The sequence below is a fragment of the Oncorhynchus nerka genome, linkage group LG17 (genome assembly GCF_034236695.1).
Source record: "Oncorhynchus nerka isolate Pitt River linkage group LG17, Oner_Uvic_2.0, whole genome shotgun sequence".
Lineage (NCBI taxonomy): Eukaryota > Metazoa > Chordata > Actinopteri > Salmoniformes > Salmonidae > Oncorhynchus > Oncorhynchus nerka.
In genome coordinates this window covers 18,565,250-18,617,350 of record NC_088412.1, presented here as the reverse complement: position 1 = coordinate 18,617,350, position 52,101 = coordinate 18,565,250, and the positions used below count along the sequence as shown (strand labels likewise).

The 52,101-nt window shown below is 42.7% G+C and overlaps 3 long non-coding RNA genes across 4 annotated transcripts; 1 reads left to right on the top strand and 2 right to left on the bottom strand.

Moving 5' to 3' along the window:
* Positions 1–3,692: 3,692 nt before the first annotated feature.
* On the bottom strand, positions 3,693–12,632 carry LOC115144827 (uncharacterized). The gene is made up of 4 exons (XR_010459415.1): positions 10,553–12,632; positions 9,500–10,117; positions 5,110–5,179; positions 3,693–4,816 (listed from the first exon to the last, which is right to left on the bottom strand). It is a non-coding gene; the product is annotated as an uncharacterized LOC115144827 (long non-coding RNA).
* A 4,117-nt stretch (positions 12,633–16,749) lies between these two features.
* Positions 16,750–23,940, top strand: LOC135561416 (uncharacterized). Of its 2 annotated transcripts, none has more exons than XR_010459413.1 (2): positions 16,750–18,633; positions 21,571–23,940. It is a non-coding gene; the product is annotated as an uncharacterized LOC135561416 (long non-coding RNA). The 2 variants fall into 2 exon arrangements; XR_010459412.1 differs by lacking the exon at positions 16,750–18,633 and adding an exon at positions 18,648–20,738.
* A 6,532-nt stretch (positions 23,941–30,472) lies between these two features.
* Positions 30,473–39,571, bottom strand: LOC135561417 (uncharacterized). Its single transcript, XR_010459414.1, has 2 exons — positions 37,811–39,571; positions 30,473–33,763 (listed from the first exon to the last, which is right to left on the bottom strand). It is a non-coding gene; the product is annotated as an uncharacterized LOC135561417 (long non-coding RNA).
* Positions 39,572–52,101: the final 12,530 nt, after the last annotated feature.

The window sequence follows — 52,101 nt, the reverse complement described above, 5'->3', positions numbered from 1 at the left end:
CCTTCTCACTCGACACAGAAAATAGGTTGACTGACCCTCTAGACTAGAGTCTAAACACTTTGCAAATGCATCCTCCGCTCCTTGAATATTCAGATCTGGGCCCGTATCCACATTGCATCTTAGAGTAGGAGTGCTGATCTATTCGGAGGCGCTTTGTGGATATGGGCCCTGATATGACCAGAGATGTGAACGCTATGTTGTGGAGTCCTGATTTCAACTGTCATATCATGTTGGAACAGTGATGACACCCAAGGAAAGTGAAAACCATTCCTATTTTGCGGTTGTTTTGACCACTGCTGAACGAACAGGCAGCTGGGGTATCCATCCTCCTCTATCCCACACGGTGTGTGTTGTCATACACTGCTCAAAAAAATAAAGGGAACACTTAAACAACACAATTTAACTCCAAGTCAATCACACTTCTGTGAAATCAAATTGTCCATTTAGGAAGCAACACTGATTGGCAATAAATTTCACATGCTGTTGTGCAAATGGAATAGACAACAGATGGAAGTTATAGGCAATTAGCAAGACACCCCCAATAAAGGAGTGGTTCTACAGGTGATTACCACAGACCACTTCTCAGTTCCTATGCTTCCTGGCTGATGTTTTGGTCACTTTTGAATGCTGGCGGTGCTTTCACTCTAGTGGTAGCATAAGACGGAGTCTACAACCCACACAAGTGGCTCAGGTAGTGCAGCTCATCCAGGATGGAACATCAATGCAAGCTGTGGCAAGAAGGTTTGCTGTGTCTGTCAGCGTAGTGTCCAGAGCATGGAGGCGCTACCAGGAGACAGGCCAGTACATCAGGAGACGTGGAGGAGGCCGTAGGAGGGCAACAACCCAGCAGCAGGACCGGTACCTCCGCCTTTGTGCAAGGAGGAGCAGGAGGAGCACTGCCAGAGCCCTGCAAAATGACCTCCACCAGGCCACAAATGTGCATGTGTCTGCTCAAACGGTCAGAAACAGACTCCATGAGGGTGGTATGAGGGCCCAACATCCACAGGTGGGGGTTGTGCTTGCAGCCCAACACCGTGCAGGACATTTGGCATTTGCCAGAGAACACCAAGATTGGCAAATTCGCCACTGGCGTCCTGTGCTCTTCACAGATGAAAGCAGGTTCACACTGAGCACGTGACAGACGTGACAGAGTCTGGAGATGCCGTGGAGAACGTTCTGCTGCCTGCAACATCCTCCAGCATGACCGGTTTGGTGGTGGGTCAGTCATGGTGTGGGATGGCATTTCTTTGGGGGGCCGCACAGCCCTCCATGTGCTTGCTAGAGGTAGCCTGACTGCCATTAGGTACCGAGATGAGATCCTCAGACCCCTTGTGAGCCCATATGCTGGTGCGGGTGGCCCTGGGTTCCTCCTAATGCAAGACAATGCTAGACCTCATGTGGCAGCAGTTCCTGCAAGAGGAAGGCATTGATGCTATGGACTGGCCCGCCCGTTCCCCAGACCTGAACCCAATTGAGCACATCTGGGAATATTTCATTCATTCAGATCTAGGAAGTGTTATTTTCATGTTCCCTTTATTTTTTGAGCAGTGTATATGGATGGCCTATATGTCTTATATGTACATATCTACCTCAACTAGCTTGTACACCTGCACATCGACATGGTACTAGTACCCCATGTATATAGCCAAGTTATCGTTACTCATCGTGTATTTATTACACTCTACTCTTCCCTTTCATAATCAAGTTGCTATCTTCTATGGCAACCCCCATTGTAATAACTGCACTATATAGAGTTACCTTATTTTGAAGCGATCAAGTGTGGTTACTCCTCAACCACCCTCAATCGAGTAACCTTGTTCTGAAGCGATTGGCTGTGGTTAAAGTAATAAAAAGTGCATGCTCAAATCTTTTCAAACGAATAGGCTAAGGTCATCATGCCAAACAAAACTAAAACCTGAACTAATCAACGCAATTAGCAGTGGCTCAGATGTGCTACAGACACTTGTACAGACAATATGCAACGGTCTGACAAGTATACTGTAGGTGTCAAGGCATCTGTTAATCTCGGTCAAATTTCAAATTGAATTCGGTTAGGAAATCTACTTCGTGCATGACACAAGTAATTTTTCCAACAATTGTTTACAGACAGATTATTTCACTTACAATTCACTGTATCACAATTCCAGTGGGTCATTAGTTTACATAAACTAAGTTGACTGTGCCTTTAAACAGCTTGGAAAATTCCATAAAATGATGTCATGGCTTTAGAAGATTCTGGTAGGCTAATTGACATCATTTGAGTCAGTTGGAGGTGTACCTGTGGATGTATTTCAAGGCCTACATTCAAACTCAGTGGCTCTTTGCTTGACATCGTTGGAAAATCATAAGAAATCAGCCAAGACCTCAAAAGAAAATGTGTAAACCTCCACATGTCTGTTTCATCATTGGGAGCAATTTCTAAACACCTGAAGGTACCACGTTCATCTGTATAAACAATAGTGAGCAAGTATAAACACCATGGGACCACGCAGCTGTCATGCCGCTCAGGAAGGAGGCGCGTTCTGACTCCTAGAAATGAACTTACTTTTGTGTAAAAAGTGCAAATCAATCTCAGAACAACAGCAAAATGACATTGTGAAGATTCTGGAGTAAACAGGTACAACAGTATCCATATCCACAGTAAAACGAGTCCTATATCGACATAACCTGAAAGGCAGCTCAGCAAGGAAGAAGCCACTGCTCCAAAACCACCATAAAAAAAGACAGACTACGGTTCGCAACTGCACATGGAGACAGAGATCGTACTTTTTGGAGAAATGTCCTCTGGTCTGATGAAACAAAAAAAAAGAACTGTTTGGCCATAATGACCATTGTTATGTTTGGAGGAAAAAGGGGGAGGCTTGCAAACCGAAGAGCACCATCCCATCTGTGAAGCATGGGGGTGGCAGCATCATGTTGTGGGTGTGCTTTGCTGCAGGAGGGACTGGTGCTCTTCACAAACTAGATGGCGCCATGAGGCAGGAAAATTATGTGGCTATTTTGAAGCAACATCTCAAGACATCAGTCAGGAAGTTAAAGCTTGTTCGCAAATGGGTCTTCCAAATGGACAATGACCCCGAGCATACTTCCAAAGTTGTGGCAAAATGGCTTAAGGACAACAAAGTCAAGGTATTGGAGAGGCCATCACAAAGCGCTAACCTCAATCCAATAGAAAATGTGTGGGCAGAACTGAAAAAGCAGGTGCGAGCAAAGAGACCTACAAACCTGACTTAGTTACACCAGCTCTGTCAGGAGGAATGGGTGGTTAGAGCGTTGGACTAGTAACCGGAAGGTTGCAAGTTCAAACCCCCGAGCTGACAAGGTACAAATCTGTCGTTCTGCCCCTGAACAGGCAGTTAACCCACTGTTCCTAGGCCGTCATTGAAAATAAGAATTTGTAAGAATTTGACTTGCCTGGTTAAATAAAGGTAAAATAAAAGTTTAAAAAATAAAATAATTCACCCAACTTATTGTGTGAAGCTTGTGGAAGGCTACTCGAAACGTTTGACCCATGTTAAACAATTTAAAGGCAATGCTACCAAATACGAATTGAGTGTATGCAAACTTCTGACCCACTGGGAATGTGATGAAAGAAATAAAAGCTGAAATAAATCATTCTCTCCACTATTATTCTGACATTTCACATTCTTAAAATCAAGTGGTGATCCTAACTGACCTAAAACAGGGAATTTTTACTAGGATTAAATGTCAGGAATTGTGAAAAACAGAGTTTAAATGTTAAGCTAAGGTGTATGTAAACTTCTGACTTCAACTGTACATTGTTCATAACCCGTGTATAATTGTCCTTGCGCTACTTGCACCATTTTCCTTTGTTACAAATAATTCAAATTCCTGACTTCTCTTCCCCTGGAATACACAGGCAGTCTGGTGATTTGCACAAGGCATCTGTTTTCCATTTCCTGACCCCCTGTCAGGGCATCCCAGTCGCAAAAGGAGAGCAGGTTATTTGTTCTTGTGATAGCTTGTAAGGGGGTGCCGTCAATAATATAACTGTAAATCTTGGCCCGGGAATGTAACTTCATTCCCGGGCTCTCGTTACAACAGAGCCAAACAAGGTCCACTCTCCTCTTTGCACTTTGTGGGCCTAGAACAGGTTACATTCACCAGAGGTGGCAACCTCCCTAAAAATGCTCTCACAATAAGAGATGTTTTGGATTCATAGATTAAATACCATTCATCCTCGAGGTCTAAATTATGATTTCTCATTCAGACCATTCTTGTATACTATCAAATCAAATCAGATTTATTTATATAGCCCTTCTTACATCAGCTGAAATCTCAAAGTGCTGTACAGAAACCCAGCCTAAAACCCCAAACAGAAAGCAATGCAGGTGTAGAAGCACGGTGGCTAGGAAAAACTTCCTAGAAAGGCCAAAACCTAGGAAGAAACCTAGAGAGGAACCAGGCTATAAGGGATGGCCAGTCCTCTTCTGGCTGTGCCAGGAGGAGATTATAACAGAACATGGCCAAGATGTTCAAATGTTCATAAATGACCAGCATGGTCAAATAATAATAATCACAGTAGTTGTCGAGGTGCAACAAGTCAGCACCTCAGGAGTAAATGTCAGTTGGCTTTTCATAGCCGATCATTAAGAGTATCTCTACCGCTCCTGCTGTATCTAGAGAGTTGAAAACAGCAGGTCTGTGACAGGTAGCACGTCCGGTGAACAGGTCAGGGTTCCATAGCCGCAGGCAGAACAGTTGAAACTGGAGCAGCAGCATTGCCAGGTAGACTGGGGACAGCAAGGAGTCATCATTCCAGGTAGTCCTGAGGCATGGCCCTAGGGCTCAAGTCCTCCGAGAGAGAGAAAGAAAGAAAGAGAGAATAAGAGAGAGCATACTTAAATTCACACATGACACCGGATAAGACAGGAGAAGTACTCCAGATATAACAGACTGACCCTAGCCCTCCGACACAAACTACTGCAGCATAAATACTGGAGGCTGAGACAGGAGGGGTCAGGAGACACTGTGGCCCCATCCGATGATACCCCCAGACAGGGCCAAACAGGCAGGATATAACCCCACCCACTTTGCCAAAGCACAGCCCCCACATCACTAGAGGGATATCTTCAAACACAAACTTACCATCCTGAGACAAGGCCGAATATAGCCCACAAAGATCTCCGCCACGGCACAACCAAAGGGGGGTGCCAACCTAGACAGAAAGATCACGTCAGTGACTCAACCCACTCAAGTGACGCACCCCTCCTAGGGACGGCATGGAAGAGCACCAGTAACCCAGTGACTCAGCCCCTGTAATAGGGTTAGAGGCAGAGAATCCCAGTGGAGAAAGGGGAACCGGCCAGGCAGAGACAGCAAGGGCGGTTCGTTGCTCCAGAGCCTTTCCTTTCACCTTCACACTCCTGGGCCAGACTACACTCAATCATATGACCTACTGAAGAGATGAGTCTTCAGTAAAGACTTAAAGGTTGAGACCGAGTCTGTGTCTTTCACATGGGTAGGCAGACCATTCCATAAGAATGCAGCTCTATAGGAGAATGCCCTGTATCTAAAGTTCCATGCATAACACTTGTACTTTCATCAACATTTATAATGAGTATTTCTGTAAATTGATGTGGTTCTCTGCAAAATCACTGCATGTTTTGGAACTACTGAACATAACAAGCCAATGTAAAATGAGATTTTTGGATATAAATAAGCACTTTATCGAACAAAACATACATGTATTGTGTAACATGAAGTCCTATGAGTGTCATCTGATGAAGATCATCAAAGGTTAGTGATTCATTTTATCTCTATTTGTGCTTTTTGTGACTCCTCTCTTTGGCTGCAAAAATGGTTGTGTTTTTCTGTGACTTGGTGGTGACCTAATGTAATCGTTTGTGGAGCTTTCGTTGTAAAGCCTTTTTGAAATCAGACACTGTGGCTGGATTAACGAGAATTGTATCTTTAAAATGGTGCCTAATACTTGTATGTTTGAGAAATTTGATTTATGAGATTTGTATTTGGCACCCTGCAATTTCATTGGCTGTTGGCGAGGGGTTCCCAGTCCTAGACAGGTTAAGTTCCTTGCTCAGAACATGAGAACATATGGAAGCTGGTCGTTCCTTTTAACATGAGTCTTCAATATTCCCAGGTAAGAAGTTTTAGGTTGAGGTTATTATAGGAATTATAGGACTATTTCTCTCTATACCATTTGTATTTCATATACCTTTGACTATTGGATGTTCTTATAGGGACTTTAGTATTGCCAGTGTAACAGTATAGCTTCCGTCCCTCTCCTCGACCCTACCTGGGCTTGAACCAGGAACACATCGACAACAGCCACATTTGAAGCATCGTTACCCATCGCTCCACAAAAGCTGCGGCCCTTGCAGAGCAAGGGAAACAACTACACCAAGTCTCAGAGCGAGTAACGTTTGTTCCGCTAGCGGAACCCCGTTAACAGACAGGTTAACACAGTGTCCAAAGAAGGGCCAGAAGTATACAGAATGGAGTCGACTGTGTAGAGGTGGATCAAAGAATCACCAGCAGCAAGATCGACATCATTGATGTATACAGAGAAAAGAGTCGACCGAGAATTGAACCCTGTGGCCCCCCATAGAGACTGCCAGAGGTCCAGACAACAGGCTCTCCGATTTGACACACTGAACTCTATCTGAGAAGTAGTTGGTGAACCAGACGAGGCAACCTGATACCAGTGATGGTGTAGCCCTAAATCAACATGTTGTTTTTGCAACAGTATCTTGTAAATCAAATTGGAATAGGCAAAGCATAAATAAGTCAGCTACATGAAGTAGCTCAAAGAAAACATTGAATGTAGCCAAAGATTATAGGGTCCCCTAGGAGACACTGACCAACACTTTGGTTCTTGCCCTGTCACAATAACTCTTCTCTTGCATATTAATTTGTTGTAATGACAAACAACACTGTATCCACTATTATCTTCTAACTATAGAATTAGAATAACCATTCTATTTCCATGATTCCAACAGTTCCCCCAGGTGTTTTGATCTAAATCGCAAGTCAAATTGCAATTGCATCATTTGGTTAAAAAAAAGGCCTCGTTTTTTTGCCCTTATCGTGCAGCCCTTACAAGGCAGTGTAGAAATGATCTCAAATGAGTGCAGAAATTATTTTTGGGATGAAAGATGTCAGAGCGCTTATTGTTCTACTGGCCATACAGGCTGCCTGAAGGGGGAGGAGGGGCTGGGTACTTGGGTCAGTGGCGGTAAGTCATCCGTTTGGACATCACCGGCATTCCCATCACGGTCATCAATTTCACCATCAGCGCCAGAGTCCTCAGCTAAGAACGGATTCATTGACATTTAGCCTGAGCTAAGAACGGTTTCATTGACAGTGGTGTCCAGTTCCCGTATCCATTCTAGCCGCTGCTGCCGGTCTTTTAACAGCATTTGGGCACAGGCCGGCCTGTAGTGGTCCGCCACTACACTTCGAGCATGCTGCACACCGAGGAACACGAAACTTAAGTTGTGGGGGTCCGAAGCACATGAGAGGGCTTTTGGAGGAGGAAGTAACTTGCTCATTTAGATGGCACAGTGAAGATTAATTCAGCAGTGGAGGAGATCGTCTTGAGTGTAGTTCTTGTTATCAATCAGTCGAGCTGAAGATAATGGGGGCTGATTGTAGGGTCTAGCCCTGTGCTCCCAATGACTGGGGAGCATGTATGGTATTCTTATCAGCTATTGGATACCTAGGTAGCGGGGTAAACCACTAGGAACAGAGCCCCTCTGTGGGCAGAGCACCATAAAATAAAACCATGGGCTTGTTCGACAGTGGAGAAGACTGCCGACTGATCTACAAATTACCTTGCATCATAAATAACGACTCATTATTATTTGTATTATTTGTAGTTAGTCAGTCACAATTTACCCATGATACATCACGGTTTTGATGCTCTCAAACATGACCCATGTTTCAAAGTAGATACATTTGCATCCTGCAGTAGCAGTGGGTAAAATCATTAGTGAAGGAAAAAACATAATAATAATTTGCTGCTCTATAATCCGTTAGTTTATATGCAAACGTGATATATAAGGCTGAGACAACAAGAAGACAACAGTCACACAGTGGACAGAATAAATTCAATCACACATTTGTTTCATCACAAAACCAGAGAGCAACATCTTTCCTTGATTCAGTCTTATATAGCAAAATTTGAAATGGTGTTTTTTACATTTCTTTTATCCAGAGACATAGAGCTACAAACTGGTATATCATACACTGCATTTGAGGAACAATGGGAAAGTCATTCTGCTTTGATAAACTTGTAACGTCACTTCTGAGAACATGGCCCTTGAATGTTTTGGTACACCTACTGGAGAGCTCTTCTTTGTCTACACCCATTCAGCATTGTTCACACCCTCATAAGCCAGCCCCACCCATCTCTTTAAGGATTCACATGTGAGGTCACATGCTAAACAGAGAGTAGTGTAGTAAATATTAAGACTACAAATTGTAAAAGTAGTAGCCTACAATAAGGAGAAATTCCAGGTAAACAGAAAAAAAAGAACAAGTGTCAATGCCAGTGTGGAAAGAAATACTTAAAATGCAGTATGTACAAGAACAATATCAATAACCATATCAGTGATACTGGTGATAGATCAGGTGCATACAATAAGGGGTAAAGTGGCTGAGCAGCAGGGGAAAAAAAGTAGCAGCAATGTATGGCGTGTATTTTTGATGGAAGCCATTCTCCTTGTATGACTGGTGGAAGAGAGTCATACGTGTTCTACTGATGCTGAACGACAAATTCCAGATACATGTATTTTAACATTATAATACAATAGATGGCAGTAATTACCGTCAGACACACCTGGCTAACTTGATGGGTCATGTAATCATCTGGCGAAGTGGAGTCTTTTGTTTAAACATGTAGCTAGCTATTTAGCTAGCTAGCTAAACAATGAACCATAATCCCAATTCATAGAGTACCAGCAATACAAAGCAATTGTCGTAGCTAGCTAAAGTTAACCAAATAGGTTCAATGTTAGCTAGTTAAAATGAGGCTTTAACTAGCAATGCAAATGGCTTTCTGAGATAATATTACTACACAAGTCATACACGTAATGTCAGCTACTGAGCCAGCCACCTAACGTCAGCTAGCTGTCAAACAGTATGCTTAACTTGGGGTCTTTTGTTTAGACATGTAATGGTGACTAACCCCATTCTGTACAAATTTGTGCAACCGCAGCATTTAAACGAGGTTGCAAACAGTACGCTTTAAATTGGGGTCTTTTGTTTAGACATGTAATGGTGACTAACCCCATTCTGTACATATTTGCGCAACCGCAGCATTCAAACGAGGCTGCAATTAAAACTAATAGGACTGTAGCGATTGTGTTGCATTAACATCTGGGGTGTGAACTACGTTTCTATTTAAGCGTTGATTGCCATGGTAATGGCCCGATAGTACTAGAGAAACGTTTAAAAAAAAACAACTGACTCCTCTGACGCTGTATGTTAAATTGTGACGTGTCATGACGTAACTTACGGATGGTGCCGGCTCAGCGCATCTGGCCACCAGTGCGTCTCTACGGCCTAGGATATCCTGCGCCGGCTCTGCGCACTGTGTCTCCGGTGCATCTGCACAGCCCAGTGCGTCCTGTGCCAGCTCCCCGCATTTGCCGGGCAAAAATAACCATCCAGCCAGGACGGGTTGTGCCGGCTCTATGCTCGAGACCTCCAGTGCGCCTCCACGGCCCAGTGTATCCGGTACTTACTCCAAGAACCAAGCCTCCAGTATGTCTCCCCAGCCTGGTGAGTCCTGTGCCTGCTCCCAGAACCAGGCCTCCTGTATGTCTCCCCAGCCTGGTAAGCCCTGTGGCAGCTCCACGCACCAGGCTGCCCATACATCTCCTCACTCCAGTGATGATCCATGGCCCGAAGCCTCCGGTGATGATCCATGGCACGAAGCCTCCAATGATGATCCATGGTACGAAGCCTCCGGTGATGATCCATGGCACGAAGCCTCCAGGATTCACTCCCCCTTTCACTATCACGCAGTAGGTTTCGCTTGCCCACCCGCCATTTTTAAAAAGACCCGAAGGAGCTCATTGCCTTCTTCAATCATGCAGAGACGGGCAGCATGAGGGTCTCGTCATTGATTTTGCTGAAAAGGGGAGAAATTGTTCTTTATAATGGTATTCATATTACAGTTGACCTGGAAGTATTATGTTTTTTGGGTGCTAAAATAAGGTTAATTGTACAGAACAGCGATGTACAAAAGTTTGTTAGCTACCTAGATAGCTAAAGAATGAACCATAATCCCAATCCATAGAGTACTAGCAATACAAACCGATTGTCATAGCTAGCTAAAGTTAACCAAATATGTTCAATGTTAACTAGTTAACATTAGGCAATAAATGGCAATGCAAATGGCTTTCTGGGATAATATTACCACACAGATCATACATGTAATTTTAGCTAGTGAGCCAGCCACCTAACGTCAGATATCCAGCTAACAGTAGGCTTTAACTTGCAATGAAAACAACTTTCTGACAACATTAGAAACATATAATATCAGAAACTGTAGCTAGTCTCTTACCCGTATACATGGATGAACGCTTCACGGCAGACTGGAACCCCTTTCATTAAATAAGACGTCCTTTGTCGTTTCCGGTTTGTTTGTACAGCTTGCTCTGGTTCATACTGACCGTATGCAATGCCATAAGAATGATCAGATCTTTCTCCCTCTCTGTCACAGATGCCATGGTTGCTCGAAAAAACAGCAGTAGAAACAGCAGCTCATTTTATAGACAGAAGATGCTACACGGCAGACCAATTCAAAACTCATCTCTCGGCATGTCCAGCCCATTCATTATCTCAGTCAATCATGGCTAGCAGGAAGGTTATTTTTCTGTGGCTAAACCAACTAGGCTCGTAATTTATTTGTATTTACAGATGGCATACAAGTTTGTTATTAAGGCTCATGAAAGTTCAACTGTTCCAGAAGGCATTTCTGCCAAAAAACGCATTTTGATAAAACATTTAAATAAAAGTGAAGTCATGACTTGTGACATACGCTTCGTTTCCTGAAACGAGTCACATATTGCATTAACAAACAGTTACATGACCTACAGCATGGTCAAGCAAGTTAATGTTTCTGAATTTTCGGACTACTAAACAACTATTGATTTAGAACCATGTAGTTACCGCAAGTAGAAAAAAAACGGAGTTGCCTCCATTAACATCATTCCAGTACCATTTGAACTTCAACATTTCAACATCATCAAATCACTTATGGTGAGTATAATACATGGACAACTTAAAGATAACAAAAACAATTTCGTTCAATCAACATATAACCTAAATATCATGTGGCTGTCCATGGTAGTGATTTCTGTGTGTATGTGTGCATATGTGTAGAAAAAACATGTTGACTCACTCTACTTGTAGAGGAATGCCAATACCATCCTCCTCTCTTTCATGTTGCCAAAACGGTATATGACTGTCATACAGTAGCCTCTACGCTTTTAATTGTTGTTGTCTTAGACTAGGCTACCTGACTAAAAGGCTGGTTAACTAGCCTAGCTTACTTTCATAGGGAACAATGAGCCAGCTAGCTAGTTAACATTGTACTACTACATCTAGCTACATATTGAACTTCCATCCTCTCAGGTAAGGGGCACAATCAAGGATTTTATGGTTGGATCAGAATCAAAGAATGCTGAGTTGCATCCAAAGAACACCATACCTACTGTGAAGCATGGGGGTGTAAACATCATGCTTTGGGGCTGTTTTTCTGCAAAGGGACCAGGACGACTGATCCGTGTAAAGGAAAGAATGAATGGGGCCATGTATCGTGAGATTTTGAGTGAAAACCTCCTTCCATCAGCAAGGGCATTGAAGATGAAACGTGGCTGTGTCTTTCAGCATGACAATGATCCCAAACACACCGCCCGGGCAACGAAGGAGTGGCTTCGTAAGAAGCATTTCAAGGTCCTGGAGTGGCCTAGCCAGTCTGCAGACCTCAACCTCATAGAAAATATTTGGAGGGAGTTGAAAGTCTGTGTTGCCCAGCAACAGCCCCAAAACATCGCTGCTCTAGAGGAGATCTGCATGGAGGAATGGGCCAAAATACCAGCAACAGTGTGTGAAAACCTTGTGAAGACTTACAGAAAATGTTTGACCTGTCATTGCCAACAAAGGGTATATAACAAGTATATAACAAGTATTGAGAAACTTTTGTTATTGACCAATTACTTATTTTCCACCATAATATGCAAATAAATTCATTAAAAATCCTAAAATGTGATTTTCTGGAGTTTTTTTTCTCATTTTGTCTGTCATAGTTGAAGTGTACCTATGATGAAAATTGCAGGCCTCTCTCATCCTTTTAAGTGGGAGAACTTGCACAATTGGTGGCTGACTAAATACTTTTTTGCCCCACTGTATATTTCAGGGTGTAGAAGACTTCGCCCCCAAGAAGTCACAGCATGTCACATCAGCGTCCAGCTCTGCAGGAGGTTGATGTATGAATTGTGTATGTAGCGTAAAAACAGGTCCCAAAAAGTGTCAAAAATAATAAACAAGAAAAAGTATGAACAATAGTGTGCTTTACATGCTGCAAGCACAGAAATAATAATAACTTTTCATATGTTTCAACAGAAAATAGTATACTGAATAGCATCTTACCATCACAACAAACACCCCACAGTTGTTTGAGAAACCTTGCTTTGGTAGGCCCTGTGGAGTGAACAAGGTACAATTTTCAATTTAAAAAAAAATGTTATTTCACCTTTATTTAACCAGGTAAGCTAGGTGAGAACAAGTTCTCATTTGCAACTGCGACCTGGCCAAGATAAAGCATAGCAGTTCGACACATACAACAACACAGAGTTACACATGGAATGAACAAAACATATAGTCAATAACACAGTAGTATGAGGATTCTGTGTTATGCACTATAGCCCGTTACCATATATGTGATTGAATATTATCTGCTGTTGGCTTGTGTGGATGTATGTATGTGTTTTGCAACATAGCTGACTTGAAACATTGTTAACAGTTTCAGGGCCATGGGCCTTTCTCGTGATGGAAAAATACAGAATAACATGAAGACAGGAACTGTGCAATGAGTTGGGGGGGGCACATTCAGAACGTAGTGTTTCGAGAACAAACAGTCTTTTGTTAGATAACAGGAGCCAGGTGCGAGATAACGGTATCGAGCATGAGCGCATAGATATTCTTCACAGCAACAGTTACATCTATCAACTGAAGCGCTTAGGGGGCTGGGACGAGCCTCTGCGCCAACAATCAACGATAGGCTGGGTGAGTTTAAACCACGCCCAGTCTCTACTCTGACAGGCCGGCTCGGAAGCAGGAACTATTTCTGTCAGGGTATATTTAGTCAGTTCTCTGTTTGCCCTGCGAGGTGGGACAGAGAGCCCGTATATACGAAAATTGTATTTACCACTTATTGCTTAGCTAATAAAAAATACATAGTATACAATCGGTAATTCATTGTCATATTTATCCTGATACCAGATTCGAATTGACGCAACTCTAACAGTAGAAAAAAAAGAAGACAAAGTCTATATACAGTGAGTGCAAATTAGGTCAAATAAGGGAGTTAAGGCAATAAATAGGCCATGGTGGTGAAGTAATTACAATATGGCAATTAAATACTGGAATGGTATATGTGCAAAAGATGGATGTGCAAGTAGAGATACTGTGGTGCAAAAGGAGCAAAATAAATAAATACAGTATGGGGATGAGGTAATACATGTATCACTAGCCACTAGCCACTTTAACTATGCCACTTTGCCACTTTGTTTACATACTCATCTCATATGTATATACTGTACTCGATACCATCTACTGTATCTTGCCTATGCTGCTCTGTACCATCACTCATTCATATATCCTTATGTACATATTATATATCCCCTTACACTGTGTATAAGACAGTAGTTTTGGAATTGTTAGTTAGATTACTTGTTGGTTATTACTGCATTGTCGGAACTAGAAGCACAAGCATTTCGCTACACTCGCATTAACATCTGCTAACCATGTGTATGTGACAAATAAAATTTGATTTGATTTGATTAGATGGGCTGTATACAGATGGGCTATGAACAGGTGCAGTGATCTGTGAGCTGGAATGACAATCAAATGGTACAGTTCAGTGGAATAATTTAAAGGAATATCTAACCTGAACATCATCCACACCAAAAGTCCTCCAAGGTCCAGGGGACAAGATCCGAGCAATGTTTCTGTGAACACAGTGTATGTGAAAGTGAAGAAAAAGTCAAATTCAACACCTTTTTTATACTCCAGTTTTGAACACAGTTGGAACTGAATTAGCCCAAGTATTTTTCACATGTATGGATGTTGCTGGTCCATAAAATGTATTTTCAACTTCAAACACACCATTTCTCACATCAATGCACTCACATGCCAAAACTCTTTCCTTGGACACTGTTTCAAAGCAACCTGTATGCTTTCTTCGTAAATGTGTTTTGAAGTTTTTCTTATTTAATAACTTCATTTTGCAGTGTGGACAAGTTACAATGACTTTTCTTGACTTGCCATGTATGTTGGGAGAGACATGTATCTCAAATTGAAAATATTTTATTTTATTGTAATGAAACAGGCAGGGAGCAGGTCTCGAACCCTCGACCTTCTAGCCCGAGGTCCGGCGCGCTATCGTCTGTGCCGCAAAAGCATGCTCGTGCGGCAGAGTAGATTTCCGCGCTTATAAACCCAGGGTCGTTACATTATTTAACTCAGCAGGTCAATTAAGAACAAACCCGGAAGACGCTCGGCCAATTGTGCGCCGCCCTATGGGACTCCCAATCACGGACAGTTGTGATACAGCCTGGATTCTAACCAGGGTGCTTGTAGACTGTAAGACTGTAAGACTTGTAAGACTGCTGCGCCACTCGGGAGCCAACTAATTGTATTGGTTGCATACAAGCGAAATGCTTGTTAGTATAGTCATAATATTTGGCTGTACTGAAAGACCAGTTGAAAAACGGGGAAGGTTTGGATCAAGCCACACAAAGGCGGAAATCCCAGTGGGGACGGGGGGGACACAACCTCCCATCCTGGGAAAAATATGATTTGTCCCCCCCAATATATCACTGTAAACATAACTATGTAATTTCAATCATATTAATAATACGCAATGAAAGCACTTGTGCTGATTATAGACACTTAATAGCGTGTTTTTAAGTTTCAAAGGATTGCGACCCCCGCCCTTTGCCTCACAATGGTTTGATCCACTGCCAGTTCCTTATCTGGCAGGTAACAGAGAGTTCGTATCTACTTTCTGAAAGGCACTCAATGCACGTAACTGACGTGTGGTTATTCCAGTCATTCGCGCCATAGCAATGTTTTTTTTTATGTTGGCAGGGTTTACACACACACTAGCTGAATTTGCAGAGCTAGCGGGCAAACATGAACTATTAAACTAGCTAGTACATATTTCATTTATGTGGCGTCGTCAAAGATGGAATCACAGATACGGAATTGGTGCTCGCTAGCTTTGCAAATTCAGCTATTGTTGGAAGCCAGCCAATATGAAACAAACTATTAAAATTACAAAAGGTTGCAGCATATGTTGTGTAAATGGTGAACTCATGAACTCATACAGCTGTCAACTCTTGTCACTGCAATCCGTTTCACATTTGCTAGCTACCTTTTAGATCGAAGTCCATATAGAATGATAGAAGATAAGATGATATAAGCCCATCTCCTACTGTAAATAACCTACACACTGTGTGTGTGTTTGCGCAGATAGCCAGCCTGCCAGGTAGAAAAATGTCAGAAAAAAGTAAAAAGACAGACATCAGATTATTTTTCAGTACACCAAAACGCAAAACAAGAACCCTAGTAGCCTAAGACTAGTTGATCAAATGTTCATTAGAAAGAAGTGAAATGCTAATGGTAACGTTTCACAATGATGTCATTAGGCAGATCAGGCAACAGAGGGCACACAGACAGCAGAGCTGGGGACAGATGGGCAGGGACAGACTGGCAGAGACAGGGAGTCTCAGGTAAGTTTGTTGAGTCTTTGTTTGGCAACATTATAAAAGGTTCTACCTTTTTTTGACTTGTAAAATAGGGACATAGTTGGAAAATGCCATGGATACCCCCACTCTCAACTTAAACTGGTGACTGAACTAAGATTTGTTTAAGGCAATGGTATTTATGTTGTGATTAATTGTGTAGTTTTGGGTACTGGTAGTTAGGAGTACGGCAAACACCTTATTTCTTTTCTAGGAGACAGACTGTGAGGCAGTGAGGGTGGTAAAAGGGAAAGAGCCAGGGAGAGAGACTTCAGAGGACAGTGTCACAGCCACGGCAGGACCAGGTGTCAACTTTGTTGCCTGCAGCACCAGTATAGGAGACAGTGTCACAGCCACGGCAGGACCAGGTGTCAACTTTGTTGCCAGCTGCACCAGTATAGGGGACAGTGGCACAGCCACGGCAGGACCAGGTGTCAACCTTGTTGCCAGCTGCACCAGTATAGGGGACAGTGGCACAGCCACGGCAGGACCAGGTGTCAACTTTGTTGCCAGCTGCACCAGTATAGGGGACAGTGGCACAGCCACGGCAGGACCAGGTGTCAACCTTGTTGCCAGCTGCACCAGTATAGGGGACAGTGGCACAGCCACGGCAGGACCAGGTGTCAACCTTGTTGCCAGCTGCACCAGTATAGGGGACAGTGGCACAGCCACGGCAGGACCAGGTGTCAAACTTGTTGCCAGCTGCACCAGTATAAGGGACAGTGGCACAGCCACGGCAGGACCAGGTGTCAACCTTGTTGCCAGCTGCACCAGTATAAGGGACAGTGGCACAGCCACGGCAGGACCAGGTGTCAACCTTGTTGCCAGCTGCACCAGTATAGGGGACAGTGGCACAGCATTGTCCAGTTACCTCAGTGATGGCACAGAACCATATCAGCCACACCCACAATTTATAGAACCGCAAACTCTTGCCAACAGAGTGTTGACGTTTCAAGAGAGATGGTTTCGCGATTTCCCCCGGCTACATTATAATCCATCAATAAAAGGAGTGTTGTTTTCACTGTAGCCAAGGGTTTTCAAGCCAGCCATCTTTTGGCCAAAGAGCAGATGCTGCCTTCATTAGTGCAGGATTTAGGAACTGGAGAAAAGCCATTGTAAAATGCACAGCACATCAAAACTGGATCAAGCCACACATAGGCGGAAATCCCAGTGGGGACGGGGGGGACACAACCTCCCATCCTGGGAAAAATATGATTTGTCCCCCCCAATATATCACTGTAAACATAACTATGTAATTTCAATCATATTAATAATACGCAATGAAAGCACTTGTGCTGATTATAGACACTTAATAGCGTGTTTTTAAGTTTCAAAGGATTGCGACCCCCGCCCTTTGCCTCACAATGGTTTGATCCACTGCCAGTTCCTTATCTGGCAGGTAACAGAGAGTTCGTATCTACTTTCTGAAAGGCACTCAATGCACGTAACTGACGTGTGGTTATTCCAGTCATTCGCGCCATAGCAATGTTTTTTTTTATGTTGGCAGGGTTTACACACACACTAGCTGAATTTGCAGAGCTAGCGGGCAAACATGAACTATTAAACTAGCTAGTACATATTTCATTTATGTGGCGTCGTCAAAGATGGAATCACAGATACGGAATTGGTGCTCGCTAGCTTTGCAAATTCAGCTATTGTTGGAAGCCAGTGTAGAGGACTGCTAATTCCTATGTAGGTGACATTACATTACTGCTAATTCCTATGTAGGTGACATTACACTACTATAGCTGAGACACATAGTAAAACAGGTTGGGCCCCATACAGGATATATCTCACACACACACACTCACTGTAATCATCCAGAACACTGTCACAACAGGATACTCCTAGCCACAGGTGCTAGACGGCAGTTCGGCCACAACTCCCCTGAAGATAGGGACGCATACGCTCTTACACACTGACCCCAGAAGACAGGGACGACGCACATACAGTACACACATAGCTGCCGAGGACACCCAGATAAGACACCCACAGATTGGCAGAAAGCCTAGACTTAGAGACAAACTAACACACACACATAATCTCCCTCCCAGCCGAACATTGTGTGACTGAAGATAGCGCACACACCAGATCTCCTTTTCAGCTGAACGGGGTGTGACGACCAAGAACAGGCATGGCAGGATTCTACGATGACGGACAGACAACAGAGCCAATGCCGGATGACTACACCCCAGCCTGATCCAATCCGAAGATCCGATCTCCTAGATATCAACCTACTTTCTGTTCTGTATATGAAGCTTGTACCCATTGTTAGCTAGTGTCTTTTTTGCTAGTCTCTGATGAGCTAACAGAGGGGCCCGTATATACGCTGTACCAGATATCTCCACTTTGAAATAAACCTGTCGCTTGTCGTACAATCTACCACCTTGTCTGCATCGATCCTTGACCGACTCACCCTTTATCATATCCCATTATCAACAGAAATGGTAGCAGAGGATGGTTTAATAACGATCCATCAAAGTGAGTTGATTTGGGTGTGAGAGGGAGAGAGGGTGAAAGGACGATTCACGGAGGACAGAGGTGAAGGAATTCGGGGGAGGACAACAATTCTGCTCAACTCGGTAAACTGATCACAAGGCGCACCACAAACAAGGTAAGCAAAACCTGTTAAATCAAACTTAGCATATTTTCGTATAGTCTTGTCTAAATTTTGATCAGTATTACCAGTGAGTATGAATTCTTGTGTAAATTTATAATTTGCTGACAAGTTGAAAGTACAGTAAAGTGAATATATGTGGTGACAAACCGGTGACGACCGGGTGATCTAAATCATTGATGAGATATCAGTAGGGGTCAGCACAGTCTGATAGCTTTCAATGATGAGAGATCACTTTAAGGCCTAGGATAGTCTCGATAGGGATCAGGAATAGAGATCAGTAGGGGATAGTTAACTACTATTCATTAAACCTGGCGCCGAGGGGGACAAATTGTAATTTTGTCCTGTGGCCCGGTCTAGGCCAGTCTGATAAGAGATTCTCTGATAAGGATCGGACATGTGTAATAAACTCTGATAGGGGTCAGCTCGATATGGATCAGGAATAGAGATCAGTAGGGGATAGTTAACTACTATTCATTAAACCTGGCGCCGAGGGGGACAAATTGTAATTTTGTCCTGCGGCCCGGTCTAGGCCAGTCTGATAAGAGATTCGCTGATAAGGATCGGCTTTCAGGGGTCAGAGATATAACGTGTTGTTTTGTCTTGTTTTGTCTATTTGTAACTGTTTATATTAAAATGCAATGTGCTTGTAATTGTTTCCATTAAGATTGTTGGTGGTTAGATAGAGAGAGAGAGAGAGAGAATTCAATAAGGGTTATTTGATAAATCCGAAACTTCTATGTTGTATGTACCTATGACTTCTGTGTTAAATGTATAATCAGGAACAAAATGACTGATGTATAATTGAAATAAGATCTGAGCACAATATTCAATATCAAGACTAAATAGTCGAATTGATCTCTATACAAACCCATGCGTTTTTTCTCAAACTGAATATACGAGGGAGCAGCTCTGAGATAAGGCAGAGTACGTGGCTCCAGGAATTCATCACGGGTATTTACCAGTGACGGGCTAAGTATACTCAGATAGTCTGAATATATATTTCAATTGGTCAAAATATACATATATATTTACTAAAATATACAATAAATGACAAATGGTGACCCCGACGTGGTCTGGTAAAAGGACATCGCTGGACATTGGTGTGCCAGCCGATTGGCCAGTACTGTCGTCGGACGGTGTGTCTCACAAATCTTGACCGGTCAAATAAAAAGGGTAAGCAGACACCTGTTGTGAAAAACTAAAGTTCTGCACATTGGAGTTATCCAAATGTAGTTTTGTGAGATACCTGTTTGATGTAAGTTACTAAATTTAAACTACAATGATGTGTGAGATTGGAAAATAGTTGAGAAAGTAATATCTCCATTGGCAACTGCAATTTTATTATTGATCAACCATACTTAATGGTGCATTGTGTATGGGATGTACTAGTATGCCTGGCTGGTAGGTGGTAACAGAGAACACTTACTACATGTATGAATGATGGGTAACGGGTGGCCACCAAAGCTTGAATGGATAGTCTGGGACTACATGTATGAGTGGTGGGTAACGAGTGATCAACTAATTGGGGGCCGATTTAGCCGTAGGGAAAGGGTATCACTTGGGTTTCAGTAAAGGCATGGGTTGTTGGCAGTATTGTAGTGTACATGGAATGTCGTTGGAAATGGAAAAGGTGTTGAGAGCGCTGAAGTCCACTCTAGGATTAAATAAAGGCAGAGAGGGCAAGGAGTGGAGGAGACGGGGTGAGAAGCTGTACAGAGAATGGACAGAAGGTGGGGCTATTGCATCTCCTACTGGTCTGCTTGCTGGGGAGAATGAAGATTTGTGGAGCTGGTACCGGTGAGAATGTTGAAAAAGTTGCAGGCTTGCTGATGAGAGTTATATCATAGAATATTGGGGGGTGTGCATGACTGTTGGAAAAGGTGTTCAACTCTATTAACGTAAAATTCTGTGTGTAGAGTTATATTATGAGGTTTGAACTATACTAATATTGTAGAATTACATAATCAACATCTGAACATACTTACGATAAACATTAATTGAGCCACTGAGTAATAGATAAGATATACACTAGGTAAGGGGCGACGGGCGTGGTCGATGTAAGACGGGAGTGGTGTTCTAACCAAGTGCTGAGAAATAAGGTAGATTTATTTTGTTCTTTTAATTAGTTTACACAAGTTATTCCCGGTTATTGATTTTGGTTTGATTGTTCAGATAAAACCACTGAAATTAAACAGGAGGTTAAGGTAGACTAACATTAGAATCTGTTTTCATTATGGGGAACAATGAAAGGCCCGCAGAGGGGATTGCAGGCTGAGGTTTTTATGTTAAAGGGACAGTGCACGTTTATCACAGTTGTTTGTGTGTCTAATGGCTGGGTATCTAAGAAGTATTTTTGGGGAGACAATTTGGAGAAACACGAATAAAACATGAAACACAGAGACAAATTATTTGAGTTTGAGGGGATTATCATAATTATTAGGTTTTGTTTTTGTAGTAAACGTTTGGGTTAAGGGGATTTTCACGTTCCCAGAGACATGGTATTTTACAGATAGGGGAAAAGGCAGACGGAGGGGCCCTCCGCCCGCACTGCAGAGACCTTGAAAGTTGGAGAGAGCAGAGGAGAGGTTTTGGAAAGGGGGGCAGGACAGGCAAAGATAACAGTTGCTGAGTGGAGACAGGGGAGAGAGTTGGACATGTGGAAAATGATGGGGCGCTCCTTCATGATGATGTCAGACATAAGGATAATATACTAATCTTACCTAAGTCATGATTTAGAGTAGGTAAGGTTGTTACCTGGGCAGAGCCAGGTATCAAAAGGGGGATGGGTAAATGTGGACTAGGATAGGATGGGGCCGATTGGATAAGAAACTAATAATTAAATATGTAAGCTAACAATTGGGCATAGAAGTTAAAGATATAATCAGATAAAACATATGAGAAATTGTTTGTTAACCAAGCCTGTATGTCCAGGATTTTATGCATTACAGGTGAACTACAGGTGAAGTCACTCAATCCAGTCCCAGAGGCTTGGGGACCATAGATGACCCCTGGTGACAGCTAGCTGAAAGAGCTACCCAGATTCATATCGCACGGCGGAAGGGTAAGACACTTTTCACTGTCGGACATTAAAACAGTGTTCGAGAGAAGAACTGGAATTAACAGAATTCCCGGGGGCCAACTCTCGAATGAAGTAACCCTACCTGTCCTATCACCCCTGTTTTTGTTCATAGAAGTGAAGATGTGTCTGGCTCTGGCTAAGTGATGTGTATTTTGTTCCAAAATGAGCATAAGAGATCCCTAGATCGGGGTAGACAAGAAGTTAGAGTAGAGATTACATGATAACCGACTTCGGACAGTTCTAGGATTGGAGAAGAGGGTATCCTTATAGCAAGGGGGATCCCACAAGGGTGGATAGGTTTTCCATGATATGGGGAAACCTGGGAGCAATGTTGAACTTTGTAAAGGTGATGAAATCCTACTAACCATCAAAACTATTAAGCTCTCTGATGCAGGCACTCACACCCTCGGACTACAAAGGACGAGGACAGACATGATGGGTGTGTTTTCTATTAAGGTACTGCCAAGACCAGAGGTAGCCGGACACACTCCTCTACCACCACTGTGTTAAAAATACCATTCAGGTAATTAATGTTAGAGACTATTCGGCTATTGATCAATTAGGAACTGAGACTGGTTTTGATAGTAGGGACAATTTGTGGCTGTCTTATATGAGGTACACAGCTAAAACCCTGAAAGGAAAGGACTGCATTATTTGTAGTCATGCTAGACCTGTTCTGGCTACACACCCATTTGCTGTAGGAGAAACAGAGGGGTGGTTGTGTATTCTGAGAAGTTTTTACCAGGTTAAGCCCAATTCAACCCTCTGTTCCTCTTTGAGCCTTGTGTTTCCTGCAGTACCTCCTCATCGGGCCTCTTGGGGTGTTGAGGCATATGGGGGCAATTAAGAGTGCATCACGGGTACAGGTAATGGCATTGATTATGGGGGATTGCCTGAAGCTGATTGCAGTAGTAACATAACCATTAATTCCACTTGGCCAGTTACAGGCTGATGTGAGGTGGATGAGTGGAGCCAAGAGTGCTGAGACCCATTCTTAGAGGAGAATGGCAAGGTACGTGTGCTCTGACCAGTTTGATAATTCCACTGACCATTGTTGATGTTACTGCTGAACAGCTGTTGGGTTCTGTATCCAAGGGACCTGAAAACATTCCATCCCATGGGAGACATAGACGTAGCGCTCAGAGAATGTAGTTGACATAAACACTAACCTGTTGGGTGTGCCAGTGGGGGTTCCTCATGAGTTTCAGGCCTTGGGTAGGAATGATGGACTCTGGCACTTACTACCTACTATGGGTCCAGCCATGGTGGATGCTAGACAGACTGCATGGATTAATTATATCTACTATAATCAACAGTGGTTTGTGAATTACTCCCGTGATGCACTCACTGGTATGTCTGAACAGCTTGAGGCCACATTTGGGGTTTCCAGACAGAATAGACTTGCCTTGGATATGCTTCTTGCCAGTCAGGGGGACGTTTGCAAGATGTTCGGTAAACAATGTTGCACGTATATTCCTAATAATACCAGTCCAGATGATATCTAGGGCGGGCTTGATGCACTATCTGATAAGATGAGGTCCACAGGGGGGTGGAGGAGTCTGTTCTCTTGGCCTGGTTTGGTAAGTACACTGATATGATGGTTACTGGATTTCTGACCTAATTCTTGTATTATTTGTTATTGATGTGATGTGCTGCTTGCATCATACCGTGTTCTAAGAAATATGTTACAGATATGGTGAAGGCTTCAGGCATGTTGCCTTTGCTTGATGCTCCAGTTGGAGATGCCGATACGGAAGCATGCTTTCAGGAGAGGATGGGACTGACTGAGGATGACCCATGGTATGCTGTGGGTGAGGTATTAGAATAATTTTACACCACCACAGTTCCTTGTTATAAATTTTTATGATAGGTTTTCTTTCCAGTATGTTTGTTCTCCCTGTTGTAAAGGTTTAGAGTCCCTGGGTGGCAAGGAGCCCACCTGGTACAGGATAGGAGTAGCTGAGAGGACCAGATGGTTTCTAATAATTCTTTCCTCTGTTTTCCATGACCAAAGTTTTATCCTACATCTTACATGTCAATAACAATAAAGTTTTATCCTGTTTTTGATAAGTGACACCCTTGTGGGTGACAAAAGGGGGAAACGCATATAACAATAGACATATATCACTTGTTATTAATAATAAACTTTTTATTATTTTCATGAAATGCTATGACTGCTGAAATAAAGGATAATGAGTGTCAAAAGGGGGACTTAAATTTCACACCCTTGGGGTTATTTTACATTATAGCCATTACCATATATATTATCTGCTGTTGCCTTGGGTGGATGTGTGTATGTGTTATGTTCTCTAGCTGATTTGAAACATTGTTGAAAGTATCAGGGCCATGGAACTTTCTCATGCTGGGAAAATACAGAAGGGAGGGCACATTCAGAGCGTGGGGTTGCGAGATCAAGCAGTCTTTTGTTAGATAACAGGAGCCAGGTGTGAGATAACGGTATGGAGCATGAGACCCATCTTTTAGTTTTTGCAGCCATTTTAGTGTTGTGCGGCTGCGGTTGCATTCCATGTATCCGGTCCCTTACTGCTAGAGTTATCTCCAGAGCTATTGACCCTTCTTCCCCTTCCCAGATGTATCCTCTGCTTGCTAATGACCTGCCAGAGTTTGAGGATGAGGTGGAGAATACCCTTTAGAGCACATATGTCAGAGTCAAGGCCCGCGGGCCACATCCGGCCCGCAAGAAGGTTTTTTACGGCCCCTGGGATGATCTTGATTTATTATTAGAACCGGCCCGCAGCAAGCCGGCAGCCCGCAGATCTTTTACACGCACCAATACTACATTTCCCACAATGCAAAGGTGACGCACCGAGCAGTAGGCTGCTTCGTTTCAATATTTATTGGCACAGCAGTCGTCAGCATCACAGTAAAATTAACTTTCAGATACCCATCAAAAATGGCAAAACGGAAGGTGGATACTGAGAACCGGGGGTTTCAAACAAGGTGGGAGTCGGAGTATATGTTCACGAAGGTAGCTGGAAAACCTGTGTGTCTTCTGTGTGGAGAAAGTGTGGCGGTACTGAAAGAGTATAATCTGAGACGACATTATGAAACGAAACACGCGGACAAAAACAAGAATATGGACATGGAACAAAGGCTACAAAAGGCAGAGGAATTAAAACGAGGCCTCAAATCTCGACAGGCTCTGTTCAAAAAAGCCAAATCACAAGGCCAGGCTGCTGTCAAGGCCAGTTTTATTTTGGCAGAAGAGATCGCTAAATCAGCCCGGCCATTTACGGAGGGGGATTTCATCAAAAACTGCATGATTAAAGTTTGTGACGAAGTTTGCCCAGAAAAAGGCAACTCTTTTTAAATGTGAGTCTGAGCAGAAACACCATTGCCGAGAGAGTAGACCAGTTGTCCATCAATCTAAAAGAGCAGCTTGTGAAAAAGGGAAAAGATTTTATTGCATATTCCTTGGCTGTGGATGAGAGCACCGACATTTCTGACATTGCCCAGTTGTCAATTTTCATCCGCGGAGTGGACTCCAACCTAAGCGTGACAGAGGAGTTTTTGGCTTTACGTCCTATGCATGGCACAACTACGGGCATGATTTGTATGAAGAGGTGTCAAGATGTGTAAATGAGATGGAGCTGCCTTGGGAAAACTCGTGGGTTTGACAACCGACGGAGCACCTGCGATGTGTGGACACAGGAGCGGACTGGTGGCGAAGATACGGGAAAAGATGCAAGAGGAAAACGCGACAGGTGAGCTGACAGCTTATCATTGTATCATACACCAGGAAGCGTTGTGCGGTAAAGCCTTGAAAATGGAGCATGTAATGAGCATCATCACGCGCACAGTTAACTTTATCAGAGCCAAAGGTTTGAATCACCGCCAGTTCAAGGCATTTCTGACGGAGTTAGAAACGGAGCATGGTGATTTGCCTTATCACACAGAGGTGCGATGGCTAAGCCAGGGAAAGGTGCTTCAAAGATGTTTCGAGCTTCGTGAGGAGATTTGTCTGTTCTTGGACAGCAAAGGGAAAGACACAACACAACTCCGAGACGAAATGTTTCTGTGTGAAATGGCTTTTCTGTGTGACATTACGAGTCATCTGAATGCAATAAACTTGCAGCTGCAGGGTCGGGATCGTGTCATCTCTGATATGTACAGTACAGTGAAGGCATTTAAAACCAAACTGACTCTGTGGGAGACGCAGATGCGGAAAGAAAATTTGAGCCACTTTCCCAGCTGCCAGACCATGAAAGAGAAGCTCTCTACCAGTGCGTTCCCGAGCACACAGTTGGCTGATAAAATAGGTATGCTTGCCGCTGACTTTCGACGCCGATTTGCTGACTTTGAAGCACAAAAAAGCAGGTTGGAACTGCTCGGTAACCCATTTGCTGTTGACGTGGAAAGCTCACCACCAAACCTCCAAATGGAGTTGATTGACCTCCAATGCAATGATGCACTGAGGGCAAAATATGCGGCAGTGGGTGCTGCGGAGTTCGCCCGTTTCCTCCCCGGCACAATGCCCCAGCTGCGCATCCAGGCTGCTCAAACGTTGTCTATGTTTGGCAGCACATACCTGTGTGAACAACTGTTTTCTTTGATGAACCTGAACAAAACATCACACAGAAGTCGACTTACTGCTGAACACCTCCACTCAATTCTGAGGATTTCTTCAGCTCAGAGCCTTACCCCGAACATTGATGAACTTGTGGAAAAGATGGGACACCACCAAGTATCACCCTCAACCTCAAACAAGTGAACATTACTGTGCAATCACATATTTAGAGTTTTTACTCAGTTCAAGTTTAAAAGTTAAAATTTAATATTTGTTTTCACTGCATGTTACTTCTCCTTAAACAAAGTGTTGTTTTTGATTAATAGATTTTTGCACTTTATTTTTTGTATTTCAATCCAATTATATTTTAAAAATATTTCAGTTGAGTGGATGATAGAAAATTGCTATTATTGTTTTTTCTTTGAAGTAAATTTAGCCCACTTTTGCTAAAATAGAAAATATAGTCTACTGATGGTGCCTTGAATACCGGTTTCTTTCATTTAATGTTCATGTTATGGGGATATTTATATAAAGGAAATTTGTCTTTTGTGTCTGTTGAAAATTAAAGATTACTGACAGAGCCATAAGAAAATATTGCTTTATTTATCTGATCATATTGTAATATATTTGTTAGGTTTTCAGTAGGTTCAATTAGGTTCACTAGACTATATGCGTCATTTAAAAATTTTTCAATGAACATTCGAACAGTCCGGCCCTCGTCTTGTAGCTGATTTTTTTATTTGGCCCTCCGTCCATTTGACTTTGACACCCCTGCTTTAGAGAGTGTCACATCTCTTTGGAGATGTGAAGAGAGGGTATCACAACTTTTTCCTGCTGGAAAAGGTTGGCTTATGTGGACAAACATTTTACTTATAGCTTAGAGCTGTTGTTCTCCGCAATTGTTAAATGAGGGTTGTAAGTTCCTAGGTGGCTGGTAGCCAACTTAGTACATAGTGGGATTGAGTGGAGAACTTGGTGGTAATACATATACATCCATTTCTTTTTAATGTTGTGCCTTTTTCATAGCCCCTTTGGGAAAAGTTTTCTTTTGTATCAGAATCTAGTTAGGTTGTGTCACGTCTCTGGGGAGACGTGAAGAGAGGGATTTGTAGAGGACTGCCAATTCCTATGTAGGTGACATTACATTACTGCTAATTCCTATGTAGGTGACATTACACTACTATAGCTGAGACACATAGTAAAACAGGTTGGGCCCCATACAGGATATCTCTCACACACACACACTCACTGTAATCATCCAGAACACTGTCACAACAGGATACTCCTAGCCACAGGTGCAAGCCGGCAGTTCGGCCACAACTCCCCTGAAGATAGGGACGCATACGCTCTTACACACTGACCCCAGAAGACAGGGACGACGCACATACAGTACACACATAGCTGCCGAGGACACCCAGATAAGACACCCACAGATTGGCAGAAAGCCTAGACTTAGAGACAAACTAACACACACACATAATCTCCCTCCCAGCCGAACATTGTGTGACTGAAGATAGCGCACACACCAGATCTCCTTTTCAGCTGAACGGGGTGTGACGACCAAGAACAGGCATGGCAGGATTCTACGATGACGGACAGACAACAGAGCCAATGCCGGATGACTACACCCCAGCCTGATCCAATCCGAAGATCCGATCTCCTAGATATCAACCTACTTTCTGTTCTGTATATGAAGCTTGTACCCATTGTTAGCTAGTGTCTTTTTTGCTAGTCTCTGATGAGCTAACAGAGGGGCCCGTATATACGCTGTACCAGATATCTCCACTTTGAAATAAACCTGTCGCTTGTCGTACAATCTACCACCTTGTCTGCATCGATCCTTGACCGACTCACCCTTTATCATATCCCATTATCAACACCAGCCAATATGAAACAAACTATTAAAATTACAAAAGGTTGCAGCATATGTTGTGTAAATGGTGAACTCATGAACTCATACAGCTGTCAACTCTTGTCACTGCAATCCGTTTCACATTTGCTAGCTACCTTTTAGATCGAAGCCCATATAGAATGATAGAAGATAAGATGATATAAGCCCATCTCCTACTGTAAATAACCTACACACTGTGTGTGTGTTTGCGCAGATAGCCAGCCTGCCAGGTAGAAAAATGTCAGAAAAAAGTAAAAAGACAGACATCAGATTATTTTTCAGTACACCAAAACGCAAAACAAGAACCCTAGTAGCCTAAGACTAGTTGATCAAATGTTCATTAGAAAGAAGCGAAATGCTAATGGTAACGTTTCACAATGATGTCATTAGGCAGATCAGGCAACAGAGGGCACACAGACAGCAGAGCTGGGGACAGATGGGCAGGGACAGACTGGCAGAGACAGGGAGTCTCAGGTAAGTTTGTTGAGTCTTTGTTTGGCAACATTATAAAAGGTTCTACCTTTTTTTGACTTGTAAAATAGGGACATAGTTGGAAAATGCCATGGATACCCCCACTCTCAACTTAAACTGGTGACTGAACTAAGATTTGTTTAAGGCAATGGTATTTATGTTGTGATTAATTGTGTAGTTTTGGGTACTGGTAGTTAGGAGTACGGCAAACACCTTATTTCTTTTCTAGGAGACAGACTGTGAGGCAGTGAGGGTGGTAAAAGGGAAAGAGCCAGGGAGAGAGACTTCAGAGGACAGTGTCACAGCCACGGCAGGACCAGGTGTCAACTTTGTTGCCTGCAGCACCAGTATAGGAGACAGTGTCACAGCCACGGCAGGACCAGGTGTCAACTTTGTTGCCAGCTGCACCAGTATAGGGGACAGTGGCACAGCCACGGCAGGACCAGGTGTCAACCTTGTTGCCAGCTGCACCAGTATAGGGGACAGTGGCACAGCCACGGCAGGACCAGGTGTCAACTTTGTTGCCAGCTGCACCAGTATAGGGGACAGTGGCACAGCCACGGCAGGACCAGGTGTCAACCTTGTTGCCAGCTGCACCAGTATAGGGACAGTGGCACAGCCACGGCAGGACCAGGTGTCAACCTTGTTGCCAGCTGCACCAGTATAGGGGACAGTGGCACAGCCACGGCAGGACCAGGTGTCAACCTTGTTGCCAGCTGCACCAGTATAAGGGACAGTGGCACAGCCACGGCAGGACCAGGTGTCAACCTTGTTGCCAGCTGCACCAGTATAAGGGACAGTGGCACAGCCACGGCAGGACCAGGTGTCAACCTTGTTGCCAGCTGCACCAGTATAAGGGACAGTGGCACAGCCACGGCAGGACCAGGTGTCAACCTTGTTGCCAGCTGCACCAGTATAAGGGACAGTGGCACAGCCACGGCAGGACCAGGTGTCAACCTTGTTGCCAGCTGCACCAGTATAGGGGACAGTGGCACAGCATTGTCCAGTTACCTCAGTGATGGCACAGAACCATATCAGCCACACCCACAATTTATAGAACCGCAAACTCTTGCCAACAGAGTGTTGACGTTTCAAGAGAGATGGTTTCGCGATTTCCCCCGGCTACATTATAATCCATCAATAAAAGGAGTGTTGTTTTCACTGTAGCCAAGGGTTTTCAAGCCAGCCATCTTTTGGCCAAAGAGCAGATGCTGCCTTCATTAGTGCAGGATTTAGGAACTGGAGAAAAGCCATTGTAAAATGCACAGCACATCAAAACTGGATCAAGCCACACATAGGCGGAAATCCCAGTGGGGGGGGGGGACACAACCTCCCATCCTGGGAAAAATATGATTTGTCCCCCCCAATATATCACTGTAAACATAACTATGTAATTTCAATAATATTAATAATACGCAATGAAAGCACTTGTGCTGATTATAGACACTTAATAGCGTGTTTTTAAGTTTCAAAGGATTGCGACCCCCGCCCTTTGCCTCACAATGGTTTGATCCACTGCCAGTTCCTTATCTGGCAGGTAACAGAGAGTTCGTATCTACTTTCTGAAAGGCACTCAATGCACGTAACTGACGTGTGGTTATTCCAGTCATTCGCGCCATAGCAATGTTTTTTTTATGTTGGCAGGGTTTACACACACACTAGCTGAATTTGCAGAGCTAGCGGGCAAACATGAACTATTAAACTAGCTAGTACATATTTAATTTATGTGGCGTCGTCAAAGATGGAATCACAGATACGGAATTGGTGCTCGCTAGCTTTGCAAATTCAGCTATTGTTGGAAGTGTTTGATTGACGTACTGTTACTAGAGGAGAGAGACCAAGTTGAGACGCTGGACCAGGTGGATATGGTATGATTCAAGGCAGGTTTATTAAAGGTAAAGATATCTGATACAAAGCGTGCACGGATCCTCTCATTTGGCTCAGAAGGAGTCAGCTGAAAAAGGATCCCTAAACAGAGTGTGCAAAGGTATTTAAACACAGAATGACGTATGTTGATTCTTGTAGTTCTGTCATCCGACTGGTTGGTGGAAGTTGGAGGCAGGTCCTGTCCGACCCTTTGCCAGTGCCCCATTGGTGCTTCTTGAAGTTGTCTGATCCTGGCCCCAGCTCAGTTGACTTGAGTGTGGGGTGTGTGTGCGTTGAGATGTCTGTGTGTCTGTGTGTGTCAAGGGGTTGAGAAAAGGGGAACTGGAACTGACTGTGGTCCAAGAAGGGGTTTGTGTGTCCAGGGATGTCAGTTGAAATGAGTGTGGGGTGTGTGTGTTCGTGCGCTATACTGTACGTGCGTGTCAATGTGTGTGTCAAGATATGTGTCAAGAGGCCATGAGTTAGGGGGCGATAGGGGGAACTGGGACTAAGCGTTGGTGCTTTAGGCTAGGGAGTTTCCCTGCCTTGGTGGGGATTTATGTGATAACTTCAGTTCGACCATTGTGTTTGGTGCTTTACAGTTGGTTTGTGGTTAGAATGTGCTTTTGACCTGGACAGAATGTGTCTGGGTTAATGCAGAAGTATGTTTGAGTAATCGCCCCTAAGTCTCAGTCATGGGATGTGTTTTAGTTATATGGTTCCAGGCCACTCTGCTAGGCTATGAGTAAATAATATATGTTATGATATACTACAAATCCCCCTCTTCACGTCTACTAGACGTGAACATAATCCAGGGCGAAATGTGAACATATAGGAGCATAAGCTAAAAATTTGTCAGCGGACAAATTTTGTGATTCCCCCTCTTCACATCTCACCAGAGACGTGACACAACCTAACTAGATCCAGACACAAAGAGAAACTTCTCCCAAAGGGACTATGAAATAAGGCACGGTATTAAACAGAAATAGATATATATGTATTACCATCATGTTCTCCATTCAATCCCACTATGTACTAAGTTGGCTACCAGCCACCTAGGAACTTACAACCCTCATTTAACAGAGCGGAGAACAACAGCTCAAAATAAAAGTAAAATGCTTGTCCACATAAGCCAACTTTTTCCCGCAGGAAAAAGTTGCGATTCCCTCTCTTCACATCTCCTAAGAGATGTGATATAGTCCAGATACATTACTCCCAGCAAAAACGAAAACATAATCCAAAAGGAAAAATAGCCTAAACTAGGTAAGTCTATACGGAAATGGCCCACAAAGAAAAATAATTTCCCCCTCTTGTCACCCACAAGGGTGTCACTTATCAAAAACAGGATAAAACTTTATTGTTATTGACATGTAAGATGTAGGATAAAACTTTGGTCATGGAAAACAGAGTAAAGAATTATTAGAAACCATCTGGTCCTCTCAGCATGCAAGCAGCACATCACATCAATAACAAATAATACAAGAATTAGGGTCAGAAATCCAGTAACCATCATACCAGTGTACTTACCAAACCAGGCCAAGAGAACAGACTCCTCCACCCCCCCCCCCCCCCCCGTGGACCTCATCTTAGCAGATAGTGCATCAAGCCCGCCTTAGATATACTACCATCTGGACTGGTATTATTAGGAATATACGTGCAACATTGTTCACCGAACATCTTGCAGACGTCCCCCTGACTGGCAAGAAGCATATCCCAGGCAAGTCTATTCTGTCTGGAAACCCCAAATGTGGCCTCAAACTGTTCAGACATACCAGTGAGTGCATCACGGGAGTAATTCACAAAACGCTGTTTATTATAGTAGATATAATTAATCCATGCAGTCTGTCTAGCATCCACTATGGCTAGACCCATAGTAGGTAGTAAGTGCCAGAGTCCATCATTCCTACCCAAGGCCTGAAACTCATGAGGAATCCCCACTGGCACTCCCAACAGGTTAGTGTGTATGTCAACTACATCCTCTGTCCATGGAACACTACATCTATGTCTCCCATGGGATGGAATGTTTTCAGGTCCCCTGGATACAGAACTCAGCAGCTGTTCAGCAGCAACATCAACAATGGTCAGTGGAATTATCAAACTGGTCAGACCACACGTACCTTGCCATTCTCCTCTAAGAATGGGTCTCAGCACTCTTTTGGCTCCACACATCAGCCAGACCACTAGTTTGGTTTAGGCCTGTAACTGGCCAAGTGGAATTAATGGTTATGTTACTACTGCAATCAGCTTCAGGCAATCTCCCATAATCAATGCCATTACCTGTACCCGTGATGCACTCGTAATTGCCCCCATATGCCTCAACACCCCAAGAGGCCCGATGAGGAGGTACTGCAGGAAACACAAGGCTCAAAGAGGAACAGAGGGTTGAATTGGGCTTAACCTGGTAAAAACTTCTCAGAATACACAACCACCCCTCTCCTTCTCCTACAGCAAATGGGTGTGTAGCCAGAACAGGTCTAGCATGACTACAAATAATACAGTCCTTTCTTCTCAGGGTTTTAGCTGTGTACCTCATATAAGACAGCCACAAATTGTCCCTACTATCAAAACCAGTCTCAGTTCCTAATTGATCAATAGCCGAATAGTCTCTAACATTAATTACCTGAATGGTATTTTTAACACAGTGGTGGTAGAGGAGTGTGTCCGGTTACCTCTGGTCTTGGCAGTACCTTAATAGAAAACACACCCATCATGTCTGTCCTCGTCCTTTGTAGTCCGAGGGTGTGAGTGCCTGCATCAGAGAGCTTAATATTTTTATGGTTAGTAGGATTTCATCACCTTTACAAAGTTCAACATTGCTCCCAGGTTTCCCCATATCATGGAAAACCTATCCACCTTTGTGGGATCCCCTATGCTATAAGGATACCCTCTTCTCTAATCCTAGAACTGTCCGAAGTCGGTTATCATGTAATCTCTACTCTAACTTCCTGTCTACCCAGATCTAGGGATCTCTTATGCTTATTTTGGAACAAAATACACATCACATAGCCAGAGCCAGACACATCCTCACTTCTATGAACAAAAACAGGGGTGATAGGACAGGTAGGGTTACTTCATTCGAGAGTTGGCCCCCGGAATTCTGTTAATTCCAGTTCTTCTCCCGAACTCTGTTTATTGTCCGACAGTGAAAACGTGTCTTACCCACCCGCCGTGCGATATGAATCTGGGTAGCTCTTTCAGCTAGCTGTCACCAGGGGTCTTCTATGGTCCCCAAGCCTCTGGGACTGGATTGAGTGACTTCACCTGTAGTTCACCTGTAATGCATAAAATCCTGGACATACAGGCTTGGTTAACAAACAATTTCTCATATGTTTTATCTGATTATATCTTTAACTTCTATGCCCAATTGTTAGCTTACATTTTTTAAATTATTAGTTTCTTATCCAATAAGCCCCATCCTATCCTAGACCACAATTTACCCATCCCCCTTTTGATACCTGACTCTGCCCAGGTATCAACCTTACCTACTCTAAATAATGACTTAGGTAAGATTAGTATATTATCCTTATGTCTGACATCATCATGAAGGAGCCCCTTTTAGTTTTCCACATGTCCAATTCTCCCTTGGGCGTCAATCCAGTACCAATTCTCTGTCAAGTTTCTTATCTACTTAAGAACTATCTGCGCTACTTATATATTTTCTTAAATATATATTTACCAATTTAAACCTTTTCTCTCATATTTCTCAAATACCACTAAGCTTCTAACTGTTTGACTTTATCTAAAATCATGTCTATGAGTGTCAATCTCTAAAGTCCTTACATTTCCTTAATCAACCTAACAATAATCCTAAATCATCACAGATGTCCTATATACCTGTTAAATTTAATACTATTATTATTTTTTTTTAACTCCTAATGGTCAAAAAATTCAAAACAAATGCTTATCATATCAAAATCCTTCCTTCAAGGACCCTCAGTATTCTATCTGACAATAACGTGAATTTAATATATGTTGCAAAGTGCAGAATTCCTTATCTACAGTAATTTATCACCCCTAAGAACTGAAACTTATTTTTCTATGTAATTCCCTGCCCTATTGGCTTAATATATCTCCTATCCCAACCTTAATGTATCTTATCTTCCCCTATTTATTCTCAATGATAAATAGGATTATTTTTTTTTATTTTTTTTCTGTTAATAGCCCATTCAAAAACTTCACAGCTAATGTTGTAAAACAGAATCCTGAACCACTTTCTCATTTGCAGTTCAAACAATAATTCTAACCTCCTAACCTAAACTCCTTTATAATGAATTTACCTTAAAACTAGTAACTCAATATGACCACATTCATTATACCATTGACTCTCCCCCAAGGCTGATCAGACCTTAGAAGACAGTCATGATAAGGTCCATGAGTCAACCCACCCTTTTATAGTCAAGTTCTATACTACATTAGACATATTAAAGAACCCTTTATCCTTAAAATCCAAATTCACTTGTGTAATTTAAAACTCATAAAATAAAAACTCATAAAGTTCCATATTTGAGCGTGTCTCTTTAAAATACCTTTGCACCAAAACAAATAGTCCTAACAAATGTTTTATGTGTATATATTTGCAAACCTTAATGATTAATCAAAACTTCCAGGCCTTTCCAATTTGGTCGTTTATGGCCTCATTCTCCCCAAGATTATAATCCCTGATATTTAATAAAAATAACGTATTTATGGTATCTGTCACTACCCCCATCATACCAGGCTTCTTGTATGGTTGTGTTCTCTGAATTTCTTCAATTGCCCATGTTCCTATCTTCAGTTCAGCCTCTGCCCTCTCTCTGTGTTTGGTTCCTTCTTTCTTGAATAGATGAGCCCTGTTCCTTTCCTCTTCACCTGCAATCCCTTCCTTCACTGCCTCCCCTAGTTCCTTCTCCATGGTGGAGAGGTGCCCTTTTGACGGAGCACTTCCACTTAGGTAACCTGCTTGTGTCCACCTCAATTTAACTCCCTCCCAAACTTTCTTTATTGACTTGTACTGTTCCTTTCCACCTGCTCTATCCTGCATCCTTTGGTCTAAATATTCATTAAATTTAAATTTTGGGACAGTGGTTGTGGCCATTTTATCGTTTAACTGCGTCTGGGTCCTTAACTATCTTGGTGCACTTAGCTCGTCGCTGGTCAAGACCAGCGATGTATTCACGGCGCCAGACACAGACTTATCTCTTGTGTCCCACCCTCGTACACAAAGAATTTTATTGCCGAATGTACAATGAATTAGACCGCTATTTTAACCGGATTATTCGGCAATATTCTTTTAGAACAATATATTAGTAAATTCAGGCGCTCCCAGAATAATTATCAGAATAATTCTAGGACTTAGATAGGAAAAACTATTATCGTCACTTATTCAATCAATTAATTAAATGCTCCCGAAAGTATTTCAAACGTCTCCTTTTGGAGCAATATTTAAATGGAACCCAGCGCTTCCACAGTAATTATCAGAATAATTCCAACCCACAGTATTTCAATGAAACTCAGCGCTTCTATAGTAATGACCAAATTAATTAACTTCTATATTAATAAAGTATTTCAATGAAACTCAGCGCTTCTATCGTAATGATGAAATTAATTAACTTCTATAGTAATAAAGTATTTCAATGAAACTCAGCGCTTCCATCGTAATGATGAAATTAATTTCAACCCTTGAGGAGATACCAACAGCACAGAGAGAAAACCAAGCAGCCACTCAGCTCAGCGGCTGCCAACTGGTCAAACTTTCGACCCGGCGGTCACTTCAGCACCTCAACCCAATTACACTGCAGAAATAGGAATAGCCAGCAATAATTGACACTTCAACACAGCAACGAAATCATACTGGAGAAATAGTAACGGTCAGCAACAATGACAATCCAACACATCAGCTAAATCATACTGTAGAAATAGTAAAGGTTACAAAAATATCACGGGTAAACAGCGGTGATATCTCTCAACAAAGCCTTACTGTAGAATTAGTAACGGTAAACAAAATAGTAATGGTCCACCAAGTTCAGAATAGTAATGGCCAATAAAATAGTAACGGTAAACAAAATAGTAATGGTCCACAAAATACAGAATAGTAATGGCCAATAAAATAGTAACGGTAAACAAAATAGTAATGGTCCACACGATACAGAATAGTAATGGCCAATAAAATAGTAACGGTCAACAAAATAGTGATGGTCAATAAAATAGTACTGGTCCACCAAATACAAAATAGTAATGGTCCAAAAAATAGTAATGGTCAACAAAATAGTAATGGTCAACAAAATAGTAATGGTCAACAACCGTGAGCCCCGTTAAACGGCCAAGCTGTTACAATATGGTTACACACGTCACAGTCACAATAATTTGGAGAGCATGAATCTATTTTCATGCCCCTAACACAAGGTTAGACCTATTTACTGGTGCCACCTAGTAGAAAAATAGTTATCAACTAGTTACAGATTTGCTATCTTGAGTCAAACAGTTATAGACTTATTTACTGGCGCCACCTTAGCAGAAAAATAGGTATCCACTAGTCCCAGATTTGCTATCTTGACTCCAACAGTTATAGACTTATTTACTGGCGCCACCTTAGCAGAAAAATAGTTATCCACTAGTCCCAGATTTGCTATCTTGAGTCAAACAGTTATAGACTTATTTACTGGCGCCACCTTAGCAGAAAAATAGTTATCCACTAGTCCCAGATTTGCTATCTTGAATCCAACAGTTATAGACTTATTTACTGGCGCCACCTTAGCAGAAAAATAGTTATCCACTAGTCCCAGATTTGCTATCTTGAATCCGACAGTTACAATATGGTTATACAAGACACATTAATTTGGAGAGCATGGATTTAATTCCATGCCCCTAATTCAAGGTTAGACTTATTTACTGGCGCCACCTTAGCAGAAAAATAGTTATCAACTAGTCCCAGATTTGCTATCTTGAATCCCGAATGGTCAAGCTCAGTTTAATTCCGTCACTCAACGAGGGATGCCCGAGGTTGCCAACAACTTGCACTCAACTAGCTTCAGACACTGATCCAGACTTGACACTCAACCCTTCTCTGTGGGTTTATCACAACTCTGAACCCTTCTCTCGTGGGTCTATCACAACACTGTACCCTTCTCTCGTGGGTCTATCACAACACTGTACCCTTCTCTCGTGGGCCTCTCTATATACTCTGAACCCCTCTAATGGGTATAAAATAACATTGTCTTAGATATCTTTACACAACTGCCTTATTTTTAACACAAGTAAATTTAACAGAAATTCATACTCACTCTCAGTCACTGATCTTAAATTTGGTTATGTCTATAGTACAATATGCAGAATTTTGATTTAACAGGCTCTTGCTTACCTTTGTTTAGTCGACTTTTTTAGATCAGGTTCCTGAGGTGAGATGAATCCCCGGCGGCTCCTTTGCAGGTCACCCGTCCCTCTGGATTGTGCCTCCAACTCGCCTCTCCTCTCATCAACCTCTTTTGGACCGAATTTAGGTGTTTATATCAACCATCCTCTGCTACCATGTTTGATTGACGTACTGTTACTAGAGGAGAGAGACCAAGTTGAGACGCTGGACCAGGTGGATATGGTATGATTCAAGGCAGGTTTATTAAAGGTAAAGATATCTGATACAAAGCGTGCACGGATCCTCTCATTTGGCTCAGAAGGAGTCAGCTGAAAAAGGATCCCTAAACAGAGTGTGCAAAGGTATTTAAACACAGAATGACGTATGTTGATTCTTGTAGTTCTGTCATCCGACTGGTTGGTGGAAGTTGGAGGCAGGTCCTGTCCGACCCTTTGCCAGTGCCCCATTGGTGCTTCTTGAAGTTGTCTGATCCTGGCCCCAGCTCAGTTGACTTGAGTGTGGGGTGTGTGTGCGTTGAGATGTCTGTGTGTCTGTGTGTGTCAAGGGGTTGAGAAAAGGGGAACTGGAACTGACTGTGGTCCAAGAAGGGGTTTGTGTGTCCAGGGATGTCAGTTGAAATGAGTGTGGGGTGTGTGTGTTCGTGCGCTATACTGTACGTGCGTGTCAATGTGTGTGTCAAGATATGTGTCAAGAGGCCATGAGTTAGGGGGCGATAGGGGGAACTGGGACTAAGCGTTGGTGCTTTAGGCTAGGGAGTTTCCCTGCCTTGGTGGGGATTTATGTGATAACTTCAGTTCGACCATTGTGTTTGGTGCTTTACAGTTGGTTTGTGGTTAGAATGTGCTTTTGACCTGGACAGAATGTGTCTGGGTTAATGCAGAAGTATGTTTGAGTAATCGCCCCCTAAGTCTCAGTCATGGGATGTGTTTTAGTTATATGGTTCCAGGCCACTCTGCTAGGCTATGAGTAAATAATATATGTTATGATATACTACAGAAGCCAGCCAATATGAAACAAACTATTAAAATTACAAAAGGTTGCAGCATATGTTGTGTAAATGGTGAACTCATGAACTCATACAGCTGTCAACTCTTGTCACTGCAATCCGTTTCACATTTGCTAGCTACCTTTTAGATCGAAGTCCATATAGAATGATAGAAGATAAGATGATATAAGCCCATCTCCTACTGTAAATAACCTACACACTGTGTGTGTGTTTGCGCAGATAGCCAGCCTGCCAGGTAGAAAAATGTCAGAAAAAAGTAAAAAGACAGACATCAGATTATTTTTCAGTACACCAAAACGCAAAACAAGAACCCTAGTAGCCTAAGACTAGTTGATAAAATGTTCATTAGAAAGAAGTGAAATGCTAATGGTAACGTTTCACAATGATGTCATTAGGCAGATCAGGCAACAGAGGGCACACAGACAGCAGAGCTGGGGACAGATGGGCAGGGACAGACTGGCAGAGACAGGGAGTCTCAGGTAAGTTTGTTGAGTCTTTGTTTGGCAACATTATAAAAGGTTCTACCTTTTTTTGACTTGTAAAATAGGGACATAGTTGGAAAATGCCATGGATACCCCCACTCTCAACTTAAACTGGTGACTGAACTAAGATTTGTTTAAGGCAATGGTATTTATGTTGTGATTAATTGTGTAGTTTTGGGTACTGGTAGTTAGGAGTACGGCAAACACCTTATTTCTTTTCTAGGAGACAGACTGTGAGGCAGTGAGGGTGGTAAAAGGGAAAGAGCCAGGAGAGAGACTTCAGAGGACAGTGTCACAGCCACGGCAGGACCAGGTGTCAACTTTGTTGCCTGCAGCACCAGTATAGGAGACAGTGTCACAGCCACGGCAGGACCAGGTGTCAACTTTGTTGCCAGCTGCACCAGTATAGGGGACAGTGGCACAGCCACGGCAGGACCAGGTGTCAACCTTGTTGCCAGCTGCACCAGTATAGGGGACAGTGGCACAGCCACGGCAGGACCAGGTGTCAACCTTGTTGCCAGCTGCACCAGTATAGGGGACAGTGGCACAGCCACGGCAGGACCAGGTGTCAACCTTGTTGCCAGCTGCACCAGTATAGGGGACAGTGGCACAGCCACGGCAGGACCAGGTGTCAACCTTGTTGCCAGCTGCACCAGTATAGGGGACAGTGGCACAGCCACGGCAGGACCAGGTGTCAACCTTGTTGCCAGCTGCACCAGTATAAGGGACAGTGGCATAGCCACGGCAGGACCAGGTGTCAACCTTGTTGCCAGCTGCACCAGTATAAGGGACAGTGGCACAGCCACGGCAGGACCAGGTGTCAACCTTGTTGCCAGCTGCACCAGTATAGGGGACAGTGGCACAGCATTGTCCAGTTACCTCAGTGATGGCACAGAACCATATCAGCCACACCCACAATTTATAGAACCGCAAACTCTTGCCAACAGAGTGTTGACGTTTCAAGAGAGATGGTTTCGCGATTTCCCCCGGCTACATTATAATCCATCAATAAAAGGAGTGTTGTTTTCACTGTAGCCAAGGGTTTTCAAGCCAGCCATCTTTTGGCCAAAGAGCAGATGCTGCCTTCATTAGTGCAGGATTTAGGAACTGGAGAAAAGCCATTGTAAAATGCACAGCACATCAAAACTGCCAAACCCACCGCCACTGTGTAACTGCAACAGCACATCAGCTAAATCCAATCAGTGTCCAGTTATCCAGCGCGTGTGGTAAACAGCAGAAATGACGAAAGCTACCTTGCACTGTATGAGAAAGCAACAACATTGATTGAATCCATTGAGACACACTCAAGAAGATTTGCTGGCAAAGCAATGGATCACTATAGGGCAGAATTTTTTTAAGTGCTGGATGGTGTGGAGGTTCATTTTGGCGACCGTTTTGACCAGGACAGTCTAAACATTCTGTAAAAGTTGGAAAGAGTGCTTCTCACGGGGGAGTTGGATGAGTCTCTAGATCAGTACCCTGAGCTGAACATAGATTCTCTTTCAGTGCAGTTGCCTCTCTTTCGCAACAAATACCCCTGTAGCAGCAGTTGAGAGGCAGCAGAGGTCCTCAGGAGGCTTCCAGTGGAGGTGCGGGGGTTGGTTGACCAAGTTGAGGTGCTGATCAGAATTTTGTCTGTAATGTACATAAAGACAGGCTGGACAGTCTTGAGGGAAAATATCTGCCAGCAATTTGTTGGATCCATTGAAACCCTCAAACATAGGTTCGGTTCTTTTGTTCAGTGGTGTGTATAGCAGTGGTTCAACCTTTTTTGAGTACTGGAACCCCTGCATATTTTGATGAAAGGCAGGCAAGGTTTTGAGTGGTCCTCAGGGACCTCCACACCCTCTATATTATATGTAAAGTTAGTGGAATCCTTGTGCTGCTGAATACGTTCATTACACTTTGTTATTTCATGGACCCCTTGCCATTACACCAGGGACCCCTAGGGGTCCACCTACCCTGTTTGAGAACCCCTGGTGTATAGTATGATATTTGTTATTTTGTTTAGTCGTTTTTAGTACATGACAGTACACTTACTAATTATTTATTTAATTTAAAATTGCATACTTTGTGTGACATACTTGTCCATAGCTGTTGATTGAAGAGTTGAGACACTGACTGAACAATAACTAAGTATTTCTGAAGGATATTTTGGTTGACTTGTTTGGGTTTTTCATTGAAGTAGTTATCTTGCTTTTAGAACTGTACTTATTCTGAGCGTTTTGTTCTTGTAAAGATGTTGTAATAGACTCAAACCAGTGGCACATATTTAATGACTATATAAATGAATCAGAAAAAGTTAAATAAAAAGGACAGTTCAGTGCGTAGACCAACTTTGTGATGGTTCTCAATGGAGATTCTTTGAGATGAGATCTCACCATGTTCATTGTATTTATGAAACCTGCACCCATACAGTACTATTACCCCCTACTGGCCTTGCTTGGTATTGCTGGTTGTAAATACAAATACCTGCAAACATACTGGACTGATAAGGAACACTGCTATAACTATTAGTATTATTAGTATTATAATGATTTAAACAATTTAACAAGTTGGGACAACCCTTAATTTAACTACTGTACCTATCAATTATCCAGTAGTAGTAATTATGGTTCCTCAATATACATTTAACATATTACAACGTAGGCTATGTGTTACAGCACTACTTTTGGTGTCACCATCAGGAATTGCTCTTGAGAAAATGTAATGTAATTGTCCCCTCCAAAGATGATATCAGATTTTCACCTCTGAAGCCACACCCACCAAATGGGAACAAACGTACCAAGAACGTTTCGGGGGAAACGTGTGGTTCAGTACAAACAGTTCCGCAACGTAGCAAACGTTCAAGCGAATTGAACGCACCTCAGAAAAAAGTTACCGTAGCAAACGTAGTTGGCGTGGCTGATGAAACTGGAGTCAAAGGAGCAATTTGAGGATTACGGGTTTTAACAGACAATGTGATTTTAGGATAGGATAATCTGTAAATGCCTTTTCAGAAAAAGGTACCGTAGAAAACGTAGTTGGTGTGGCTGCTGAAGCTGGAGTCAAAGGAGCAATTTGAGGATTACGGGTTTTAACGGACAAGGTGTCTTTAGAATAATCTGTAAGTACATTTTCTCAAATATAATTTTAGGTCTATCTCTTACTAACATGAAGTAAATAGTTATCTGTCCATGCTGGACAGCAGATAACTCAAACTGTAGGCTAATATTTTCTGACTAAAAGCAAGGCAATTCTGTAAAGCAGTGTTTATTTGACCGACTGAAAAGGAAGAAAGTAGGCTATATTAGGCTAAATGATCCTGCCTATGATATTGTGATTTATTAATACATTTGCGCATAGCAACTCAGACTAGCATGATGCACACGTGACCCAGGGTGGTCCATCGTAGCTGACTAAACTCAACCCATCGTGAAGGAAGTTTCTGATTAACTCCAACGGAGTCGAGCAGAGAACAGGCTTTGTGGGATTAATCTCCGACTAAATAGATTCGCTCAAGGTCAATACTTTAAAAAAAAAGATTTAGTTCAGAAACGCATACCTTGAATCAGACGACAGGCCTAGGTCTCCAAATACTTATTGAGCATGCGCATTTTCGCTTTGTTGCCATCTTCGAGAAACATAAATGAGCATGCAGTCAATGGTATTTTATTAACTTTTGAAAACTTCTAGATTTCAGCAAACAAAGGCACGCATCTACAGAGGACAAACATAGGTACACGGTAAGCGTTTTATAATGTTCATTAAAGTAGGCTATAGACCTTGGGTGAATGGAGTAGTCGCGCCCTTACAAAACATATTGTAGTTTTGAAACAGCAGTATAACAAAAGTTATACTGCACTATAACTGCAGTTACACTGCAAATTTACAACTGCGAAAAAACGTTGTTTTGGACGAAGTATTTGCAGCATACTGTAGTTATATTGCACGCTGACTGCGATCTTTTTTTGTAAGGGCGTAACGTTAACTGAACTCCACGAAGCCTGGGGCCTCATTTATCATTAACAGTGCTTACATTTTTGACGAAATTCTGACGTAAATGGAGATTTTAGGATTTTTCGTGCGCCACAAATGATGGGGATTTAGAAAACTGTCACACACAACATAGCCTAGTATGTTTTCATTGATAAAACAGTGCCATATTATATTTGTGCTTTGTGAACGAGCGCTAAAACCTGTGGAAGTTACATAGAACAAAGACATGTATACATTAGACCACGAGAGGAAAAGGCTACATGTACATGTATTTGCTAGTCTGGAAAGGGCAGCATACCAAAGATTAGGATACATGGACATACTAATGATGGAGGGACACACACAGTCTATTTAGTCGTAATAAGGGCAACATACCAAAGAGCACACCGAGCTAAAAGTCCATAGGGTAGCTATACATATATTATTTTTAGGACAATCAAGGGTCCTGCCACCATTATAAACTAACTGAAAGCAGATATGGGCGTGAACAAACAGGACACTTACATTAAAAGATAATGGTGGCAGATGGACTGGGAGAAGTAAATTCTTTTGCATGTGGGATGAACTCATATGCTGTATGTGTATAAATACAGAACCAGTGCTTAAGGAAGTTGGTTGTTCCGCTTCACATGTTCTTGTAAGTGTTATATTTTATAAGACGATTTTCCACCACAAACCCTGCCGTGAAAACGCCTTAGTTCACATTTTATGGTAAAAAAAAAAACACTCTAATTTGGAGATGTTGGAACTGGGCCATGAAAGTTCCTTAAAGAAAGCACAATGACAAATTTTGGCAGAGGTGTGTGTAGAACATATATTTTTGATCTGTGAATGATTGGTTTCATCTCCTGGTTTTGATATATGCGCAGACATTTAGAGGTACTACATATAATATTTTAGCATTGTAGTTATAAAAAAAATGTCTTTAATATATCTACAGTAGTAGAGGAATAATAGTGTTTAAAGATACCACCCTGCATCCTACTGCTGGCTTGCTTCTGAAGCTAAGCAGGGTTGGTCCTGGTCGGTCCCTAGATGGGAGACCAGATGCTGCTGGAAGTGGTGTTGAAGGGCCAGTAGTAGGCACTCTTTCCTCACGTCTAAAAACAAGATATCCCAATTTCGGCTTGTTGCTTTGTAATAAAGTCTATTTGAATTCACAAGTTCCAGTATCTGAAAAATATTATTGGACCAATATTTCTACTACATGACACAATTTGTTAGGATGTGATACTTCTACAAATCACTCAGCTTCAGTCAATTTGACAATAGATTTTCTGGCCACAAATATAACATGTAGCACCTTTTTTAAATGGGCTATGATGTTGAACACCTAATATTGTACCACAATACTGTAGCCTACCCATACTGTCAAGGCTACCGATCTATTTACCTTTGAGAATGCTTGGTTATTGAATGAGTGATTTGATAAATGCTAGCCTACTATTTGTTGTGGGGTGGGAATAATTTATACCACTTATGTCAGAAAAGGAGAGATGTCCTGCAATAAGATTATTTAGGCCTATAAAAGTCAAGGAAACATATTAGACGACATGCTGCTATGCTATCTCCTTACCAACGACAAATGCACTGTTTTATCATTAGACCTACGTTTTTATTAGCCTACCATTATTAGAATTCCTGTGCATCAAACACCTCCCATTTCTCCAAATGAACAATATGCCTATATCAAATGAAAGTTTATTTGTCACGTGCACAGAATACAACAGGTGTAGTAGACCTTACAGTGAAATACTTACTTACTGGCCCTAACCAACAGTGCAATTTAAGTAAAAAATAGGTATTAGGTGAACAATAAGTAAGGAACTAAAAAAACAACAGTAAAAAGACAGTGAATAATAACAGTAGTGAGGCTATATACAGGCACCGGTAAATCAAACTAATTGAGTCAGTATGTACATGAAGGTATGGTTAATGTGAAAATGCATATATGATAAACAGAGTAGCAGCAGTGTAAAGAAGGGTGGGGGGCACAATACAAATAGTCCTGGTAGCCATTTGATTACCTGTTCAGGAGTCTTATGGCTTGGGGTAAAAAAAAAATTTTTTTTAAGTGTTTCCTGAGAGGGAATAGGCTTTGTCGTGTGCCCTCTCCACGACTGTCTTGGTGTGTTTGGACCATGTTTATTTTTTGGTGATGTGGACACCAAGGAACTTGAAGCTCTCAACCTGCTCCACTACAGCCCCGGCGATGAGAATGGGGGCATGCTGTGTCCTCCTTTTCCTGTAGTCCCTAATCATCTCCTTAGTCTTGGTTACGTTGAGGGATAGGTTTTTAGTCTGGCACCACCTGGCCAGGTCTTGACCTCCTCCCTATAGGCTGTCTCGTCATTGTCGGTGATCAGGCCTACCACTGTCTATATATTTGCAATACAGTTAATCAACCTTCTATACTGAACAAAAATATAAACGCAACAATTTCAAAGATTTTGCTGAGTTACAGTTCATAAAAGGAAATTAGCCAATTGAAATAACCTTAAACGTTAGCTTTTTTCATGGCACATATTGCACTTTTGCTTTCTTCTCCAACACTTTGTTTTTGCATTATTTAAACCAAATTGAACATGTTTCATTATTTAGTTGAGGCTAAATTGATTTAGTGTATTATATTAAGTTAAAATAAGTTCATTCAGTATTATTGTAATTGTCATTATTACAAGTAAATCAATTTAAAAAATCGGCCAATTAATCGGTATCGGCTTTATTTGGTCCTCCAGTAATCGTTATCGGCGTTGAAAAATCATATCCGGTCAACCTCTAATTAGGAGCATAGGTTTGTTTTACGTTAGCACCATTAGACATGCATGTGCCTTGGGAGTCTGTTTATTTTTGGACCATTGCTACGGTTACGCCACCAATATAATCTATGCCCTAATGTCTGTGCCAATAAGAAAATGGAAACCAAGCTGAAGTGAGTGCAAGGCAAAAAAAAAAAAGATAATGGTGGCTAAATGCCAGAGGGGATGAGTCATTAACATAAAGAGGAGTTACTATGTGTGTGACGTACGGATGAAAACTATAGAAAGTGTGTGCCGAGGCTGGAAAGTTGGTTGATCCATGAACCAGCTCGGCTTGTTACTTTGTAATAAATTCTATTTGTATTCACAAGTTCCGGTATCTGAGAAATGAAATAAAGCAAATATTTCTACAACACGTTGTAACTGACTAAAGTGGGCAAATGCCGTTGGCATGCTGGAGAAGTGTGCTCTTCATGAATGAATCCCGGTTTCAACTCTACTTGGCAGATGACAGTGTGTATGACTTTATGTGGTGCGACCGGTTTGCGAACAGAGGTTGGGTTATGGATTGGACAGGCATAACCTACAGACAACGAACACAAGTGCATTTTATTGATGGCAATTTGAATGCACAGAGATACCGTGACAAGATCCCGATGCCCATTGTCGTGCCATTCATCAGCTGCTATCACCTCGTGTTTCAGAATGATAAATGTCGCAAGGATCTGTAAACAATTCCTGGAAGCTGAAAATGTCCTCGTTCTTCCATGGCCTACATACTCATCAGACATGTCACCCATTGAGCCTGTTTGGGGTGCTCTGGATCAATGTGTACGACAGTGTGTTGCAGTTCCCACCAATATTTCCGGACAACATTCCACAGGCCACAATCAACAGCCTGGTCAACTCTATGCAAAGGATATGTATGTGTCGTGCTGCATGAGGCAAATGGGGGTCACCAGATAGTGACTGGTTTTCAGATCCAGATTCTCAGGCACCGCCTCGCGTGTATGTCCTGGATGGCTGTGAGCTCCTCCCAGTGATGTGCTGGACAGTCGGCACCAGCCTGTATAGGGCTTCCAGTTGAGGGTTGTGTACTTGCCATACCAGACGGTTTTACAACCAGTCAGCAGGATGCTCTCGATGGTGCAACTGTAAAAGTTCCTATGGATCTAATGGGCAATGCCACATTTTTTTCAGCCTCTTGAGGGAGAAGAGGCACTGCCATTCCTTCTTTACGGCTGTGCTGGCGTGAGAAGACCATGTTAAGTCCTAAGTGGTATGGACACAAGGAACTTGAAGCTCTTGACCCTCTCCACTGTGGCCCCGTGGATGGGGATGTGCACCCGCCCCTATTTCCACGATTGGCACCTTGGTCTTACCTGTCGTTGAGGGAGAGGCTGTTGTCCTTGCACCACACTGCCAGGTCTCTGACCTCATCGCTGTTGGTGATCAGGCCTACCACCGTCGTGTCATCAGCAAACTTGTTGGAGTGGCGAGTGGAAACAGTCATGGGTGAACAGGGAGTACAGGGGGCTAAGCACACACCCCTTGGGGGGGGCCCAATGTTGAGGGTCAGCATGGCAGAGTTGTTGCCTACTCTTACTATCTGGCTTGTCAGAAAGTCCAGTTGCAGAGGGAGGTGTTGCAATGTATGTGGATCTATCTGTTGCGTCTGTATGCAAATTGGAGTGGGTACAGGGTGTCTGGGATGATAGAGTTCTGTGTCATGACCAGCCTTTCAAACCACTTCATTATTACAGATTTGAGTGCCTCAAATTAAGTAGACACTTCTGATGACGTATCATGATGCCTGACTAGTGTACACTTGCAGGGTGAGGGAGGAAGGAATTATTTTTAAATGGACCGCAATTGCCCGGAAAGTCATCAGTCATGCATCCCGCAATGATTGTCATTGTGGCAGGATGCCTTAAAGTTTTTGGGAACCGGAATGATGGTTGTCAGCTTGAACCATGGCATTACAGACTGGGACAAGGAGTGGTTGAAAATGTCTGTGAAGATGCCCGACAGCTGGTCTGCACATGCCCTGAGGACACGCCATGGAACACCGTCCGGACTTTCTCACCGAGGCTGATGTGAGATCACCCTAACCTTGTGCGTAAGTTGACCTAGTTTCCCCTGCTAGTCAAAACTGTCAGACCTGCCCTGAAAGCAGTGAGTCCACTAATAGTACAGTGTAGCCTGGCTGATGTGACTCACGTGGCACACAGCAAAGGGAGAGCTGTCTGGACAGTAGTTGTAAATGGGTATCTTTCCAGAGTTTGCGCACCTGATTCAACTTGTCTACTAATTATCAAGCCCTTGACTACTTGAATCAGGAGATCTTGAGGTAACTGCCAAAATAAACACCGGAGTAATTGAGAGACAAAGTATATTGAAAGCAGATGCTTCCACACAGGTGTGGTTCCTGACTTAATTAAGCAATTAATATGCTTAGGGAAATTTATAACAATTCCCAGTTGCCCATTATTTTGGCCACCATGGCTAGAAGAGATCTGTGACTTTGAAAGAGGGGTCCGAAAGGAGCATAGTGGGCTTAAGGGGTGTGTGTGGCTACATTTACACAGGGAGCCCAATTCTGATATTTCTCCACCAATTGGTCTTTGGACGAGTCATATCAGATCTTTTCACAGCAGATATTTTTCCGAGCTGATCTGATTGGTAAAAAGACCAATAATATATATATTTTTTAAAGTTCAGAATGGGGCAGCCTGTGTCTGTAACCAGGGCTGCATTCCAAACACTTAAAATACACACCTTATTCCCTCAGCCCTCAAATTAAGTAGACACTTCTGATGACGTATCATGATGCCTGACTAGTGTACTTGCAGGGTGAGGGAGGAAGGATTTTTTTTTAAATGGACCGCAATTGCCCGGAAAGTCATCAGTCGTGCATCCCGCAATGATTGTGTTTTCAACAACCGGTAGCTTGTGGGTGCTTTATATGCGCTACAGTAAATTATGATTGCATGTCTACTTATATTAGCTATATAATTATTAATGTATGGCTACTGTATGATAGCTAGCAAATGAATTAGCTAACTTACGTTAGATTGCCTAGCTGGAACTTATGAAGAACTCAACAGCCTTGGTTTCTCATGACTGTCTCGCCTGGTTCACCAACTACTTTGCAGACAGAGTTCAGTGTGTCGAATCGGAGGGCCTATTGTCTGGACCTCTGGCAGTCTCTATGGGGGTACCTGTTCTGACGCCCTATTATACATTAGGACATGTAAACCAGGGATGTTAAGCCTGGCATTCAGCATGCAACATTTTCACAAAAACAAGAAAAGCATTAAAATAAAATCATTTACCTTTGAAGAACTTCAGATGTTTTCAATGAGGAGACTCTCAGTTAGATAGCAAATGTTCAGTTTTTCCAAAAAGATTATTTGTGTAGGACAAATCGCTCCGTTTTGTTCATCACGTTTGGGTAAGGAAAAAACCCGAAAATTAAGTCATTACAACGCAAACTTTTTTCCAAATGAACTCCATAATATCGACAGAAACATGGCAAACGTTGTTTAGAATCAATCCTCAAGGTGTTTTTCACATATCTATCGATGATAAATCATTCGTGGCAGTTTAGTTTCTCCTCTGAAGAAAATGGAAACGCTCATGGAGCTGGAGATTACGCAATCATTTCGACGGAGGACACCGGGCGGATACCTGGTAAATGTAGTCTCTTATGGTCAATCTTCCAATGAAATGCCTACAAATACGTCACAATGCTGCAGACACCTTAGGGAAACGACAGAAAGTGCAGGCTCATTCCTGGCGCATTCACAGCCATATAAGGAGACATTGGAACACAGCGCATTCAAAATCTGGACCATTTCCTGTATGAAATTTCATCTTGGTTTCACCTGTAGCATTAGTTCTGGGGCACTCACAGATAATATCTTTGCAGTTTTGGAAACGTCAGAGTTTTTTCTTTCCAAAGCTGTCAATTACATGCATAGTCGAGCATCTTTTCGTGACAAAATATCTTGTTTAAAACGGGAACGTTTTTTATCCAAAAATTAAAAGAGCGCCCCCTATCTCGAAGAAGTTAATGGTCAACCGTTAATCAGTTAGCTGCCGAAAAATACATTTGACCGGTCACGCTTATTGTTTTATGGGCTAATTTGCATAATTGTGTGGAATTACATTTGTGCATGTGTATTTTCGTTGTCATGCATTTTATTTGTCACATGTGCGCAGCATACAGAGCCTAGTTTGAGGAGTGGAATAGCCTACCACCTGTCAGACAGCAATAGAGTATCTCCTCAAAAAGTCTGTAGGCTACTGGAGTGACGCCTGCTTTTGTAATCCGTCATTGCACAACAAATAACAATTTGAAATACAATCGTGTGTTAACTTTGGCCACAATAAAACAAAAAAATTCTATTTTTATTCATCTCAGTTTGTAGCGCCCGCCTCTCATTTGCCAATCGGATGCATAGGCTATAGCCTGCTTACCGTTGACTATCAGCGTGTCATCCAGGTAGAATAAGGAATTCCCCAGGGCAGGTGCGATGTTTAGAACTGCTAGAGGTGTTACTGCAGACCCGGGTTCATTCCCGGGCTGTGCCACAACCTGCCGTGGCCGGGAGTCCCATATGACGGTGCACAATTGGCCCAGCGTCGTCCAGGTTAGGGGAGGATTTGGCCGGGTGAGCTTTACTTGGCTCATCGTGCCCTAGCGACTCCATCGTGCATGATGACCGTTAACGGTTGACACAACAGTGCTAGGCCTGATCAACGACAAGACAGCCTGTAGGGAGGAGTTCAGAGACCTAGCCATGCAGCGCCAGGAAAACAACCTCTCCTTCAACGTGATCAAGACTAAGGAGATGATTGTGGACTACAGGAAAAAGAGGACCGAGCACACCCCCATTCTCATCGACGGGGCTGCAGTGGAGCAGGTTGACAGCTTCAAGTTCCTTGGTGTCCACATCACCAACAAACTAACATGGTCCAAGCACACCAAGACAGTTGTGAAGAGGACACGACCAAACCTATTCACTCTCAGGAGACTGAAAAGATTTGACATGGGTCCTCAGATCCTCAAAAGGTTCTACAGCTGTACCATCAAGAGCATCCTGACTGGTGTCATCACTGCCTGGTACGGCAACTGCTCGGCCTCCGACCGCAAGGCACTACAGAGGGTAGTACATACGGCCTAATACATCACTGGGGAGACAGGCTTCCTGCCATCCAGGACCACTATAGCAGAAAAAGGCCCAAAAAATTGACAAAGACACCACCCACCCCAGTCATAGACTGTTCTCTCTGCTACCACATGGCAAGCGGTACTGGAGCACCAAGTCTAGGTCCAAGAGTCTTCTAAACAGCTTCTACCCTCAAGCCATACAACTCCTGAACATCTAATCAAATGGCCACCCAGACTATTTGCATTGCCCCCCTTCTTTACACCACTGCTACTCTCTTGCCATCTATACATAGTATGTACATGTAGGTAGAGTTATTAAAGTGACTATCTCAAATAATCGGTGCCCTCCGCACATTGACTCTGTACCCTGTATATAGTCTCGCTATCGTTATTTTACTGCTGCTCTTTAATTACTTGTTACTTTAATTTCTTATTCATATTTTTTTTAAACTGCATTGTTGGTTAGGGGCTCTTTTTAAGTAAGCATTTCACTGTAAGGTCTACAACTGTTGGATTTGGCTCATGTGACTAATAAAGTTTGATTTGATTTGTGGCGGGCCTGGTTCCTCCAGGCTGACCTCGGTCATCAGCTGAACGATGTTTCCTCCAGCTGGCTTCCGGGTGAAGCTGGCATGTGTTAAGGAGCGTGGTTCGGCGGGTTATGTTTCGTGGGACGCATGACTTTGCCTCTCCTAAGCCCGTTTGGGAGTTGCAGCGATGAGACAAGATCAAAATTGGGGATAAAAAGGGGGGGTAAAAAAATATATATATATATATATATCTATATATATATTTTTATACTGAAATAAAATGGTGTTTTCCGCAAATTGCATTTTGGGAAATATTTATTAGCTGCTTCATTACAGGAGTTGCATGTT